We start from the raw sequence: 72089 nt of genomic DNA, 5'->3' as shown, positions 1-72089 counted from the left end.
AATTCTAACTAAGTTATTCTACGCCTAACTAAGTTACTCTACCCCTAATTGAGTTAAACTACTCCTAAGTGATCTTTTACCAATGCAATTAACCGAAGGAACATGAAGGGATACGATGATAATGAAAATAGAATGTTTAAACAATTGATTTGAAACCTAAGTCACTTGTGTCCAAGGCGATTAACCCGACCTATCCTCCTAAAGTCCCTAGTTCGTGATTCCCTTGTAAGGCCGAAACTAGCTCTAAGGCTCAGTAATTTGGGCTTAATCTTCTATAGGGTCGTCAATCCTATAGGCACTGACTAGGTCAGATTCAGCTCGCAATATGTGCCAACCTAATTTTGGGATTATCGAATGAGTTAAACCAATCAGACAAAGCGTAAGACAAAGATTAAAACATCAAAACAATTGAATAAACAAGAACTATAATATATATCAAAGATGGAAACATTGTCACGAAGTTACAATAAACCTAGAATTCATAGCATGTATCAGAGGCTAGACAGAATGTAAAAGAAGAAAAATCCCTTTCAGGGAACCTGTCTACCAATGCAGGCGTCTTTCTAGGATTTAAGGATGAAGCTTGAGCAATCCTCGGTGAATGGAGCTTCGGAGGTGTCTTCAATGGAGGTTTGAAGGATATGGAGGAGGTGGAGAGGATTTCTCAAGGTGAAAAGCTAAGAAAATTACAAAGGAAAAAGATACTAATTTACATTGGAAAAACTCTATTTATAGGCGTGGCTCGGCCCTCTTTTTGACCTATTTTCGTGTCTTTATTGGTGTAGGAAGTCGTGGGGTCCATCGTGGCTTCGTGGGGGCGGAATTGGTCTTTTTGACCAATTCCCGCAGGTCTGCTCGCCGAGCAGGGCTACTCGCGACGAGCAGCGCCCTGCTCGGCGAGCAGGCCTCTGGCGGCCTGCTCGGCGAGCAGGCATGGTGCCTGGGCGGTGCCTGGGCAGTGCCTGGGCTGCTCGCCGAGCAGCGCCCGGGCTGCGCGCCGATGCTCTATTCGCCGAGCGACTGCCGGGGGTCCCCGAGACTCGATTTTTGCCTGAAATTGATCATGTTTTAACCTGCACACGCACATAAACTCCAAACAACATTAGTCCAAGGGCTAAATTGACCCGCCAATCGCTTATTTAAGCAAACGCTTCGTTTGGTGCGACTTTTGACGGATCAATTAGCTTCAAAAGATAAGGGAATTATAATATGCATGCCATTTTGGCCGTATTTGCCTAAATTGATCATAAAACGAGCCTAAACAACGAAAAGTAAATAAAACGTTTCCAATTTCTAACTAACTCACACAAAAGCATTTAAATGCGAGAATTGCTCGCTTATTAACTAAATAACGCTAAAACCCGTCCTAAAACCGTACCCAAAGATAGGGGTTTTTGACCCCTATCAGCCACGCCAGAGATTCAGCAATCAAAGGAAGCTTTACAAAGTCTATGTCGCGACCGAGATTCTAGAAATCTGATCGCGACACTCGTTGTAAGGCACAAGAAATGCGAAATTCAACCAGTTCTCCTTACTCCTAAAAATGCGACAGAGATTCTCATAATCTCTACAGAAACAGCAAGACGTTATGACACATTTTACATGTTTTAATTTCCAAACGACACATCCTTTCATCCGGATAGAGACGACTCTTCACCAATAAACACGTTCCTTCAACACACCTCTTGAACAATTATAAATAGAGGAGATATTTCAACATTCAAAGAGTTAGAGATTTTTAGTTTTAATTTTGTTAGAGACATACTTGTGATACAAGTTGTTCAAATAGTTAGATACAAGATACAGATTTATAGTTTACATTAGAGTTTTGTTCGAAGACGAGTTTATGCTCTGTAGTTTGACCGAATAGGTGCTATTTCGAGGATTCAGCGAGAGGAACCAGTGTAGGAGCCGCTCCAGGGTCTAACAAACCTACGAAGTTGAGGAAAGGATTGACAACCCGGAACTTAATTAGTTAAAATGCTATCCGAGTTTCTTCTTCTCTGTTAACTTGTGACGTTTCAAATCAAACTAATGAAATATCTTTTCAATACAATTCTATCTTTACTGTTGTTATTTTGAGTTTGATCTAAGTAATAATCTTAAGTAATTTAACTGGTGTTTTCATAAAAATGTTTATAAACAAATCTTATATTTTCCATGAAAACTTTGTTGAACACTTAAGCAAATTTGGGTTTATATTTGATCATTGCGGGAGTACCAAATAGTCGATTTAGATTCTGAATTTGATTAAGGTTTTCAGTCTTAGGCCAAGTATGAAAGATTGATTACAGTTCAATGCCTATTAAATTGAATTAATTGATAAATTGTTACATCTTAATAAACGAATCAAAGTTATAAGTTGTGTTCTTGCTTAGTATAAATAAGCCTCGGATATTAACTTTAATCTAAACATAATTTCTATAAATTGTAATCTAAACTATTGGCAAAAATTAGAATCAGAATCCATACCTTGTAAACCATTTAACGATTTTTCTATTAACCTCGAGAAAACGAATTTAATCAGAATTATAAGTTTTTATTATCAAAACGTTCTCTGTGGGATCGATATCTTTTTATTACTACAAGTGAAACCATGCACTTGCGGAAATCGCTCAACACCTCCATTTATGATTTTGATTATTATTTGTGTTTGGCTTATTGATTGAGTTTTTTATAAGTCTAAATATATTACTAAGTTTATATAGTGAGTTTTAATGGTATTTCAGATCAGAAATCGCAGGTATTGACAACACCTCAGTAAACAGACCCTAGTTTATGAGCCATTTGAGTTAGCCACGGCCCGGTTAGGGAATCACGTGCTAAAAACATTCATAGGATAAGTTGGTTCAATCTTTAATTTGTTTATGCATTAATAAATCTTTTTATAATGAAGTTTGATTATGCTTAATGTTTCTTATTGTCGTAACATTTTCATTATCATTAATGGAAATAACAGTTAGTCTGGATCAATCATACAAATAGGATTAGAATTATCAATTAAATTATAGAATTAGTATAAATAAACCAAATCCAACTTTTCACCGCTTAAATAACAATTAGGAATTAATTAGTTCGGTACTTGCAGTATAAATCTCGAGGATTCGATACATGGATTTTTCAATATTATTACTTGATAACAATAGGGTACACTTATTCCTTAGTGAGTCTTTTTAGTGTTAGCTCGAGGCGCATCATAGGGATTTTCTCTGGATGAAAATTCCTTTTTCCAGCTGCTTGCATATACTGAATATCAATGTGCTTTGTTCAAGAATAATATATAGTATTCTTGCTTAAGTCGATGGCATTTTGACTGTCAAAATATACTATGCAGTCTGCTTGCTTTTGACCCAAATCTTCAAAAAAATATTTTCAACCAAATCATTTTTTACATGTTTCAGCAGCTGAAATGTACTACAATTTAGTTGTAGAAACTGTAACAAATTTCTATAATTTAAATTGCCAAAAGATTGCTCCCCTGATGAATGTAAATAAATAACCCAAAGTTGACCTTGAGGTCTCATGCTATATCAGCAATAAGCCTTCTAGGATTGGTTCAGATCTTCCATAACATGAGCACATCTTCTGACTTCCCTTCAAGTACCTAAGAATCCATTTAAGAGCTTCCCAGTTTTGTCTTCTTAGATTATCCAGAAATCTGCTTACGACTCCAATGACATGTGCAATATCTCGTTTTGTACAAATCATGGCATACATCAGACTCCCAATTATAGAGGAGTATGAAATATTTCTTATGTCTTCTTTCTCTTCATTCTTTGTAAGACATGACTCCTTACTCAACTTCATATGACCAACAAGTGGAATGTTGATTGGTTTAGCATTCAACACATCAAACGGGTCAGGTGAATCCTTTTTGTCTAGGGTTAGATGTTGAGCGATTTCCGCAAGTGCACGGTATACGCTTGTAGTAATAAAAGATATCGAACCCACAGGGAACGCTTTTTAACTAAAAACTTATTTAATTCAATTTTATTCGCGTCTTTAGGTTTAACAAAAGAATATCGTTTAATTGATTGTATTGGTTCGGGTAAATTAGGATTAGATAGAAGTATTATATCGAGTTTAGAGAACAGTTCTGTCTTGAGATTTTGATTATAAGACAGATACTTCTGTAATTGGAATAAATAGTAGATATAAAACTCATTTTCATAAAGCAAAGAAAGCAACTTTAACTTTGTAAAGATTATGGACGTGTAATAATATAGGGATTTATTCAATTAAGTGACTTTGAACCGTAGAAATCTCTCTGGATCGGAGCAGATTGCTACCTTAATCAAACTAGTATTTTATGTCTGATAAGCCGCGATCAGCGATCATATCATCCATAAAAACTAAATCTGTCAAGTGTTCAACAAAGTTTTTATATGAATAAGATGGAATAGAACGTTTTAATAAAAACACCAATTTATCATTTTGAAAATCATTTTGTCAGAACAATATCAAAATAATCAACAGTAAGAATATATTGAATAAATAGGTATATCATTAATGAAATGTGAATTTTCACAAGTTAATAGAGAAGTAGAAACTTGGATAGCATTGTAACGAAAACTTTGAGATCCGGGTCGTCAATCTTTCTCTCAAACTCCGTAGGTGCGTCAAACCTCATACGCTTCAGCCGTCAATTCTTCTCGCTGGATCTTCGGAATAGAGACTGATCTCGTCTACTACCAGAATGAAAACTAAACTAATACTGTTTTTATAACTAATCTAATAACAATTCGTGTACAGCACGATTGTTTACACAGAAATGAAATCTAACTTTCTGATTCTTTTCTGAATCAGAAACTCAACATAATAACTTTCTTCTCTAACTTTTTCCAACCTCTCAACTTCTGAAATGGATCACTTATTTATAGTTGTTGAAGGGTTGTAATTGATGGGTCGTGTCCGTTGGTGAAGGGTCGCTTTTATCCAAATGAACAGACGCGTTTCTTGGATTTAAACATGTGAAAACTGTGCAGAATTCTTCGCTGTCTCATATGAGATTCCGAGAATCTCAGTCGCGACAGGGGGTGCAGGAAAAGGCTGAAAACTTCGACTTTGGTGTTTGAGATTTAGAAAGTCGCGACTGAGATTTTGAGAATCTCAGTCGCGACAGGGGCTTTTCTCCCCGTCTCTCGACTGCTTCTTGTCCTCCTTGAGCGTTCTTCTGACTGATATGCATTCTTGGTACGTTTTTTAGGTTTTTCCTCCGTTTTAGCTCCTATTTGGATTTAACCAAATAATTAAGTACCTTGCATCAAAGAAGTGAATAAAGACGTAAAAGTATTCCAAATAAATATAATTAGCACGATTTCAATGTAAATTTAATGTATTTATGTATGATATTTTAGGTATATTTTGGGCTTAACAAACTCCCACACTTAAGCTTTTGCTAGTCCCGAGCAAAATTTCACTGAATTTATTCTTTAATCAATCTCTTTATAAATAGAACATATATCCATATATTCCTCTTTGAATTAGTTAAACCGAAAGATAAACTTTTCATGGTAAATTTATACGCAAAGTATCAAACTAGCTAGTGTAATAGAGATATATCATTCGTCTCGTATTTCAATTTTTATATTGAAGTATTCGGGACGGTGTAAGCACGCATGTTTTTGAATCTTTCGTCTCAAGGTATTTCTAAGCACACAATTTCCTTTCCCAAACCTAAACTATTACAAATATAGATTTATTAAGGACTTAGGTTTAATATATTTGTTTAGTTACGCCCAAGATAAGGGTGGTCTCGATCGTAACTTTATACGCATTTTATTTGCTTTCGTGTTCGTTTAAGAGGTACCGACCATGCCATGGGTGGACGCAATCGTTACTTAAAACTTTAAACACGTTTAATTTTGCTTTAATTTCTAATGTTCCTTTCATACCTCGACTGTGATAAGGGTGGTCGCAATCGTGGCCAAAAGTAAACGGTACTTTATGTTCTTCCCTTTCATACCTCGATTGTGATAAGGTTGGTCTCAATCGTGGCCAAAAGTTAAGAATACGACTATTTGATTTAATTAATACAAAAATAAAATTGGGAAAGAAAAATAGCACATTCATCTATATTGACTTGAAATTCAACATGTATTATGGCTAAAGTTTCCTTAAAAACTTCAATTGGTTTTTAATGTAAGACGAAAAATAATATCGAGCTAAAAAGCTAAAGTTGTTAGTTTGATTTATGCCTATAAACCTAATTGAAAATTGAAAATAAGATTTATATTTATCATGAATTCATGATATAAGATAGAGATTTGAAACTAAAGAAATTTTACTTATATACATTTATTGAGACGTTTTTGATAAAATCGTATCGGAGATTTGTAAAAATATTTGTAAAAATATAGCCCGTATAGAAATATTATTTCTATCAATAATGATAACCTTAAAATATGCTTAACATTATTTTGAAAGTTAAAGTGTTTGAAAACATATGAAATATATATACTTTAACAAAAATTTATGCTTAAGAAAAATTGCCATTATTTTTGAAAAATGTTGCACATTATATAAAAATGTTGCATTTGATTTTTGCAAAATGTTGCATATTATATTAAACTTAAACTTAAATAACAACATGCATTTATACTTAAATAAATAGCATTCATTCTTATTCGTTGCATTCATTCGTACTTAAAATTAAAACGAATATGAAATATCTCCTCCCACACTTAATTTGGACCATGTCCTCATTGGTGCAAAAAGCGATAAAACACGAAAAATAGTACGAAATAAACCATACGAATTAGAATTAAAAATATAGTACGATAACATTCAAACATAATAATAAAGATAATTGTACCAAACATAAATAAAAATATTGTACCAAACTTGACAAAACATAATAATAATAACGAAAATGAGTTAAAGTTGGAAAGGATAAAACCTATCAAGGTGAACTCGGTGGTGAAGGCGTAGTCTCAACTCCTTGGCGTCGGAAGAAAGATAGCAACCGGCGACGAGTAGATTTGTGCTCACGTCTCAAAGTAGTGATATTGGCATCCACCGTGTTTATCCTCGAACTCATTTCGGTATTGTTGGCAACGACTTCATCTAACCGCAAATTCATGTGACAGTTATGCTCGTTCATTTGTGTCAAAACACGTTGCCATCCAACTTGTTCTTCTTCATTTGGTTCCACATTTGCTTGCTCGGTGGCATTAACATCAACATTATCCTCCTCCTCCTCCTCTTCATCAAATTCCTCTTCATCTTCCTCATCATCATCTTGGGCACCCAAACCTTGAGAACTCGAAGCTTCACTACCCATAGTAGCAAAAACACGTCTTGTACGAGCTTCATAAGAGATAAAGGCGGGCGGTCCCATTTTCTTCAATAAATTGGCCCTCTGAAGTGCCGTGAGATCCAATGAAGGTAAACCAACATGAGGCATATTTTGATAATCTACTAATTCACCCCGAGCACCCAAAACAATGCCGGTAATGAAATTACCCATTGGCACTTGCTTATTGCGGGACTTGGAAGCTCGAACTAAATTAGTGAATATCATCTCGATACTATCAATGGTCAAACCTTTAAAAATAGCATCTAACACAACCAAATCACGAACTTGCACTTTGGAACTTTCAACCCGACCAAATAAGGAAAATGATAAAAATTTGTGAAAGAAGAAGATACAATCATCCTTAAGTAGCTTACTAGATGTATTCTTTGGATTAAAAACATCTAAACCGGTTAAAGATTGCCAAACCGTGTGTGAATTAAAGGATTTGGTTTGGAATAAAAATTCCGAGTAGGAAGTCCAAACCAACGGTTCATGGCCGCATACCCAACATCATAACGAACTCCATCATTCCGAAAAGAGATAACTCCTTTCTTCTTGTCATAGGTTAGAGTAACCAAAAATTCAATAATATGCGATTTAAGACTAGAAAAACGCATACTAGAAAATCGTTTCCAACCAAGAACGGAAAGATATTCATCAATACGTTTGGTAAAAGAAAGTGTGTTTACCGTGTCGGTGTCAAGAAAAAGCATGTCGATGAACTCTATTTGGCTATTAGAAAATCGGCAAAATTTGCGTCCTTCGGCTTCCGTCGTAATATCGAACGGTGCTCCATATTGAACCCGTAATCGATTGACTTCGGTGGCCTTAGCTTTGTTAGCAACGGTCTTTTGTCTAGGCATTTTGTTTGTGAAATTTGGTGAATGAGATGAAGAAAATATGGAAGAATGAAAAGAAGAGTAAAAGATAATGGTGGTGAGTTAGGGAAAAAGAAGATGAATAGGGTAAAGATTTATGGGGAAGATGAGTGAATCTTGGTATTGGGGAGAGAAAAGATGATTGATTGGTGTAAAAAGAGGTGATTTAAATAGGTGTAAGTAATAGGTATTGATTAGGATAAGTGAATGGGTAATTAATTTAGAGTAGGAAGAGGAAAAGAAGGAAAATTCGCCCAAATCCCGTCCCTGTAGGTCGCAAGTCGCGACTGAGATTTTCAAAATCTCAGTCGCGACAGCAAGTAGGTAGGGGGACGAATTTTTGCTGAATTTTGTCCTCTGCTGTCTCAACTGAGAATTCGTAATCTCAACCGAGATTTTGGAAAATCTGGGTAAAATTGGGACTGTTTTTTATGATTTTAACACTTCTAAACCAATTCCTCTTATAATTAAGTGACATTAATGTGAATATTAATCCCTGAAACTGAGATAAACAAAACTGAAACATTAAATTAAAGGAAAACCAAAGGTTGTTCCTAAAATAAAAGAAATAAACTAAAGAATTAATTCACTTTTATTTATTATAATCTAAAATATAAACAATACCATATTATATATTACATTAAAAAAACATCTTACTCATATAAACAAAACACTCATATACAATAAAACAACAAACAGAAACTCATAATATATCCCTAAGTAGATGACAGACGACGTGCATTGGCCCGGTTAATCTTCGTTTGAATGAAGACTTGCCTCTCTAGTGCAGAAAGGAATGTTGGACCAGAACGGAAAACTCGTTTGACAAGCCCCTCGTTCTCCAAGAACTCGTAGTCTAGAATAGGGAATGGTTCTGTATCAGTCCAAGGGACAGAAATGGTTCCCTTGGCTCCTAAAATTATTCCACAAATGATGTTGGCGAATCCAATCTTCTGTTTCTTCGAACGGGAAGCGGCAACTAACCCCTCCATTAGAATCTTCGAGGAGTTCACTGAATTGCCTTGGAAAATGTCGCCCAACACATAAAGATCAGTATCTTTCACAACATTGCTACTGACTCGACTCGACCAAAAAGACTATGACAGATGAATTTGTGTAGATATAGCATGGAATTAGAATTGATGGATTTGTTGAAGGCAAGACGTGGATTGAATCGCCAAAATCCTGTTAACATCCTACATATATCTCTAGAAGTCATATCCCTTCCAGGATGGTGTTGAGTTGTGTCTCGGGGTGGAAATCCAAACCAATTATGAAGTTCTGGATATCCAAAAGTGAATAACTCCCCCTCACAACGAAAACTGAGACGAACACATCTCTTGTTGACGAACCGAATAGTAGACAAAAACTCTAATACCCAGTTTCCAATAATAGGAAACTTCATTGATGCAAACTTGGCCCATCCTAAGTTTGTCAGATAGTGATTCATGTTATCGCTTATCCCGAGTTCTTCGTTCAGGAACTCATATACAGCATTCCACAAAACTGTGCCTATCTAAACTATAAAGAACGTTTCCCCTTATCATGATTGTAGATTGGAAACCATGCTTCATAGCGTGAAGAAATTTCAACACGCTTGCTATGAGCAGAAGTGTGTTTTCGAACATTTTTCAAAGACTTAGTCATGTCTGTGAGAGAGAAGAAAATGATGTCTGTAGGATTGAGAATTTGAGAAAGAAATTCAGGAAGATGAAATGAAATGAAAGAATTCTGAACCTACAGGAATATAAAAGATACATAAGTGAAAGGTTGTGTTTGTTAAAAATAAAAGATGTCAAAATGATACCTCTATGATTTAACTGACAGAATTTTTGAAATCAGATGTCTGTAATCCCTTACAGTTATTTCAAATTGAAAAAGACAGAAAATCTCAACTGAGATTTCCGGAATCTCAACTGAGAATTCCCAAATCCTGAAACATGGAGAATCTCAACTGAGATTTCTAGATATATATTTTTCTCAAAAACACTTAACACTTTATGAAAATAGATTTCAAAACATGACTAAATTTGATTTTTATTTTACAAAACTTATTTGTACACAAAAACCAGAAATAAAAATTAAAAAATGAAAAATAAAAATAAAAATAAATTAAACTAAAAATAAATAAAAATAAAAATAAAAATTATGAACGAAAGATAAGAAAAACTAAAAATTAAAAATATGAAAACGAAATAAATTAATGTTCATAGAACAAAAGATATCTTATTGAAAATTATGCGTGTCATGGTCGAGAAATTGGAATATCGATCGCGACACATCTTGTCCGTTGGCAAGGAATGCTTTGCATTGGTCCTCCCTAGTTCTATAGAGAATTGTAAAATCTTAGTTGGGAATTAAAAATTCTCAGTAAGTTGAGAAATTTATAAAACGTCAAATAAATAAAAATCACTGTAGAGATTTGTTTAAAAATCTTTATACAATCAGAAACTTAAATTACATGTGATTTTAATTCAATTGAGATTTCTTTAAATCTAAAGACATTTTCCTCCTTAAGTACAAATATTTAAGATACATAGCATATTTTCAATATCTTTCAATGATCACAAAAAAATTTATTTCTAATCTAAACATTATTGCTAAACTAAAGATGAATATAAAAATTAAACTAAAATAAAATGTAAAAATTAGAATATGAACTATTAAAAACTAAAAGGTGATAATCCTTAAGAATTCTCAAGGAGAATCAAAATTATGGACAAAATTAATTATCTGGACCGATTTAAAATAATGGTCCTGTCCATTCTAACTTACCTGGAATCAGATGTTTTTTTTGTTTTTTTTTCACGTTTTCTCAATTTAAGGATCTACTGATTCCGGTTGAATGTCCGAACTTCTAGTTTTGTGCACGAACTGGAACTACGCACATGAACCGAAACTTTCAAAACTATATCAAAAGTATACAATTCCTTCCTGACGGATAAGATAATTTCATTGACTGTATTCCCAATTCCTACTTTCTGATATATCTGTCTGAGAAGAGTTGATCGGCTGTTTCTTAGAGAGATAAATGTAGGTGTTTAAGGAAATGATATGATAAAAGAAGAAATTATTTGGATGTAATGTAGGATTTGAATAATTTGTTTACAAAGAGAAATGATGTTTTGGTGAAGGTTTAGTATATAGAAAAGAGGTAAATGTGTTTGGGAAGAGGTAAATTTTCTGGAAAAATCATCTGTCACGTCTGACATCCTATTTCATAAAATTTTCTTTTCCTTCTGATGTATCTGCATGCTTAATTTTCTTTTCTGTAGACTCCTTCTGTGAATTTTATTGATAATCAAATCTCCAGGTTATCTTTTGAGAAACTTGGATTTTTTTTCTGTTAATCTGCAAACATCTAAATGCAAACGTTAAATAATAACAAGGATTTAGTCCTAGTGACCATCCTCAAATAAATAAATAAAAACTATAAATTAAATAAATACATATACTATAAACCAAGGTTCGGAATAAAACACGAAAAACATAAATTTTTGTTAAAAATTTGGCGTTCCCCGGCAACGGCGCCAAAAACTTGTTGAGCGATTTCCGCAAGTGCACGGTATACGCTTGTAGTAATAAAAGATATCGAACCCACAGGGAACGCTTTTTAACTAAAAACTTATGTAATTCAATTTTATTCGCGTCTTTAGGTTTAACAAAAGAATATCGTTTAATTGATTGTATTGGTTCGGGTAAATTAGGATTAGATAGAAGTATTATATCGAGTTTAGAGAACAGTTCTGTCTTGAGATTTTGATTATAAGACAGATACTTCCGTAATTGGAATAAATAGTAGATATAAAACTCATTTTCATAAAGCAAAGAAAGCAACTTTAACTTTGTAAAGATTATGGACATGTAATAATATAGGGATTTATTCAATTAAGTGGCTTTGAACCGTAGAAATCTCTCTGGATCGGAGCAGATTGCTACCTTAATCAAACTAGTATTTTATGTCTGATAAGCCGCGATCAGCGATCATATCATCCATAAAAACTAAATCTGTTGTTCAACAAAGTTTTTATATGAATAAGATGGAATAGAACGTTTTAATAAAAACACCAATTTATCATTTTGAAAATCATTTTGTCAGAACAATATCAAAATAATCAACAGTAAGAATATATTGAATAAATAGGTATATCATTAATGAAATGTGAATTTTCACAAGTTAACAGAGAAGTAGAAACTTGGATAGCATTGTAACGAAAACTTTGAGATCCGGGTCGTCAATCTTTCTCTCAAACTCCGTAGGTGCGTCAAACCTCATACGCTTCAGCCGTCAATTCTTCTCGCTGGATCTTCGGAATAGAGACTGATCTCGTCTACTACCAGAATGAAAACTAAACTAATACTATTTTTATAACTAATCTAATAACAATTCGTGTACAGCACGATTGTTTACACAGAAATGAAATCTAACTTTCTGATTCTTTTCTGAATCAGAAACTCAACATAATAACTTTCTTCTCTAATTTCTCTAACTTTTTCCAACCTCTCAACTTCTGAAATGGATCACTTATTTATAGTTGTTGAAGGGTTGTAATTGATGGGTCGTGTCCGTTGGTGAAGGGTCGCTTTTATCCAAACGAACAGACGCGTTTCTTGGATTTAAACATGTGAAAACTGTGCAGAATTCTTCGCTGTCTCATATGAGATTCCGAGAATCTCAGTCGCGACAGGGGGTGCAGGAAAAGGCTGAAAACTTCGACTTTGGTGTTTGAGATTTAGAAAGTCGCGACTGAGATTTTGAGAATCTCAGTCGCGACAGGGGCTTTTCTCCTCGTCTCTCGACTGCTTCTTGTCCTCCTTGAGCGTTCTTCTGACTGATATGCATTCTTGGTACGTTTTTTAGGTTTTTCCTCCATTTTAGCTCCGTTTTAGCTCCTATTTGGATTTAACCAAATAATTAAGTACCTTGCATCAAAGAAGTGAATAAAGACGTAAAAGTATTCCAAATGAATATACTTAGCACGATTTCAATGTAAATTTAATGTATTTATGTATGATATTTTAGGTATATTTTGGGCTTAACATTAGACCAAAGGTCAAGTGTTTCTCTATGGCATGATACAAAGCTCCTTTGTGGAGTGGCTAATAAGATAGTAAGGACATTTTCAGCCTCAAGTCTTGTAGGTTATTCTAAAGCAGCAGATTCTAGGCATGAATGTCCAGTCTAAAGCCTAGCATGGTTTTTCTTTTACATACTTTCCTTGTGACAACCATAGCCTTTTGATGTTTCTGTCACGAACAATTTTCATGCCTAAAATATATTATGGTGGTCCTAAGTCTTTCATATCAAAGGAATCTGATAGTTTCTCCTTTAATTTACAAATTAATTGAGCATCTTGTCCCAAGATGAGCATATAATAACCATATAATAGCAAAATGATGAAGTTGTTACTAGAAAATCTTTTGAAGTAAGCACATGGATCTGTTTGGGTCTTCTTATTGCCATGACTAGTTATGAAAGAATCAATCTTTTTGTACCACTATTTGGGTGTTTCTTAGCTCAATATAGACTCTTTTGCAGCTTGCAAATCATGTGTTCTTTTCCCTTCACTTCAAATCTTTTAGGTTGCTTTATCTAGATTTCTTCCTTCAAGTCACTATAAATGAATGTTGTTTTCACATCTATTATTTCAAAATCCATATCTAAATTAGCTTCCAAGCTCAAAACTGCTTGAATAGAGGTCATTTTACCCACTAGAGAAATTATTTCATCTAAATCAGTATCTTTCTTTTGTTGAAAAACTTTCATTACTAGACGAGCTTTATACTTCACTAGCTTTTCATTTCCATCTCCCTTGAGCTTGAAAGCCCAATTGTTCTTCAATGTTTTTCTTCCTCTAAGAAGTTTAACTAAATCATATATATGATTTTTGTGCAAAAAAAATCATCTCATATTTCATTGTCTACAGCCAAAACTCTTTATTTGTATGAGTTAGAACTTCTTGAAAATTCTGTAGCTCCCCCTCATTAGTAAGGAGAATTACTAAAAAGTAAGATACTTTGATTTCGATCGATGATTTTTGGCATATCTCCTAATTTCTTGTTTAAATTCTTCTTGTTAGGTAGGTTGCTCCATGATGCGCCTCAGGGTTGTCGCCCAATTGAGACTCGGTAAGGGATAAGTGTACCATGTCATTATCAAGTAATAATCTGGACAAGTCCAGGTATCGAATCCACAGGATTTACTCCTGCAAGTATCGAGCTACTCGGTTTCTAGTGTTATCTAGGCTTTGGGGGGTTTGAGATTGAGTTTGTTTAAATTAACCTACTCCTAATTAAGTTATTCTACTCCTAGGTGATCTTTTAACTATGCAATTACCCTGAGGAAAGCGTGATGATACGATAATATAGAATTCAACCTAATTCATTAATCAATTGATAACCTAATCTGAGTCGCTTTTGCCTAAGGCGATTAACCCTAATCCTTCTGTGGTTCCTAGCGTGTGATTCCCTTGTAAGGCCGAAACTAGCTCTAAGGCTCAAAAATTTGGGCTTAATCTTCTATAGAGTCGTCAATCCTACAGGCTCTGACTAGGTCAGATTCAGCTCGCAATATGTGTCAAGTATATGTTTGGACTTATGAATGAGTTAAACCAATTAAGCAAAGTGTAAGACAAAGATTAAATCATACAATTAATTGAACAAAACAAGAAACTGAATTTATATTAAAGATGAAGAAAATTGTCATGAAGATACAATGAGCCTAGGATTCATAGACTGGATCAGAGGTAAACAAAATATGAAAAGAGAAGAAAATCCCTTACCAATGCAGGCGTCTTCCTATGACTTAAGGATGAAACCTTGAATGATCCTCGGGGAGCGGAGCTTCGATGTTCTTCAATGGTGGATGGAAGAGGTGGAGAGGATTCTTGAAGGAGGAGGCTTAGGGTTTTTACAAAAAGATAAAAGATTAAATTTACAAACTAAAAACTGTCTAACAAAAACTGGCTGATTATTCCTAACAAATGGAACTATTTATAATAAAAAAAAACTAAAAGTTTTCCTAACGAAAGACTAATTAATAAAACATATTTCTAATGAAAGACTAATTAATAAAGCTATTCTAATGAAACACTAATTAATAAAAAAACTATTCTAATGAAAAACTAACTCTAAGATTGTCTAATAAAAACTAATTTATGTTTGGGGAAAGAAAAATCCAATTATTTAAATACAAAAAGCCTAAAGATAATCCTTAAAAATCTACCAAAATATCCTGCAAGATTTTTATTTGAATTTGAACTCTTGAGTAGATTCAATGAATCTGGTCAGAAAGGCTGAGTCCAATGAATCTGATCAGAAAGGCTGAGTCCAATGAATCTGGTCAGAAAAGCATCTTGATTCTGATCCTTAAAAATCTCCACATTTATCTCTAAAAATCTGCACATAATCTCATAAAATATTATTTAGATAATTCACCCAAAATTAATTAATTATCCTACCAAAAATCCTTTTTAATTCCCAAGTCAAAATTGATTTATTTTTTGTTGGTTAATTTCTTAATTTTGGGTACAGATTAAGGTTAAAATAACATATAGAGATTAATTTATTAAAAGTGACAAAATATTTGACAAAAGTTAGGAATATTTAATAAAATGATAAAAATTAATTTAAAAATCTAAAATTGACAAAACAATGATAAATTACTATTAAAGCAAAAAAAGATAATAAAAGATACAAAATAATCCCTAAACCCGTACTAAAATATAGGGGGTTTTGACCCCTATCACTCCCCGTGCTCACACTTCTTGTTGGGTAGGTTGCTACCTATACTCATTAGTATCTTCTAGCCTGTGCTGCTCCATCATTTCTGGCAATTCATCATTGAATTGAATTAGTACATCTTATCCAACTATATAGCATTGTTTGGTGGTGAAGGGATGTGATCAGAAATGCCATCAATCATATATCCCGACTTGTCATTCTTCTAAAAATCTTTTGTAGTCGCATTTTCTTGAAAGACTACACATATGCTTCTAATGACTTTGTTCTTCTCTGGGTCCATAATTTTTAACCAAACTATTCATCCCCATATCCAATGAAGATACAAAGAATTGATATATCATCAAGTTCTGACTGCTGCTCTTTAGGCACATAAAAAAAACACCTTGCATCCAAATAGGTTCATGTGAGAGTATCGATCATGTTTTTCACTCTATACTCTTTCTAAAATATCAAAATCTAGAGAAGGTGATGGAGACCTATTAATAATATAGTAGGTTGTGCGAGTTTCTTCTCCTCAAATTGAATTAGCTAACTTATCCATCTTGAGCATGCATTTGACCTTCTCCCCAATGGTGTGATTAATCCTTTTTGCCATGCCATTGTGTTGTAGGTACCTAATACGTTCTTCTCATGTCCAATTCCATGTTTGGAACAATAGTTCTCAAACTCGTATGACGTGTATTCACCTCCATTATCTATTCGGAGACATTTCAATTTCTTGCCAGTTTCCCTTTTAATCATGACATGGAAATTGTGGAATGATTGAAATACCTAAACTTTTTTTCTTAGAAAGTACATCCACATATTTTGTGATGCATCATCGATAAAAGTAATAAAATACTTGTTACCTCCCAAGGTCTTAGTTTCAAAGGGGCCAGATAGATCTGAGTGCACTAAGTCAATAACATTTTTCTTGATGATTTTTAATGAAACTATATGTTGCTTACGAAATAGGCAGTAGTCACGTGGAGGCGGTGATGTTCCATTATCAGGGACGAGCGCCTTTCGTGCTAGCATTTTCACCCCATTCTCATTGGCATGATCCAATATTTTGTGCCATAAATTTGTTTAAGATTCCTCTTCAAGAGCATTCAATCCATCTTTGCAACTGACTGCATTTGTCTTGTACAGAGTATAACACATGCTTCCTTTTGCAATCACCAAAGAGTTTTGGGTGAGCTTCCATTTCTTACTCTTTAAGAAATTTCCGATGCCTTCTTGATCTAGAATACCACCGAAAATTAAATTAAGCCTCAAATTAGGAATGTATTTGGCTTCTTTAAGAATGAGTGTGCAACTTGTATTTTGTCTTGATACGAATGTCACTAGTTCCAAAAAAATTGGAACGACCATTGTTTCCCATCTTCATTGTTCCAAAATCCCTTGCTTTGTACATGGTGAAGAACTCTTTGTTAGGAGTGGCATGATAAGATGATCTACTCTTTGTTAGGAGTGGCATGATAAGATGATCTAGTTTCAGTCGCCCATCCTATCTCATCATGATTCAAGACTTATAGTCATTCTTCTTCATTATTTCATTTATTTCTATTCGTTTAGTTTATTAAGGTCCTACTTCTTTTTTCTTACTAAAAAAGGAGGAGGAAAGCTAGTACCAAATGCTTGGCAATCCTTGGACCTTTCTTAATAAAAATTGGATTTCTAAAGGTACGCATCACGACCTCCTTTGTTGTAGCTATGGTGTTATTTTCATCTTCTTGATTATTTCCCTCCTATTATTCTCGCTTCAATTTGGGTAATTCCTTCTTAAATGGCCTTCTACTCCACAATGGTATAGCATTTGACTCTAAATCTAGACTTGGATCTTCCTTTGAGTTTATCGGAATTGTTGGGACCTTTAGTTTTGCTTCTACCTATGTGTCATGTGACAAGGATTGACCGTTGTCGGTGATTATAGTTCTCCTCATTCTCTCCTTGTTTAGTAGGGTACTCACAACGTGGTTTATCGATAACTTACCATCAGGAGCCGAATTTCCACTGATACCACCAAGATATCTTAACTCTCTAGTAAAGTGCTAACAAGGATTGAATTTCATCTTCTAGTATAATCTTCATAGAAGACAATTGGTTAATAGCACTACGAAATTCATTTAAATGTTCAGCGACTGAGGTGACTTTCTTATATTTGAGGTTAACAAACTTCCTTATCAGGAGCAATTTTTTTGCCACATGTTTTTCGATCGTACAGCTCCTACAACTTCTTTCATAATTTATGGGCAGACGTTTCCTCGAATACATGGTGGAACACATTAAAATCTAGCCATTGACGAATGGTTGCAATGCCTTTCTGTTCAACTTGTTCCAATCTGGATCCTTCATGTCTTTGGGCTTGGCTTGTTCTCCTTTTATTGTTTCATGCATACCTTTGCAATATAAAATACTCTCGATCATCGACTTCCAAATTGACCAGTTTGAACCGTTCAATTTAATCAGGGAAGTTGAAGGACCTTCCATTTTAATTATACAATTACATGTGTGAAACCAAAGCTCTGATACCACTTGTTAGGATCCCGTAAATTAAATTGGTAACAAAGTGATGTGTATAAATTAAACATAGTGATTATAAAATTATGAGGATAAAAATAAAATAATAAAGAGACATACGAATTTACACGAAAAACCTTTTTGTATGGGGAAAACCACGGGGCACCTATAATAACGCTACTACTACTAATAATATCAGTATAGTATTTTTTGAATCTTTGTACGATCTCTTTCTATTTTTCTCTCAATCTCTTTTATAGGAAGAACTCTATAAAAGGAAATTGATTTTTTTTTCTTATATGATATTTTGGCTGTGCACCAAAAGTTAGTTATAGTCTATATATGAATTGCACAAAGCTGTTAACATTAACAACTCTAATCTCATTGTATTATTGCACATGTATTTTAGGTCATAATTACATTGAAATATGCTATCTCCTTTTCTTTTTCAAATAATGAATAGTGTATATCTCTCTGTTTTTCAGATAAAGAACCGTGTATAGACTCTCTAGGGATAAGGAAAAAATTCACCATATAATTATTGAAAGAGTAGCTTTAATCTCTATGTATAAAACAATATTATCTTTTACCGCTTGTGGAATTTTAAATCTCATTAATAAAAGATGTTTAATTTTAAATCTTTTTAGGTGATCACAACGTTGGAGGTTGGAATAGTGAGAATGTATATAAAATTGCATACGGAAAAAAATCATTTTTTTTAATGAAATTTAAAATTGCACTATCACAAATGTTAAGCTTAACATTGATCTCTACTAATAACTTTAAGACTAAATCTCAACCTTATTCGTTATTATATTCTCATGGTTAGAATTGTATAATTAAAAATAATGGATAAAGTGTAAAAATATTCTCAATATTGATAGTCAATTGCAGTTTTATCTTTAACGTCTAAAATTATTCGATTTTACTCTTAATATTGGCAACAAAGCAAATTTACCCGTAAAATTGATAAGTTGGATCAATTTGAGAAATAATTTATCAAATTGTCTTAATAGTCACGAATATTATCATCTACATTTCACATGTGTGCCATTTTATCACTAATTAGTAATATATCACAAATATATAATAAATGTGAAAAAAATAAAATAAAAATTGTACTGTATTTTTTATGATTTGGAAAAAATATATTTCTTTGAATTTAAAAATATTAATCTTCAATTCTTTTATTAAATAAAAAAAAGTGAAATCCAATTGATAAACAACTAATGTAGAACAATATAGAACAATAGATAAAATATTTGTGTTTTATAATAATGTCTGAAGTAAAATTGTATTACCATTAACATCAATGATAAAATTAATTTAAAATTATGTTATTTTAGTGGTTAGGTATAATTTAAAAGTAGTCCTAATTGTGACATTATCTGTAAAAACAAACAAAAACGCAACATTTAATTAATTTGATACCGTGATTCTTTATGTAATATAGCGATCAAAACAACCTTAAACTACCACTATATATATTCCTCCACTCAAATCAAGTCCATTAATTCAAACAAAGAAATTGAAGGAGTGAAAAGCAAAATAGTTAGAGTATAATGGAGTACAGTTGCAAAGATTTCAAGGTTGGGAAATGCGAAGGAGAAAAGTTGGTTGATGGAGAAATCATCCCTTTAGTCCTTCAACCTCCTCAGTCTAACAAATCTGATTTAGATTCACTTTACTCTTCTCTTAAGAAAAACAAAGAATGGTTTGACGACATGATAACTAAGAACAGTGCTGTTCTTCTCCGAGGTTTCGATGTCAAGAAAGCCGAGGATTTTAATGAAATTGTTGAATGTTTCGGCTGGGAAAACATCCGTTATGTCGGCCCTGCTCCAAGAACTCATATTTATAAAAGAGTTTATACTGCCAATGAAGGCCCTCTCTCCGAATTCATTTATTACCACCATGAAATGGTTTTGGTACGTAATCTTATTCATTCTTATATAATAAATAATTAAATTTTTTATTTATATATGTGCATTCATTTATGAAACAGATAAAAGAATTCCCGAAGAAAGTGATTCTTTTCTGCGAGATTCCGCCACCGGAGGGAGGAGAGACACCCTTTGTTCCAAGCTTCAAAGTGACGGAAAAAATGATACAAGAGTTCCCTGAACTTGTTGAAGAGATCGAGAAAAAAGGGCTCAGATACACTTTCTCAGCGCCGAGTAATGATAATAAGGGATCCATGAGAGGTAGAGGTTGGGAGGATGCTTTTGGAACTTCAGATCCTCTTGAGGCCGAGAGAAGGTACCTATCCTACAACCCCTCTTCTTTGTCAAAAATAGCCCTGAGCTGATTGTCTGATTGGTTAACTAATTTGATTATTTTGTTTGGCAAAAAAAATAAAAAAAATAAAAAAAAAATAAAACATTTATTTGAGGTCAAAGGTAATATGTAGGAGTAGAAGTGTCATTCAAAAGAGATAGAGCAATAGTTAATTGAAAAAAACTCTTAAAACTGCCTTTTCAAAATTAACTTTTTGGATCTGATAATCTCTTTCAAACATCTCTCACCAAACACTACTGTTAGAGATTTGACTAGTCTAAACATTTAAAGTGTCTCAAATCTCTAATTTTACTCCAAATTTTTTTTTACGAACCAAATATCAACTTACTAATAGAGATCTTCATGGAGATACCATATTCTCCCCATTTAATTATATTTTTTAAATTAATATTTAATATATTCAATTTTCTAGCAACAATTATAATAAAAACTTGTAAAAAATATAAAAAAATATAAAAAAAATTATTATTCAATACATTTTTCTATCATTGCATATAAATTCTAAAGTGGAATAGTCTATATTTAAAATTAAGTTTTCATTTTAATAAAGTTTCTGGTTTGGAGTTATATAATATTAATATTATATATTCACGGTATCCCTATAATTAATGGGTTGGGGATCTTCACGGGGCGGACATAGCTATTAATGTTCCAACTCATCCGTGAAAATGAGGATAAATGTTTTTCTTATCCCCAACTCTAGGAAGGTGGGTATTGGAGATTTCTCGAGTTCAATGATGCGGGACACAATGGGTATGAATATTGTCTGCCTCAATGACAAACCTAAACATAATTTCTCCTCGGTTAGGGGTGGTAATTTTTACACAATATAATACGATTTACAGGGCAAAGGCTCTGGGAATGGAAATGGAATGGCAGGAAGATGGAGGGGTGAAGACAGTATTGGTGCCAAGAGCATTAACAAGGGTATTTGAAGGAAGAAAAGGGAGGAGAATGTGGTTTAACACTGTTGTAGGTATGCACGGAAAAGAACTGAGCTCAGCAACAATGGCAGATGGAACTGAATTACCTGATTATTTTGTGAAAAGATGCGAGGAAATCATTGAAGAAGAAAGCATACAGTTCAAATGGGAGGCTGGAGATGTTCTTTTCCTCGACAACTGGGCCACTCTTCATGGAAGAAGGCCATCTTTGTCTCCGAGAAAAGTCCTTGTTGCCACTTGCAAGTAGCTTACTTTCTAACGGTAATATACATCTGATGATTAGTGACTGACCAAACATTAGATTAAGATTCTAATATGGAGAAATTAACTAATAAAATAAAGTATAAATTTCTTCATTTTGGGATTCTAATCTAATGATGACTAATCAAACTTCATTTAGTCAGTTACTGACCAGGTGAACATTACCGTATTTATTTTCTTGTAGTATTACCTTAAAATCTCTCTTTAATTACCACAAAATAAAGAATCAAAATAAGTGTATTACTTTACTTCCATCACAATGTATCTTTATCGGTTATAGAGATTCAGAATCACAATAAGTCACCTGCTACTAAAATTGTAGCTCTTGTTCAAGTTTGTTTAAGTGTTAGTATCAATATTTCTCAAAAAAAAAATTATATCTAAACCTCACTTCCTTAGGGAACACATTCCATATACAATGCTTTATAAACTAGGTAGTTTAAAAAAAACACAATACCTTTATCATTCAAAAATCATCTGCATAAAAAAAAAATCAATCTATGTGTATTGCAAGAATTGCAACCGTATAAACTATTGTAGTCTAAATACAACACCCGCCATCCACTTTTCTGACGTGTTAATAACATTTATCTCAAGTCAGCATTTAACAATTGATTTTCCCTAAATTTAGGGTTATATTTAGAGGGAGATATTGACATATTTATGGTAAAAGTATACAGTAAATCATCTATAAATGAATATCTTTGAGATTTGAAAATTATTATCTTATATGGAGTTATTAATTTATCAATAAATAAATAATTTATTGATAAATTAATGTTTATTAATTTATAGAATAATTTTTATTTTATACATTATATTTCTCAAATTAAACAATTAATTTTTTATAGCTAAGAAAAGAAAATAAATAAACAATTAATTAATGATGGTGCATTATATCTAAATTTATTAATCTTGTCAAAAAGAAATTTATTAATCTTTGAGTTGACGTGATTTAAAATAGAATTCATGTACAGATACATTAGAATGCCATGTAAAGTGTTAGAACATGAAATGTTGTGAATTGTTTCAAGTACACAATCAAGATCCAGATGATATTAATGTTATACCATATGTTTCTCCAAAAGAAGTTTTTCTTGTCACTGAGACTTTGAAAAATTACTTGCTACAAAATGAGAAGAATGTGACGAATTTAGTTTATATCCTCTAAAAAATTAAAGATGAAATTAAGTTCAATTCACATAAAAAGAAGAAACAATTGACTATAGATACATATTTTAGAAAATATAAAATTTGAAATAAAAATTATTTATGAGTTTTTATCATAAAAAAAATTGTTCAGGATTTGCTATATTTTATGAATTATATATGTAATTTTTATATGTATTTAATTGCTTTTGAATTATTCCATTCAATGAAGCATCGAATTAATAGCAAAAAGGGTGTTTGTGCTATGAAGTTGGATATGAGTAAAGCTTATGATAGGGTTGAGTGGTGCTTTATGAATGATACGATGACAATTGTGGGTTTTCCGGTTTGTTGGATCGAATTGATTCAAAGTTGTCTCTGAAGGAAAATAGGCTATCGTTTGGCAGCGGAAATATAAAAATTTTAACATTTTTCCATTAACCCAAGATCCGTTAATCGTTATTTCATATAAAGAGGGATAGAAGGAAATACCTTTCGATGAACTATCTACCGTTGCAATTGTAGTGTCCACAACTCTTACTCCGAGTTTCCGAGCACAAGACAAAAACACAATTCAAAATATGATTAGAACTCAACCATATGAAAGCAACCAAAGTAGATTGCCTCTAATAAATCAACACAAGATCAAGGAATAAGAGAAAGAGATTAATAATCAATTAAAACGGAAGGAAGCGGTAGATGATCTCGTCCTCAACAAGGGGGGCGAAATTCTCTCTCTCCAGTTGGCTAGGGTTGGCCGAAATTCTACTATAAGGGGGGTATATATAGTCTCTTGTATCTAAACCCTAGTTAGATAGAATTAGGTTACTGAAATAAGAATTTAATTCGGAATAAAATTCTTATTAGTTATTATCTATAATTATATCTAAATATAAAGATAATAATAATAACTTATTGATAGGATAATACTCCAATCATGTGTTGGCTCTGAGACCTTGGGTCCCAAATTTTGATCCCCATGATTGCTCTGTTAACAGGATCCTTACTTGGGTTAGGTTCCCGGGCCTACCTCTTGAATACTACAGTGATAGGTTCCTGAACAAGATTGGTAGCCTTGTTGGGAAAGTCCACCATGTTGATAAGACTACCATTGGGGCATTGAGAGGCAAGTTTGCCAGGGTCTGTATCGATATTGATCTCGCTAAGCCTCTTCTTTCTCAGTTCTGTACTCAAAACAAGGTCTATCATATTGAATATGAAGGTATACACAACATCTGCTATGAATGTGGTATGTTTGGCCATACCTTTGAGGGTTGTCCTAAGAGGAGGAAGGACGTGGAGGAGTTGGTGCAACCTATCATAGGCGAAGCTGAGAAGAGTCAAGGGGAAGTAAGGAGCTTTGGCCCATGGATGCTTGCCAAGAGGCCAGTGAGAAGGAAGCCACGGGCTAATGTTAATACTAATCATTCACCAGATATCAGTACGAAGATGACTACTCTCCAGATTGCTCCTGAGATCAAGGTCAGACCCCCGGATATTAAGAAGGGGATTGAGACTGGAGTGGACTCAGCTTCGGGTTCCGGGTCAAGGTTCGGTGTTTTGTCTATGGAGGAAGATCAGGACTCGGATCCTTCTGATAAGCAGATTGATTTAAGCATGCCTGGTCTGGAGTCGGTAGAGCATGCCTCTAGTCTGGGTAATTCTATTAATCCTCTCTTTGTCTCTAATGCTTCTGCTAAAGGCAAAGAGATTCCCCAGTCTATCCTGTCAGCTGGGAAGGGTTTGAGTAGGGAGGCGAGTACTCTACATCCTCCTGTTGATGCTCCTATTGGTAAGACTATAGGAGTGAGTAAGTTAAACATGAAGAATCCCAAAGGGAAACCTAAAAAGAACCTTCATGGTTTGAATTCTTTGGATAAAAGGGGTCCTTCTGGGACCGCCTCTAGGCTCTCCGGAGCCCCGAACAAATACCTGATCTAGGGTTTGGGCCTGCGTCTGTAGTCTCCCCCTCTGATGGACTTCTTCGTTTGGAATGTTAGATGTGCGGCGAGCAAGGCTACCCGCATTCATGTCAATGATCTCATTAAACAGTTTAACCCTTCCTGCTTTGTCCTTCTTGAGACCAAGGTTAGTGGAGCCAAAGCAGATGAGGTGGTTAGAAAGTTTAAGAATTGGAATTGCGTCAGGTCGGAGGCTACTGGTCGGGCAGGGGGGATTTGGCTCTTTTGGAAGCCAGGTCAAGTCAATATTGATATTGTTACTATGGACAGTCAATTCATCCATAGTAAGGTGTGTTACCCGGGTAATAAACCCTTCTTTATTACCTTCGTCTATGATGATCCTGTTTCGACTAACCGAAGAAGGCTGTGGGAGATCCTTCATTCTTTTAGCTCTAACATGGTGGAGGCGTGGTTGGTTGCCGGGGATTTTAATGACATTGCCCTCTTGAGTGATCAGAGAGGAGGGGGTAATCATTATGTGAACCGGTGTCTTAATCATAAGCAAAGTATGGATATGTGCGGGCTTTCGGACCTGGGTGCTGCTGGCCACAAATTTACCTGGAAAAGGTATAGTGTGTTTGTTAGGTTGGATAAGGTGTACGCTAATGTTGCAGCGATTTATAGGTTTCCTGAGGTCAAGGTACTTAATCTCCCTTTCCGTCACTCAAACCATTGCCCTATCCTCATTAATTTGGTCAAAGGAAATCGGCTGAAAGGTAATAGACCTTTTAGGTATCTGGTGGCTTGGGAGTCTCACCCCGAGTTTAAGGATTTCGTTAAAAGCAATTGGCATCCCCACTCTGATGTTCTCCTCGCTACTGAGGAATTCAGGAGGAATGTGGCTGTTTGGAATAAAAATACTTTTGGTCATATTATCAGGAGGAAGAACAAACTCTTGAGGAGAATGGAAGGTGTTCAGCGTTGCTTGGAGGTTCGTTTTGATCATAGCCTGAATGGTCACCTAAGAGCTCTTCAGAACGAGTTGGAAGCTGTGCTTAGACAGGAAGAGCTTCTGTGGTTCCAGAAATCTAGGAAGACTTGGATTCAAGATGGGGACCGGAATACCAGGTTTTTCCACCTCTCAACAATCATTAGGAGACAGCGAAATAAGATCGAGGCTATTAAAGACGCCAGTGGTGAGTGGATTTTTGAGGAGGAGGACATTCGGCGCCTTGCCCTTGATTTCTACAAGGACCTGTTCAGAGAGGAAGCTGTGGACCTAGAGAGTGCCCACTATGGCATTTCCTTTCCTTGTTTGGGGGAGGATGCTATTAATAATGCTTTCCATCCCATTGAGCTTAAAGAGATTGATCTGGCCTTCTCCAGCATCGGTTCCACTAAGGCTCCTGGTATTGATGGTATCCCCGCTAGTTTCTATCATAAACACTGGGACACTGTTAAAGAGGGTATATACAGCTTTGTGTTAGGTGTCTTTGCTGGTTCGAACGATATCAGTTTGGTTAATAAAACCCTCCTTGTCTTGATTCCTAAGGTTGCCAAGCCTTCTTCCTTTCTCCAGATGAGACCCATCAGTCTTTGTAATGTCTTGTATAAAGCTATTACTAAGATTGTGGCTAATAGAATCCGGAAGATCCTTCCGGATATTATCAGCCAAAATCAAGGGAGCTTTGTTCCTGGAAGACAATTGATGGATAACATTGTTATTGCCCAGGAGGTTGTCCATTCTATGAAGATTAAGAAAGGCAAGAAAGGGATCGTGGCTCTCAAGCTGGATCTGGAGAAAGCCTATGATAGGTTGAACTGGAGCTTTCTTCTGGATAGTTTAGCCAAAGCTGGTATCCCGGAGAACTGGAGGAATTTGATTGGAAAGTGTATCTCCTCTCCTGTTTTCCAGGTTATGATCAATGGGGATATGTCGGATGAGTTCTCTCCATCCAGGGGTATTCGTCAAGGGGATCCTATGAGCCCCTTCCTTTTTGTTATTGCCATGGAAAGATTGTCTCACCTGATCTAAGAGGCGGTGAGCAAAGGGACTCTCCACCCTGTTTCCATCAACAGACATTGCCCCCCTGTTACTCATTTACTCTTTGCTGATGATGTCATGCTTTTTGTGGAGGGTAATGAGGAACAAATTAAGGCTGTGATGGATATCCTCGACTGCTTTTGTGAGGTTTCTGGCCAGAAGATTAACATCCATAAATCATGTATGCTTTGTTCCAAGAATATGGATAATAGCTTATGTAGAAGACTGAGTGAGATGTTTGGCATTCCCCTGACTCAATCGTTTGGGAAATACCTTGGGGTCCCTCTTCATAGTGATAGGGTGTCCAAAGCCTCTTTTAAAGACATTTTGGACAAATCTAACGGTTTGTGTGCTAGCTGGAAAGCTAATTCTCTTTCCCTTGCAGGTCGCCTTACTTTAATCCAGTCTATCAACTGCGCTGCTCCAAATCACATCATGCAAGCCTGTAAGCTCCCTGAGCCGGTCCTCAACGACCTTGATAAAATTAATCGGCGTTTTCTGTGGGGAGAGTCTGGGGATGGGAGGAAGATTCACCTGGTCCCTTGGAAGGAAGCCTGCCAGCCTAAGAGCAGGGGGGGTCTTGGTATAAGGCAAGCTAAGGACAATAATAAAGTCCTATTAATGAAGCTTCTTTGGAGAATGTGGCAATCCCCCTCCTCCCTTTGGGTTCGTCTTCTGTGCGGCAAGTATAGGAAAGATAGAATCTTTGGTGGCCCGAAGGAGAGGGTTGTCAGCTGTTCCTTCCTCTGGAAAGGGCTTAGTGCTGTTTTTGCTGAGTTCTGTACGGGGATTGGCTTGGAGGTGGGTAATGGGAGATCTATTAGTTTCTGGTATGACACCTGGATTGGTGACAAACCGTTGATTGAGGTGTGCATCGCCCCTCCGCCGAATGATCTCCTCTCCTGGAGAATTGCTGATGTGGTGGACTCGGAGGGAGACTGGATATGGTCTAAGTTCGACTCCTTTCTTAGCCTGGAGACCCTCCTTAATATTAGAGGTGTGACGATTAGTAATCAGGAGGAGGATAAGGACAGACACTGCTGGGCCTTGACTAATAATGGTTCTTATTCTTGCAAATCGGCCTATGAAGCTTTTACCCCTAATAGGGCTGATCCTCCCTTGGAAATTTGGAAGTCCATTTGGGCCCTCAAAGTCCCCTACCGCATTAGGAGTTTCCTATGGCTGGGAGTCAAAGACAGGCTCCTCACGAATGCAGATAGACACAGAAGGCACTTGGCTGTATCTGGTGCGTGTAGCAGATGCAGTGGCCATGTGGAAACCTTGTGCCATGCTTTAAGGGATTGCCCGAATAGTAGAAAGGTTTGGGAAGGGGTCCTTCCTCACCACATCCTTTCTTCCTTTATGGGGTTCTCTGATATTGACTGGTTCTCTGAAGGCGTTAATGGGAATTTGTTGGCCAGTATGGAGCACGGGGCTATTCTCTTCGCTATTATTTGTCACCAAATGTGGAAATGGAGGAATGAAGAGTTATTTGCTGAGAAGACTGTCTTTATTCCTGACCTCCGGTTTTACTTCTCGAAAAAACTCTCTGTTATTACAAAGAGTTTTGAAGGAGAGCCCCTGGTTCACCCCTCCCCGGTTAAAGAGGTCCAGTTAGTTGGTTGGAGGAAGCCCAGGGAAGGGGTTGTCAAGTTGAATACGGATGGCTCCTGCCTTAGTAATGGCAGAATTGCTGCTGGTGGAGTTCTTCGGGATGCTGGTGGCGCCTGGCTGGCTGGGTTTACCCATAACTTAGGTACGGGCTCCTCCTTTACTGCGGAGCTCTGGGGGATCTTGTCTGGCATTAAACTCGCCATTCGCATGGGTGTTAAAAGACTTTCGGTGGAGTCTGACAATTTGGAGGCTATCAACAGGATTTCGGATAGACAGGCTGTTTGTCTTAAGAGTCAGAATCTCATTAAAGCCATCTTGAGGCTTCGTCCTACCTTCGATTCTCTTACCTTCTCCCATATTTATAGGGAGCAAAACCGCGTGGCGGATCGCTTGGCAGCTGCTGGGCATGGGGGGATGTTAGGTGTTTCTACCCTTTCCGTTCCTCCTTCTTTTTTGTTACCTTCTCTTCTTAAGGATAGGATTAGGGTCAGTCTTCCTAGACTGATCCCGGGTTAGGTTTTTGTTTGTTTGTTTTTTTTCTTCCCTTCTTACCAAAAAAAAAAAGATAGGATAATAATAGAAGCAATTTAATCTCATTAAACATCCTAACTTATTTATCCTTTAATTAATTTAATTCACAATCATAATCTAATTAGAATTGTTTAAAATCAGATTAATTTATTTATGTATTTTACATACATAAATCGCCCCCCTAGGTACTGGGCCTTAGTGGACTCAGTTGGGCTTCCATCAATTAATTAACATCTGTTTCTCTTTTGGACTCCAAGTCTTATGTGTGACCCATTAGGTTCTTATTGCTTCTAGTCGTATGCAACTATTAAATTAATTTTCTCAGAATTATATTTAATCTTTGCATAACAGAATGAGTACGCGAAATGTGATTGGAAGATCCGAAACATTCCCCCAGAGCTATAAGAAGACAAGTTGATTCTGTCATTGACCTTTCCGCATTAGTTACAGTATAATTCGATCCTTCATCAACTACATCCTTGAACTGGATCTTATGACTATGGATAATGTCAAGTCACATATAGCGAGACGTTTGTTTTACTTGTACATGCCGAGTTAACTCCAATTAGATAGGTTAAGTGAAATCTGCATTTCAAGTCTTAAGCTATCACCTTGCAAGGATTTAGAGTCAAGTCTTCCACAAGCGATCCTTAGACGTATCTCTCATTTATCGGGAGTGACAAATGCTCAATCCAATGTATAACTATCCTGCAATTACTTCCTGTGATACCCAACGTCTGCCGTTCACACCCCAGAGTCATCTCTGTTATGGATCGTGTTACAACAGGATCAAAGCATCACATTCCATAATCTAGAATCACTAATTAACATTCCTTTGAGTCTTAGGATTACTTATACCTATTAATACCAATGGGATGAACAGGTGACAAGGATAAATCTACCCATCCTGTTATCTCAAGTCGGGTCCCCAATCCTAATGAACTCCCTTTCATCGGATCCATGCAACTGTCCAGATATCTGCATATCTGAAGCTTGTGAGATCAGCTCTCTGTCTCGACAGAAGACATTGTTACATGCAAGTCTCAGCAGTGATATGTCAATCATATTTCTAAACATATTACTTGACTTGGGGTGGTTTTAAGTTTATTAGTTTATTATAAAGTTTCGTCTCACTTTATGCTTGTATGAACACTTTATAATCACTTTAAACAAACTTAGAGATTTCCTTTTATTAGACTTATTGAGTTCTTAAAAGAGGTTGTCTTTATATAGTTATGAAACCATATCTTATTAAAATAAATGATATAAAGAACACTTCATTTACATTTAGTTCATATCCTAGAACAATTGTCTATAGGACAGTAAACCCCAACAGTCTCTCTTCATTTTCCTTTTCTTTCCTTATAAATGCGGTACCAAAAGGCTTTGTTAAGCCGAGCAGAAGTCTTCGTCAGGGGGATCCTATTTCACCTTATTTGTTTTTAATCTGTGTGGAAGGGCTATCAGCATTGATTACGAAATCTGAGAGTAACAGAGATTTTCATGGTATTCGGTTTAGCAATTTCGGGCCTATTATTTCTCATCTTTTCTCCGTAGATGATTCTGTTATCTTTTTTTAAGCTACTACAACGGAGTGTTCTGCTGTTCGGGGAATTTTATGTGAGTATGAATCGGCTTCTGGGCAACAAATAAATTTTAAAAAAACTGATCTCTTTCAGTAAAGGTGTGGGTAGCCAGAGTCGAACCAGGTGTGCAACATTATTAGGAGTGAGTGAGGTGCAGTGTTTTGAGAAGTATTTAGGGTTACCATCAGTTATTGGGAGATCTAAAAAATCAGTATTTAATTTCCTCAAAGAACGATTGTCGAAGAGAATTGGTGGATGGCATGAGAAGTACTTATCTCGTGGGGGTAAGGGAACATTGATAAAACCAGTGGCACATGCAGTTTCTCAATACATCATATGTTGTTTTTTGCTTCCAAAAACTTTTTATGATGATTTACAAAAAAAATTATGGCTGGATTTTGATGGAATCATGATTCTGGGAAAAAACAAATCCATTGGATCAGTTAGGAAAAATTGTGTTTATCAAAGGATGAAGGTGGTTTGGGTTTTAGAAATATTTATGCATTTAACCTTGCTCTTCACGCAAAACAGGTTTGGAGAATGATTAAATTTACTGATTCTATATGTGCTCAAGTCTTTAAACATAAGTATTTTCCAAGGGTGGGTATAATGGATGCCAATGTGGGTTATTGTGCAAGTCATATTTGGAGGAGTCTTTTAAAGGCTAGACAGGTTATTAATGATGGAAGCTGTTGGAGAATTGTTGAAGGTAGAACTGTTAATTTGTCACATTCACGTTGGATTCCTGATGTCATGTGTAATCGTCCACTCTATCTGTTGAATCACACTCCATCTTAAAGTGTTTCCTGTTTGATTGATTTTGATGGTTTTTGTTGGAAAAAATAATTTTTGTTTTTCTCCAGATGTTGTTGCAGCTATTTTGAAAATTCCTTTAAGTAAAAGACTTATTACTAATTCTTTATTTTGGGTTTTTTCTAAGAATGTGGAATATGTTGTGAAGTCGGATATAAAGTTGTTATTGGTGATTTGCGGGTCTCTTCTCCATTAGTTGCATCTTCTTTGGGTGCAAATGATTTTTGGCATTCCTTAAGGTTAAAGCACCTTCAAAGTTTATTCACAGTGTTTGGAATGCTGCTAAGAATGTTTTGCCATGTTTTGGAAATCTTTTGAAAAAATGTATTAATGTGTATAGTCGATGTTGCTTTTGTGGTAATCAAGTTGAATCTTTAATCCATCTCTCTAAGGAATGTCCAAGAACTAAGTCCTATTTGAGACAAGCGGATTTATTATATCCTATGTATAAGGATGCAAGTCTTTCTTGTCTGGAGTGGTTTGTTGCTGTTTCAAAATTATTATCACTGTTGGAGTTTGATAGGTTTTGTTGGCTTATTCATTTTATCTAGTTTAAAAGGAATCAGGTGGTACATGGAAAAGTGTTTTTCAGTGAAATTAAAATAATTGAAATTGTTTCATAATTAGTTCATGGTTTTACTTATCTGTCGGGGTGTCAAATGATGGATGAAAGTAGGGTTGTAATCGAACCGAGCTTTGACCTGCTCAAGGTCAGCTCGCTATAAAATTAATGAGCTCGAGCCCGAGCCGAGCTTGGTATAAAATCAATGAGTTCGAGCTCGAGCCGAGCCCGAGCCGAACTTCGAGCTTGTTTCGAGCCCAAAATCCTTTTTGGACTTGGTTCATTAAGAAAATTACCTAACTATAAATTGTTTTTGTGAGTAAATCATTAATTATATTTGTGAAGTTTGCTCGTAAACAACTCTTTAATTGTGTACATAAACAAGCTCACAAGCAAATTTCTTGAATAAATAAACAAATGAAATATTATTAAGTTTAGATAGTTGTGAACTAACACAAAAATATATAGTGTTCTACAAAACTAAAATTTGTTTATAAATGTTCTAATCGAGCCTACTCGCGAGCTTTCGAGCCGAGCTTTGGCCTGCTCAAGCTCGGCTCGTTTACGAACCGAGTCAGTAAATTGTGCTCACGAGCGGCTCGTTTACAAATCAAGCCAAGTCGAATCGAGCTTTTATCGAGCCGACCACCGAGCCGTTCATGAGTGGCTCGGCTCATAGTCATGGACTAAATGAGGTTATTGGGACTGGGAGTTTGGGAAGGACTGGAAAGGAATTAGTTGGAACAGATCACCAATGTGGGTTACAAAATTATGGCTTGCAGGTCAGAGATGTTAGGCAAATGGGTGGGGTTGCTACCGTTCGAATTAATCCATTGAGTGACATTGCTGCTGTTTCGTCCGAGTGGGTATATCCTCCAACAATTTTTTTTGGCAGGCGAGCAGAGCTTGCTTGGCATATTGAGCAGCAATGTTGGTTTGGTCTTCAAGGAAATATTGCAGGAATTTTTAATGGAGTTGATGTTGTTTCTACAAATTTAAGATGGCAGCCCCCTAATTTTAGCTTTCATAAGATTAGTTGCGACACGTCATTTTCGGTTAGATCGTCCCAGTGTTTTTTCGGAATGGTGGTTTAAGATTGCAATGGTTTGCTTTCAATGTCGGGAAGAGATTCGATTGGGTCCACTATTTCTGCATTACATGCGGAATTCGATATTATGGTCCTTAAGGGTGGTTCAGGATTGTGGATACCAATCCATTATGATTGCATCGGATCCAGTTTCTGCTATCAATTTACTAAAAGACAATCAAGTTTGTCTAACTAGCTAGGTGTTACCGGGTGATATTATTGAGGTTGCTCCCGCATTTTCCTTTATTAAGTTCATATATGAGAGGCGTCGAGCTAACGTTGTCGCATATAATTTAGCTGTTTGGGCTCGCTTTCTCTCTCATTTGGAAATTCTTATAGAAAATTTCTCTATTTGTGTTTCTTCTTTCTTTGTGTTTCTTCTTGTATTTTGAACGATATTGCTTATCTTGCTTCTGTTATAAAAAAAACCAATATTAAATTTTCGATATTCAAAAAATTTAAATATAAATTTTTATTTGAAATTTGGAAGTGCTATGAATATTGAAATTTTTATATTAAATTGTTAAAAAATTATTTATTAAGATAACTATTGAATTATCAATATTAAATTTTAGGATTATCTTATATACATTTATATTGTTAAGATTATTTTAGTAGTATAAAATATCTTTGTTAATACTGATATTTTTAAATATTAATATAATATAAACACATTTGGCATTAGGTAACAAATTTGTAGTCCATTCAGGAGTAAGGCGTAAAAATATCATAATGTTAACAACCAAAAGTAATTTTAATCCTAACGGTCACAATGGTACAATTTTACCCTCTAACATATACAAGTTTGACTAATCTTAACATTTGAAAGTTGGATCAATTTTCCATTCTTATTAACGAAACACTTATACAATCCGAAATCTCGTTATCTCTATAGTTGTGAGTGTTTGTAGTTATTGAATGATGACACACAAGTAGATTGAAGATAATGAGATTCATAACTTTGTAAAAATATATAATTTTAGTCATGGATAAAATTGATCTAATTCGCAAATATTAGCAATATAATTACGACATTAAGAGTAAAATTACTCTTGACATTAAAATTAGAAGATATTTTTACACATTACCCAATCAATATATTCAGGTGATGACAAAATAAAAATAATAACAATTTGGTGAAGGCCATTTAATTTATCATTCACTAATTAATGGTATCTAACCGATACAATTCGAGTTAGCTGAACCAATTTTTGAAATCAAAAGGCCACTACTCCAAAGACCAACTCAGAAAGAAAACACAAGATGAGAATCATTGTTACCTTAACCATAAATGTGCACCAACATCCCTCATATTCAGGCTACAAGAACACAAAGATACTTTCTTCTTTTTCGTATCCTGCCGATTAGTTAGTCTTTTTTTTTTGTAAGGAAAAAAGTAGAACAGAAGAACTACAAGCTACAGAACCTAGGGAGAGCACAGCCTAGGTTATCTTGATCCAAGATGCCTCTTACCCCAGGGGGAGGTTCATCAAAAAGGTGTAAACCTAGGGTTAGGGAGTAAGTATAATTGGCGAGCTAATCAGCGCTTCTGTTTCTTTCTCTATATCGATGTGCTGAATGGATACAACCCAATCTCTACGCAGGAGCTGTAAAATCGCCTGGAGCAGGTCCGAGTACTCAATGAAGTTGGCATTTCGGGAATTAATAGTCTCAACACAGACTTTGCTATCAACTTCCAGTTCCACTCTAGGCAGGCCTAAGTTCTAGGCCATAATGAGTCCATCATAACTCTCCAGAGCTCTGCTTCCACCACCGAACAAGTCCTAATTTTGCGCCCGAACCTATGAATCCAGCATATGTTGCTATCGCCGCAGCCCTGAAACTATCCCCTATGTTCGAGTCGTCAGTATTCAATTTAACCTATTATGGAGGAGGCCTAGACCAACTGATCAAGCATTCTTGACGACTAGGTTTGAGCTGATTATCATGGAGGCCCCACAAAAGGTTGTTGTCCGTTATGCTCTTAACTGTACACTTGATAGAATGTGCCACTGATCGGGAGGAGGTATTCGAATTCTGAAAAATGACAGTTCATATTCTTCTATATGTGCTAGCAAGCAATTCCAAACCAAACATTCCAATTTTTAGTATCGAAGTTAGTTTTGAAACAGAGGCATCGCTGGATCCATGAGTCCTCCTCAAGAGAGGTAAGTTTGGTGAAATCTCCAGGAGGAAAAACCTACAACCAAACCAGACGCACAAACGGACAATCCCGAAGGACATGCAGTGTTGATTTCAGGAAGAGATTGCAAACTTGGCAGCGATCTGAAGTAGACAAATGACGTCTAGCCCTTTCCTGGTTACTCGACAGCTTTCCCTTAGTTGTAATCCAAAGTAAGCAACGAATGTGTTGCGGCACCGGCCAGTTCCAGATAAAATCCCACATTGGGTTTGTGTCATTTAGGCCCTCCTCGACAATCATACCGTAGGCAGATTTAACCGAAAACTGACCATTGCCCGAACCCATCCAAAAACACTAATCCTTCCGCAAAGAGGAAGAAAGGGGAAGGGTCGCCGACATAAAATGGATGCAAGGTTCAAGTAAAACATGTTGAAATAGCTCCCACCGACAGGACCCATTGTAGTCCACAATCTCGGACACCTTGTAATTCAAAGTAGACTCACGTAATTATCTGATTGCTCGTAGCTTAAGGGGACCTAAGTCACCAATCCAATCGTTCGTCTAGAACATAGTATTGTTACTGTTGCCAATGGCCCATTTGATTCCCACAATCAAATCTTCTCTCTCTTTTACAATAGCCTTCCATGGAGATGACGTATTACTGCGAACCTGAGTTTGCTCCATCAGGACTTGAGTCTTATATTTAGCCGCAAGGATCTGCACCCAAAAAAGTTGCGGGTGAGCAATAAAGCTATATCCCAAGTCCATAATAAACATCACATTCATCATACGAGAACTTTTCACCCATATACCTGTTGAGAATTTGTGTTGATTGCCACAATTTAGCGGAAGCAATAATACAATTTTATTGAATTTATGAGGTTTACAAGAGGACACTCTCTAAAAACTTTCTAGAGTTACAATGAGATAAAACAAAAAATAGTACACTGGGTATTTCCCAAAAATACCCAAAATAATTATCTTTACTATTTTTATCTCTCCCCAAAATAATTAAACTACCCTCTAAATAAACTCTCAAAACTCACAAGACACAATTGTGTCTTCTCCCACTCTACATCATTCCTCCACTTGACTCCCTTTCTCTTTTTTTTTCAATGGTATCTCTTTGAGTTTAAGTCCTTGGCTTTTATAAGCCAAGGCACCTTCTTCTTCTCAATTAATTGTGCCAGCAAGAATGCTGGCACAATTAATTCCCTTATTGACCACCGAATTCGGTGGTCAATTCATTTTATTTTATTTATTTATTTTTTTTTTTTTTACAAACTGCAAAAACAATCCTTCATTGTTACAAATTACAAAAATAGTCCTTCATCAATTAGGACTTCACAACAATTCCTATTTTTTATTTAATCGTTTTAAATTAATAGTTAATTTTTTCAACAATCTTCCCCTTAACTATTAATTTAAAACTTTCAATTTTTTTTTTTCATCATCACCTCACAAACGGAGCACTTCTCTCCGCAAACAACTTCTCGGTGCACTTCTCACCGAATCAATGATGTACTTTCCCATCATCATCGGAGCACTTCTCTCCGCAAACAACTTCTCGGTGCACTTCTCACCGAATCAATTTGTTGATGCACTTCTCACCAACTTTCAACTGTTGAAGCACTTCTCTCCAAATCGATTTATTGATGCACTTCTCATCAACCTTCAACTATTGGAGCACTTCTCTCCAAATTAAGCAAATTCTTTTTCGTCAACATGATTTGCCACATTGACACTTTTTTTTCTGTTCATGCAATTCCATTGCACGTGCCCAAACTTCTTACACGAAACATTAAGGCTTCCCCTTGTTCATGTAATTCCTTTGCACGTGCTCAAACTTCTGTCTGCTTATTTTCTCCATTTTCTCACGCCCAATTCATTTGGTGTGTGACGGTAACATCAGCAGGAGCCCCAATATTGAACCATAGCTCTGATATCACTGTTGGGAATTTTTCTCGATTGCGACAATTTAGCGGAAGCGATAAAACAATTTTATTGAATTTATGAGGTTTACAAGAGGACACTCTCTAGAAACTTTCTAGAGTTACAATGAGATAAAACAAAAATAGTACACTCGGGTATTTCCCAAAAATACCCAAAATAATTATCTTTACTATTTTTATCTCTCCCCAAAATAATTAGATTACCCTCTAAATAAACTCTCAAAACTCACAAGGCACAATTGTGCCTTCTCCCACTCTACATCATTCCTCCACTTGACTCTCTTTCTCTCTTTTTTTCAATGGTATCTCTTTGAGTTTAAGTCCTTGGCTTTTATAAGCCAAGGCACCTTCTTCTTCTCAATTAATTGTGCCAGCAAGAATGCTGGCACAATTAATTCCCTTATTGACCACCGAATTCGGTGGTCAATTCATTTTATTTTTTTTATTTTTTTTTTTTTTACAAACTGCAAAAACAATCCTTCATTATTACAAATTACAAAAATAGTCCTTCATCAATTAGGACTTCACAACAATTCCCATTTTTTATTTAATCGTTTTAAATTAATAGTTAATTTTCTCAACAATAGCACCATTTTTTAAAAGCTTGCACACTTCCTCCCAACGAACAATGCTGATTTTGCGTTTCTCGCTCGTCGTTCCCCAAATAAAGCTACGGATCATCTTGTCGATCTTCAGACGTATATGGACAAGGAGGGGAACCATTTGCATTGAGTAGTACGGGATAGAAGCAAAAACTGTCTTAGCTAAGGAAACTCTCCCTGCAAGTGAACGAGTGTTTGCTGCCTGGGCAGTGAGCTTTCGACGAACGGTATCCAAAATATATTGATAGGTTCTCTTGTTAATCCTTGAATGGAGGAGAGGAACTCCCAGGTATTTACCAAGGTCAAGAGTTTGCCTGAAGGGAATGAAGGATTCCCAGGATCTCACAACAAGTTTGGGACGAAACATTCTTCGAGAAGAAATGTTGGATTTGAGATCACTCACCTTGTGCCCCGAGACCATGCTGAACTCATGAAGGATCTGTTGTAGGACCCTATCTTGGGAGGTTGAGGCTTTCGCAAAGAGCATAAGACCATCGGCGAAGAACAGATGGCTCAATGCAGGACCATTCCTCCTAAAAGTTAAAGGTTTCCAATTAAAGGAGTCACATTCTTTGGAGATCTTATTGGAAAGTCTTTCCATACACATGACAAAAATGTTAAGGAGATAGAGGGTCTCCTTGTCGGATTCCGCGGGTTGGAAAAATAGTCTCAGTCATGCCCCCCCATTCCACAACACCTGTAGAGAACTAAAAAAGACACAAAATATTATAAGTTTGATGAGGTTAAAAGGAAGACCAACCTCTTGGAGGGTGTCCTCAATGAAGTCCCAAAAGAGTCTGTTATAGGCTTTTTCCTAATCAACTTTTATTGTCATCCAACCAGACTTCCCCACTTTTTGTCTCATTGAGTGAATAGCTCCCTGAGCAATAATAATATTATCCATTATATTTCTTCTTGCAATGAAGCTCATTTGGTAAGAGAGGACCAGCTTGGGCATTAGGGGTTTAAGTCTATTAGCAAACAACTTCGTTATGATTTTGTAGAGGATGTTGCAGAGGCTAATAGGTCTAAGATCACTGAAGGTTTTAGGGTTGGGGACCTTCGGAATCAGCACAAGGAGAGTCTTGTTTAACTCGGTTTCAAAAAAGCCGTGCAGGAAAGCAGTCTGGACAAACGAACACACTAAAAGCCCAACACAATCCAGTGTTTCTGGTCGAACCCAGATTGAATTCTGTCAATCCCAAGAGATTTCTAGGGTTGCATGTCAAAGAGAGCATGTTTAACCTCGAGCTGTGAAATGGGGGCCATCAAAGAATCCACCTCACTACTTGGAAGAGGAGGCAAGCCCCCAATATGGGGATAGGGAGGTAGAGGGGTCTGTCATCAGAGAATAAGTTCCTGTAGAACCCGACTGCATCCTCCTTAAGTTCTTACTCCTCCGTACACCAAGAAGAACCATTAATCTTCAGCCCACCGATGTTATTTCGCCTCCTTGGAACTATGGGCTTATGGAAATGGGGAGGTTTTCTGATCCCCATCTTGGATCCACTTACATCGAGATTTTTGGTGCCAGAGATCTTCTTCTTGTTTGAGTGTTGCTTCCAAATCCTACAGCATTTGCATTTCATTGGCAATTAAGGTTGGTGAAAAGAATGCCTCCAACGCCAATTGAATCCCCTAAAGGCGGCGGAGGAGGCTTTTCTTCTTACTCACAATGTGGCATTCCAAACCTTAAACTGCCTAATAAGATTTTGCACATTGCACCCAAGAGTATCGAGCAGATTCCACACAATCTCCACAAACCGCATATAATCTGGGTGTTCCAACCAAGCTCTAAGGAAGCGGAACGGTTGGGCTGAGGATTTGGCCATACCATTAGAGGAAACCGAGATGAGGAGGGGTCGGTGATGATGATCAGACTTAATACGCGCAATGTGTTGATAGTAGTATTAGGGAAGAAATTCAGCCAATTCCCATTACACACTGCCCTGTCAAGCCGTTCAAAAATGAGTACCCTTCTCCAGGTAAAGTAAGGACCCACATACCCCAATATGAAGCTCCGATGTGTTCATGACCTCCTAGAAGTAAGGGCAGCACCCTCTACCTGTATAAGACCGTCTCCTTTGTCCTCCGGACTCAATATGGCGTTGAAGTCCCATGCTATAATCCAGCGCCCATGAACTTGCGCACCAAGCTCACTTAACCCTTTCCACAAAAATTTCCTCCTTCACGGATGTGGGCTACTGATAGGGGGTCAAAAACCCCTATCTTTGGGCACGCTTTTTAGCGTAGTTTTGCGAATAAGCGAGCAATTCTCGCATTTATATGCCTTTGTGTGAGTTAGTTAGAAATTGTATATTTTCTATTTACTTTTCGTTGTTTAGGCTCGTTTTCTGATTATTTTAGGCAAATATGTCCAAATTAGCATGTACGTTACGTTTCAATTATCTTTTATGGCTAATTGGTCCGCCAAAAGTCGCACCAAACGGAGTATTTACTCAAAACAAGCGATTGGCGGGTCAATTTAGCCTCGGAACTAATGTTATTTGGAGTTTACGTGCGTGTGCAGGTTAAAACAGGAACGAGTTCGGGCGAAAATTGCGTTTCGGGACATCCGACAGTCACACAAGACGTTTTGGGCACTCCCGCTCGTCGAAACTGACCTTTTTGGGCCAGATCGGCGAGCTGACCTGCGACTGATTCCCGACCCCATGACACCACGATCTGTCCCCACTATTTCCACCTGCAAAAGGAAACGAATTGGGTTAGAATCGGGGCCCGAACCGCGACTATAAATAGGACCATTGTTTCAATTGTAAATCATCTTTCATTATTGTAATTTTCCTTAACTTTCACCCTTGAAGAATCCTCTCCACCTCCTTAGCTTTAAAATTTGTGGAAAAATACCTAGAAGAGCTGCCAAGACGAGAAAGGGGTTACTCACTGGTGGTTTCCGTTTCCGCTTCCTGTCCTTTCCCCGCCTGAACCAACACATTGTGGAAAGATTCCAAAATGATGTCTTTTGCCCGGTTAGTACTGACAATGTTTGACAATCCTTTACCTTTCTTAACTTTAAGGGATAAGGTACTAAAATAGGCTTAAGGTTTTTGAGGAAGTACCAATTTAGGCTCAACGTTCAAAATAGCACCAATATAGACTTAACGTTTACAACATAATATCAATTTAGGCTTAACGTTTATAATATAGCATCAATTTACACCTCACGTACAAAACAGCACCAATATATGCTTAACGTTTACAAAATAATGCTAATTTAAGCTTAACATTTACAAAATATATAAAATTTAAGCTAAACGTCATAATTAAATTAATCATATTATATTCTTTCCATATTAACTTTATATGTTATTTTTTTATTTAGTTTTATATTCTTATTTATTATAATACAATTAATTAGTATTCTTACCTATTAAGATCTTATATTTATTTTTCAATCACTTTAACTAGTGTTTCAATACTGACATGTATTTTGGATTTTAATTAATGAATTTTTAGCAAGCAAAACATCGACAATTAGACAAAAATAGTCAAAATAAATAGATAAGGGTCCACTTGTTTATTTAGGGCAAATATTGCCCCGAACATATAAAACATACAAAAATTGATTGACCTACTGAATTTTTAAAGTTTCTCGATAATTTTTTTAATTGATATAAAATGTCAAGTTAGCCTCCTGAATTTATATAAAATATAATTAATTAACCATTTAGTTGTAAAAACAAATATACGGCTTTAATAGGAAAGAATACTAATTAATTGTATTATAATAAATAAGAAAATAGAACTAAATAAAAAGATAACATATAAAATTAATAGGAAAAGAATATAATATGGTTAATTTAATTGTGACGTTTAGCTTAAATTGGATATATTTTATAAACGTTAAGCTTAAATTCGTATTATTTTGTAAACATTAAGCCTATATTGGTGTTATTTTGTACGTTGGGCCTAAATTGATGCTATATTGTAAACGTTGAGCCTAAATTGATATTATATTGTAAACGTTAAGTCTATATTGATACTTCCTCAAAAACCTTAAACCTATTTTGGTACCTTATCCCTAACTTTAATTGTTTTATGTAGGTTTTTGGAGAATGAGAGGCCATTGGGTGATTTTTCATTCGACCCGTGAGGATGGTCTAGGGCGTTCTCATTATTGGGTCCAGTTCGCATATCTGGGTAGTGGGCTACATGGGCTAGCTGACCATCCCTAATAATTGAGATCGTGTGTTTGGTTGGGTTAAGGGTTGGTGAATTGGTGGAGAAGGGAGTCAGTGGAAGCCTAGTCTGTAGATTAGCCTTATTCATCAAGCTATTGGGAAGTGGATCTTTCATTTTAGGCTCATGGATGGGTTTCATGTAGGGCCAGTCCCCCCTGCTTTTTCCTGCCACCCTTGTCCATATTAGAGAGCCATTTTGTTTTATCTGTTGCATTGTCCTTGGGAGCTACTGCCGCATTAAATGTTCCTCTGGTCCCTATGTTCTCCTTGTTCTCCTGTTTTAAAGAGGCAAAACGTGGCCCATTCTGAATTTTGAGCTTGTCAGTCGTAGGTATGGATCCAAAGCTACTTGTTGGTTTCCTATGAGGAGTCTAACGTCTTGCCCTTCGAGCTACATGCATCTATGGCCTGTATCATGTACCAGCCTCAGAATTGGGACTATCCAACAGAAATCAGCAACAGTCTCAACTGTGAGAGGTTGGTTGAATGTCGAAAGGGGACTCATCGAACTTACCGGAGCTGCGCTTGAAGTTGGTACTTTAACCTTTGGGATTGATGGGCATGCTGCTTATACATGTCAGTAATACCCACAGTGGAAGCAAATTGAAGGAAGTCCCTCATACTCAATTCTCTAGATTCTGCCATCCAAAACAATGCATGGGAGGAAGGGTTTGGTGAGGTTTAACCCAACTACGAATCTAGCGTACTTCGCACGTTCATAAGATGAGTTTTGATAAACTTTGTGGACTTTCCCAATTGCACTTGTTATCCTCTCCAAAATTCATTTATGGTACATGTGGGTAGAGAGATTGGGCATGCGAATCCAAGCTACCACCGCTCCGAGTGTGTTAGATTCCAGGTTGAAAGCTAGTGACTAAGGTTGTATTGTGAGATAGTGCCCAAAAATTACCCAAGGACCCAAAGTAGAGCATTTAAGTAGTCCTCGACGAAATCAACTCTCATTAAACAGTAGTTATTCCCCACATCAACCAGATGGAAACAACCTTAGGGTCTCCGAAGCTTCATAAGGTGGAAGCTAAGGTGGAAGATGAGGCTTTTGTATCCAATATTCCTCCCCATTAGTCGGTGTATGGCTGTGTTCTTCATTTTCTCAGCAAGGAGCTCCTGGGCACGAGCTAAGGATATCTTAGGAACCTTGTCACTATTGTCTATGAGAATGTCTCCCATTTCCACTTCCCATTCTCTATCATGTTTCTCTTCAAAACCAGTTTTCAATGTTCGCTAGCTTTTCCTTGTAGGTAGCGATTTTGCTGCCAAGTGGTGCCCTAGTTTGTGAGCTTTCCTCTATAGGATCTCCATCAAAGATACTCTGGTTATCTAGGATCACGGCATCGTTGTAAATTCCTTGGGAAGGCCATCGCCAGTATCTACCATAGGGAGGGACTGATGCAGAATTCCTCTTTCTAGACTTCTCTTTAACTTCTCCTTTTCACAGCCGATTAGTTAGTCTAGTAACCTTAGGAAAACGTGAAAAACAAATATCTCACTCTCTAATTGGAGTAATGCATGAACTTTGATTGACAAGGCAAGCAGCAAAATCACATCATATTATAGTTAAACCGATTCTTCAAATGAAATATAATACTGCTTCATTAGCTACACTGCAACTGTTGAACAAAAGGCAACACAAATTAATAATTTGAAAACACAGCGCATCCTACCCTTTATTCTCTAGACAATCAGAAAGACAGGGAGGCACCCATAGCCCCCTATTGTTTTTCACCTTCATGGCCATTTGGGCTCCAAATTTACCCACTAGCATGCATTACTAAGTAGTACCAAGTCATTCCTAAGGTGCTCGGTTGGGCATGCCCCGGCCTCTACCCCTGCCAGCATACCCATAACCATATCCGTATCCCCTTCCATAATAACCTCCACGAGAACGTCCACCACCACGTGGAGGCCCACGACCACCTCGACCTCCTCGGTACCTTGGAAAATCACCAAATGTCTAATATAGACAAACATAATTTGTTAAATGAAGTGTAATATCTTAGCGATGTTCATAAAGCAGAATATATATATATATATATATAAATAAATAAATAAATAAAATATATATACCTCTGTGTCTATTTTCATTTGCTCTGAAAATTTGGGCCTCCCGTTTTGAGAGTTGTGATCAAGTGCATTGCAGGAGAGAGTATCAAAAAAGTCGTCCTTGTTATAAACAGGCTGCAGCAACAAAAGCAATATCAGAACATAATAGGCAGTCATAAATTGAAAAGTTTTCTTTTGTCAATATTTCATTTAGCTGGAGTGGTTGAAAACCATCACCACCTTAACTTCAACCTTAGTTAATTCGTCATCTTCTTCATCTTGTAAATCATCTTCATCACTGGCCATACCATCTTCTTTGTCCTTCGCAAGTGATCTATTACTCTTACCAAGATGACCCCATACTTCATCCTTATTGAATTTCTCATTCATTGCAGTAAAATCAAAGTCCTCGGTAAATTTTGTCACATTACGTGAGCTCTGCACAGGAACATGTTTTGAAATCAATATTTTAAAACTGCCAATCACTACTAACATTTACAGACTCAACATGCAGAGCAAAAATAGTTCCATAAAGATTGACTGAATATGCCAAACACCACCCAATAAATTGCATATAATTCAGAAAACTACAAGGTAATGTTGCATATTAAGACATACTATTAGATAAAGCTGAATAATGTATATCCAGGGGCGCAAAAGACAACCATTAATCAATGACTAATTGAACAGAAGCAATTTTCCCAACTAAATCCTCCAGCAATATGTTAAAATCCCAATACGCAGGCACCCCACACAATTTCACTGAATAAAGAAACTCATGAAACTCTCTCCAACAAAATCATAAAAATTTGCATATGAACTTTTTGGATACTTTATTGTTTAATTTAATAAAACTATAACATTTTTCTGAAAAGAAAAATAGGCATTACCCCGGATCCTCTTCCTCTGTCACGCCCTCTGTAACCTTGACGAGAATGGAAAGGAGCACCATTAGGCTAGGATACAGAAAAAACACATTGTTAGTCCTTAAAAATATCCTTAAGCAATAATGTCTAACTACTCGAAAGAAAACTTGTGTCAACAGACAGTCAGGTACTCCACCAACATGCCATGGCTGGTTGGCCAAAAAAAAAAAACCTTAGCATATATTGACGCACCATGTCCTCAGGAAATTTTTTCTCATTTTACAATTGGAAAAAGGGGTTAAAATCCATTAGAACAACAATCATATCAAAACATGCAATGTATGCATTTCTGGGTGAATCCTGATCGAGAAAGGGAGGGAAAGGCAATAAAGTAAAAATCTAAAATGGGGATCACAAAATTTCTTGTAGTGACAGTTATATAGCAGAGCACGTAACATGTTTATTTTATGCTTTGGGACAAAATTCAAGATGACATGTCATTGAAAAATAAACACAAATAGCAGTTAAATAAAGATAAAACCAATATTCAGCCAATATTTGAAATCAATAGCCAAAAAAATAAAGGAGAAGGGCAAGAGCAGCCAGAAAATCACGTTTACATGTAAGAAACTAATCATACAATAATTTCAAGTTGAACATTAATTTTGCCACATCAATAGAACACTTTGAACTTTCCCAAAGCAACATGCATACTCAGAAACTCCCATATCATGCAAGTAGTTCCAAAAAGTGCAAAAAAAAAAAAAAAAAAAAAAAAAAAAAAAAACTGCAGGACTATATTTTTGTGTGGAGACCAACCTTATGACTTGACCGTGAGGAAACAGGCAATGGGAGTATTGGTGGCTGAGCTTCTGTAACAACTGGTACTGGTGGTTCTGTTGAAGAAGTTGATGATACTTGAACAACTTCCACATCCTTGTGAATTGTTTGCACAGGTTGTGATGAAGGGATTGTGTTGTGTCCAGAATGCAATAGTTGACCTGGGGTTACTAAAGAAGGCGTAGGTGTTTCTGCGCGAAGAGAATTAGATGCCATGATTGAAGAACTAGATTGTCCACTGTTTTGATGATGCATAGTTGGACCTGGTATAGCATTAGGCTTGCTAGAGATTGGTGGTATAATGGACATCAAGTCTGGACCAGATGAAACCAAGGGAGATAGTGTTGGCAAGCTCACACTTAAATTAGCTGCAGGAAGAGCAGAACTAGGTGCCTTGTTAGGAAGCAAGCTTGGTAATGTTTCAGAAGCAAGAGAAGCTGAGGGAACTTGGGGTAAAGTTGATGGTGATGAGGAAGTGGGTGCCAAATTCAGGTTAGTATTACTGGCAGAAAGCAGAGGAGATGGAATATCCGGCAAGGAAACTGGCAGATTTGAGGCTGGCAAGTTTGAAGTCTGCAAGTTTGAGGCTCCAGTGGGTAAAGGATTATAATTGGGATACTGCATCGGCTGTTGCATGGTTTGCTGCATGGGTTGCTGCATGGAAGGAGGCATTGACAGCCCAGGAGGTGGTCGAAGCAGAGATTGCTGGTGCAATTGAGGAAGCCCATTTGGAGCATAATATCCTTGCCAATACATTGGCATAGCAAGCCCACTACCATTTGCACTAGGGGGAGGAGGTGAAGCTCCCCATGTTCCCAAATTTCCACCAGGTTGATATAAAGGCAGGCCACCTTGGAAATTAGAACCAGGTATTCCAATTTGTGCACTATGAGAACCAATATCACTCAATGACCCACTAACAGCAGGTGGTAAGTTTGCAGAAGTAGAAACGGGGCGAGGATAGTGAGACTACATAAGAGATGAGAATTTTTAGAGTGCAGTTAATGATAATGGGTCAACTTGAATTATATATCAAGTAACTAAAACTTATATTACCTGTATAATAGCTGGATCATTATTTATAGGTGGTGCAGGCTGAACAGGGGGAGAAGACTTAACCTGCAAGTCCTGCAAACACAGAAAACAAGAAATTCAGGGTTTTGCAGAGCATGTACAATGAAATCAGAGATTGCCTAACTATGCAAATTAGGACTTAGCATAAGCTTCAACAGTTAGGCCATCAAGTTTCAGATAATACATATAATAACCTACATGAGTATCACGCTAATCCGAGTCTCGCCACATTAAACAACAAAACTAACAACAACTTTAAAGGGAGTTATTTTCCTTCTTGTGGGGCAGGGAGCTGAGAAATGCTTCATACAAATTTTTAGAGTTAATTTGGAACAAAATAGGGTATAGACTAATTAAACACAATATGGTTGAATGAGTGGCTTCCATAGTCATTGCAGATGGGCGTGTTGCTGTGTCTGAGCAACATGAGGCACACTGAAGAAAAATAGCATATAAAATCAAAAATAACAACTAACATTTCAAAAGTGCAACAAATAGTCAAATACTAAACCATATCCAGTTATCCATAATCTTAATCATAAAATGAATGAAATAAACTCCAAATTAACTACTAACTCTTCCATAATCATAGTTCATAATAAAAAAAATTCTGAACCTAAAGACTAAAGTTCAACCAAACCCCAAGTCAATTAACTAATAGTCTAATAGCTACTTTTTAATCATAAAATGAATGAAATAAACTCCAAATTAACTACTAACTCTTCCATAATCATAGTTCATAATAAAAAAAATTCTGAACCTAAAGACTAAAGTTCAACCAAACCCCAAGTCAATTAACTAATAGTCTAATAGCTACTTTTCATCGAAGTCTCCATTTGCAATATCTCTAAACTCTTCGAAATGGAGTGGCACTTTTTTGTCTTCTTCTTTGCGATATTTCTGCCGTCCAAATCTTCTTCCCTTTTTTACTTATTTATTTTTGTTCTAATTTAATTTCAGCTGAGATCATATAGATAGTAAAGGACTGAGTTTAAAACATCATATTTTCAACTTGGACTAAAAAACAATGCAGCTTCTAAATTTGCACCAAGGCATTCCTCAGGCAAGGGGTGTGCCTCGTGAACAGAACCCGCCTTTTGGCTTCTCCGGCAACATGCCTGGGGCCGAATTCATTTTGAGCCTGGGCGCGCCTTTGATAACTATGGTGACTGTAAGTTGGAGAAAACCAAGTAGAAGAAAAGTTTTAAGAGAAAAAAATGAACTGTTAAGTTGAAAAATATCCAAGACGGGATATCGCATTCTCTCTAAATATTAAATGGTAGTAAGAGTCTTGAAATCTTCAACTTCAGCTGTTCAGACACACAAGGTAGAAGACAACCAATGAAGATGAGCACCCAAAGTTTGATTCAGATCAAAGGAATTTCTTGAAATAATTTAGTTTCCAAGATCCTGAGATTCCTTCAACACATTCTAAGAGATGCCAAATTTAGAAGATCTACTACAACCATCATAATAATACCAGCCAATATAAACCATGGACAGCTCCCAACATCAATGAAAGGGACAATCATACTACAGTGTTTGAACTAATTAAAGGAGAACACCAAGTTGTGCAACTCAATTTAAGGCCAAAAACAATAGGACCTGATCAATTAAACTATCATCACCAACAGAAAAGCCAGCTTATGCTTCCGCTTTATAGTGAAGTTAGTTCACAAAAAGTAAGATATATAACTTATATTTACATAGATGTATACCAGACGCCCTTTTTTATCGCATCCAAGGTAGCAATTTTGACAAGTTTTGAACTTCATTGATAGTTTTCAAATGATAACTACTGGAGCGTGTTTAGTAGCTAATAGCAATTCATGAATAAATGATACCTTGATGTCACTTCCACGGAAAAGTATGTACTCATAAACTTTGTCACTAGGTGGGATTTGCGGACCATCTTTCTTCCGCCCTTCTGTTCCAAATGATCGCACTGCCAACACAGAAAAGCAACTGGCTAAATATATTATACAGTTGAAGGTAAATAGATGATGAAGTCATGTGAACAGCCACCAAAACATATCATATCAGACAGTAGACTTAAATACTAAAATCATTTAAATAGATATTGTCTATGATGTAAACCTTTGCTCTGTATCTGAAATACACCATTCTGAAAACGTAAAAAATGCTTCAAAGTAAGATTTATATTCATTTCCACCTCTAATTATTTGAACAGCTAAACAAACAAGCAAATGCAGTATTAGTATAACTATGCTAAGAGTATAAAACCATCAAACTGGATTTATACAATCGCACGCATTTCAACAATGGAAGCCCAAATCATGTTGAAGCAAAAAGGACAGTTAAATGAAATATCCAGAAAAGATAAACAAGTCAATTACAGGTAACAAAAGGACTAGAATATTGAAAATACGAAATCGAAATACCGCAAAACCAAATGGAATAAAAAAAATTAGGGCGAGGGAATGGTACCGTTTTTCAATCCAATACTGGACTCATCTGTGTTAATATTGTAGAGGACGCCTTCATATCTGATCTCGCTCTTAGAAGTCAAGCTTATCAAGCTCCCAATGTAGGAATCGGCTGTCGAATTGGATCTCGAAGTCGACGCCGTATTGTTAGTATTATCCGTAGCCATAACCGAAATTTTCTGTTTACTCCAATCTTAATCTACACCTACAGAGAAAAAAGCATATGTCGAAAGAGAGATCAAGGTAGAAACGACCAGAAACTGAAGTCTGAAGCCAGAGAGAGGAGGAAAAAGGGGAGCTAGGGTTTAGGTTATCTTTGCGATTACAGGTTCCTGTTTGCGGAAACCGACCATCTCTAATAATATCTCTGAAGCTTTTCGTAGCGGTATTTGGTAATTTCACTTTCGCTTATAATGGCTAACCAATGAGGGACAGCCACTTGGACTGACTTGGACTTTGTGGTCTTTTCAGTGGAATATGAGGAGAAGTTCGGTCATGAGCGGATTTAGGGATTTTGCCCCATTTGGGTCCGATTGAGGATTGAATTCTTAATCGGATCTGGATTTATTAACGGGTCAAATACATAAATATCATAATTAAATATAAAATTACAACTAGGGTTAAATGCGAACCTTGGAGAAACTGAATTGGATCAAATATCCGAGTAAAAAAATTATTCGGAATTGGACCGAACTGTTGACTTTTTTTCAAAGAACTGGACCGAACTGGACTGTTGACTTTTTATCAAAGAACTGAACCGAACTGGATCGGAATTATCCAGAACTAGACCGATAACCGAATTGGATTGGACTGGACCGAACTAGATTGAAAGAACGAAAAATTTATCATATTAAATTTATAATTTATATGAAGTTTTATTTTTTCCTATTTAGTGAAATGTTGTGATTCCTACTTTTATTTAATGTAGGTTGTATTTTCTATTCTTATTTAAGGTAGGTTAGAATTATTATGGTGATTTAAGGTATGTTATATTTCTTATTCTTATTTAAGGTATGTTAGAATTATTAGGGCGATGATTTGTTAGGCCAACTATACTTTCTTTGTCCCGTTTCCTATTTAAGAGAATCAGCTGATACTAATTGATTATGCAATTGGTTACTGAAATCTTTTTTTTCTTCTATATTCTTCTCTCTATTCTCTCTATTCTTATTCTTTTTTTCTTCCTATTCTAAAATTCGAGTTCACGAGAATCCTAGTTCTGACATCATCTCCTCAATTTTCTTTTTAAAGTGAAATCTAATTGTTTGTCATTTCAATTTCAAGTATTATTTCTTCTAATAATTCTTTTGGTTGGTGGTTAAATCCTAAAATTTATGTACATATGATACTCAAAACAGATCAATTAATTTGGTAGTGTTTGACTTTAGTCAAATTTTGATTTCTGTTATTGAATTTTAACTCGTTAGAATCTGGTCAAGTTTTTTCTACTATTGTACTTTAATTTGTTGCTACTTAGCTTAAGTTGTACATTTCTTAAGATTTGCATGTGTTAAGATGTTAAAATTGTTAATCTTGAAACTAAGTTACTCATTTGTTCTTTAGCAATTCGATTCACCAATTACTTTATTTAGGTTGAAATTAATATTTGGCATTGTAAACACATGTTATTTATTTTTTATTAAGAATTTTATATATTTATTATCTTGTAAATTATGTTTTTAATTTATTTTTGGTAAAAGTATATGTATTTTATTATTTAACTCGTCAAATAACTGTACTGGATTGGACCGGAACTGAATCCCCGAATCTCCGAATTGGACCGGACCGAAATTTTCAATCCAATCCTGAAGATTCACTTTTAGGATCCCCGGAGTTCAATCCAATCTTAGAGATTCTTGAATCCCCGAACTGGACCAAACTGCGCCCAGCCCTAATTACAACTAAGTTATATCACCAAACGTAATTCTTAATATGTCATTATTCTCTATATATTATGATTTTACACCATAATTTAAAAAATCTAGACACCAATTCATAAATCATAAACCCTAGAAAATATATTATAGACTTCTAATTATAAATTATAATCCTTAAAATATATTAAAAGTACTGCTTTTACTAGTTTGACATAATCCAGAATTATGACTTGACATAGTTGTAAATAGTTTTTAAAAGAAGAATTTCTGTGTTATTTTCCCTTTAACCTATTGCTTAATTTGGGTTTCTGCTAACTCAGGCATAGGGGTGTGCATCGTTCGACTTAAATCGTATATCAAACTAAACCGATTGAATTCGGTTTTTAACATTTCGGTTTGATATCGGTTTTACTTTTAAGTATATTTCAGTATTCAGCTCGGTTTGACAAAAAATGTAAAAAAATCGAACAATATCGAATTACACATATTTTACATTCTTTTATATATATTTTTTTTATTTTATAAGTTTAATTTTTTTATTATTATTGAAATAATAATCTAAAAGAAAATATATAAGCCTAGACGCATCGGAAATATAAATATTTTATCTATTTTATCTATTTCCCTTTTCCCAATATCCGTTAATCGTTATTTCATATAAAGAGGGATTAAACGAGTGTACCTTTTTGAAGATCTATCTACCGTTGTAAACGAAGTGTCCACAACTTCTCAACCGTGTTTCACGAACAATGAAATCAACAGAAAAGAAAACGGTTAGTAATCAACCAATGAATAGCAATCTAAATTGATTGCCTCTAAAGGAATCGACACGAGATCAAAGAGAGAGTAAACGAAAGAGTAATTAAGACGAGATGAAGCCGGAAGAAATTCTTAGCCTCTTGAATATGCACTCGTCGAAATTCATAGGTATAGGGACTTATTTATAGTCTTCTAAATAGTAACCCTAATCACATTAGGTTTTAATCACTTAATTAGAATCCTATTCCAAATAGGTTTGCTAGCAGATAAATAAATAAATATTATCATTATCTATATCTATATCTTAATATAAATAAGGGAAAATTATAAAATTGGGTCAAATGGGAGACCCATTTACATTTTTAATCCATTACCCAACCTACTATATATCTAGACTATGTTTGTGTGACTTTCTCAAAATACACCTCAATATGTTTGTAATTTTACGGCGCGTATGTCTCCCTCCCGTCTTACTTCGCAGATTTCGCAATATGCGAAATTTGTGAAGATAATGTTTGGTTTAGTTGATGATTTTAATTCGTATATTTCTCAATATGCGAAGTCTAGATGTGTTTTTTACAAAATTCATGAAGTGGTATATAACAAAAAGGGCCAAACCATAAGAGATTCTAACATTAAAATCATAACATTATCAAAATTTACAACAAGATTGCCACAATAACAACATTAAAATCATAACATTATCAAAATTTACAATAAGATTGCCACAATAAACTCCTAACTAATCATTTTAAAGTGAACGTGACGAATCTGGATGGAAATTTCTCCCTGTACTGGAAGTCCAGACCTTTTGGGATGATAAATGGAAGTCTAGGCCTTTTGGGATGGACGTTTCACATGATACACAAAAAATTGGCACAATAACTCCTAACTAATCATTTCAAAGTGAATATGACCAATCTTGATGGGAATTTCTCCTTGTATAAGAAGGAAAGTCGTCTCCTCTACACCCCCAGTACGCCGCCTAACCACCTTCAGAAAAATTTAATCGTGTTAGGCAGAAAAAAGGACGATTTGGCTTCGCGAAATGAGGATTCGCGAAGCATGCGAATATAAATGTGCAAGGAAGAGGATGATTTTACTTCGCGAATCGATGATTTCGCGAAGTCTGTGAGGTCTGAAACGTGATGATTTACTTCACAAAAATGGATTACGCAAAGTCTGCGAGTGAAAATCATGAACTTTTCTACTCGCAGACTTCGCGTAATCCGTTTTCGCGAAGTAGATCGTCACGTTTTAGGTTCTTTCTCATCGCATACCTTCATGAAACCAGATTATGCGAAGTGATTTTCTGGAAAAACAAAGAGAAAACAGTAGATACTTATATTTTTCCCGCCTTTCACCATTAAAATCGTCAATAACATTATGATAAACTGGAAAAAACAATGAAAATAACGTAGAATAACCATTTCTTCGATGGTCACAAGAAGAAAGAAACCAAGAAACGAGCAGGAATAGGAAGATGAAGAACCATGGTTTCGTTTTATAAGAATAGGAAGATGAAGAATCAAGAGATGAAGAGAGAAAGAAGAGAAGACATGGTGATGTAGAGAAATGGTGCAGATTTCGCGAAATATAAAGGAAGAGTGGGAGATCAAAGGTCTGGGAGAGCAACCATTCACGTAATGAAGAGAAAGGGGAAGGGGGAAGATGAAAGGGTGAGGGTATTTTGGGAAAATTACATAAACATAGTCTAGATATGTAGTAGGTTGAGTAATGGGTTAAAAATATAAATGGGTCTCCTATTTGACCCAATTTTATAATTTTTCCTATAAATAAATAAATGATAATCAAATCTAATTAAATATTTATTTATGTTAGGGATTTAATTAATTAGAATCCCTTTCCAAATAGGATTTCTAATTAGATAAATAAATAAATATAATCAGTATCTTTATTTATATCTTAATATAACTAGATAATAATTATAATCCTAATTAGATATTTATTTATGTTAGAGATTTAATTAATTACAGATATAATCATATTAAACCTTCTAATCGATATTATCCCATAATCAGATAATTTAATTATAACCATAATCTAATTATAATCATCAATTAAAATATTTCATCTCTAATGTACAAAATTCGGCCCATATACTTCCTCTCTCTTAATTAGCATTCTGTTCTGTGATTCCAAGTCCCATGTGCGACCCATTAGGTTCTTATCGCTGCTAGCCGTATATATTTATTGGAATTAATTTAACCTGATTAATTTCAACTTATATATAACGGAATGACTTCGAGAGTTGTTACTATCAGAACCTTAGACATTCCCCCAGTGTGATAAGAAGCCAAGTTGAATACTGATGTTTATCTTTCCTTATTAGGTCCAGTATAATTCGATCCTTCATCATTTATATCCTTCAGACAATTCTTATAACCATGGAACGTGTCATGTTATGTTACATATAACGAAGAGTATGTTATACTTGTCCAAGTGGAATAAACTTTGAAAGATAAGTGAAATCTCCATTTATACTCTTAACTCTATCACCTTGCAAGGATTTTAGTCAATTCACCACAAACGGCCCTTTGGATATATCTCATATGTATCAGGAGTGATGAATGCTCAATCTAACATTAACTATCCTGCAATTACTTTATGTGATACCCAACCCTGCTCTCACACACCCCAAGGCCTCCCCTGTAGTGGATCGTGCTTGCATAGAATCAAAGCATCACACTCCATAATCTAGAATCACTAATTAATGATTGTTTGAGTTTGAGGATTACTTATACCTACTAACACCAATGAGATATATAGTTGACACTTAGATAAATCTATCCATACTTTTATCTCAAGTCTGGTCCCAGTCCTAATAAACTCCTTCACCGGATCCATGCAATTGTCTAGATATCTCCATATCTAAAGCTTGTGAGATCAGTTGTCTATCTCGATAGAAAACACCGTTACATGCAAGTTTCAATAGTAATATGCCAACCCATTTAACATATTACTTGACTTGGGTTGATTTTAAGTTTATTGACTTATTATAAAGTATAGTCTCACTTCATGCTTGTATGAACACTTTATGATCACTTAAATAAACTTGGGATTTCTTTTATTTGACTTAATCATTTCTGATAAAAGATTAATGCCTTTATATAGTTTAATTTACTATATCTTATAAAACAAATGATAATGAACAATTCATTTACAAATAGTTTATATATCCTACAAGAATTGTCTATGTGACACTAAACCCCAACATCTCCCACTTGGACTAAAGCCAATTATTTCTTAAAACATTCCCATAAGCGTTCGCATGACGATCATGAACCTTTTGGGATAAGGCATTCTTTAAATGGATTTATAAGATTGTCCCTTGGTGGACACTCTTTAATTCTCACATCTACTCTGGTTGTTATCTCTCGGAAGAGATAGTAACGATTGAGGTAGTGTTTGGACGTATTATGAGACTGCAGGTCCTTTTAGCAAGAGCAACAACTCTATTGTTAATCTCATTAACAATGTTAAGTACCACGCCTAGTTCATTTATGAACTTTCATTCCAAACTTCCTTTTAGCTGCTTCCGAAACTGCTATATACTCTGATTTAATCTTTTGGCTCGACCATGATTTGCTGCTCGGAACTATTCCAGCTAACCGTACCTCTTTTAGAATAAACTTGTATTCTGTAAGATTATCTTTATCTGATTGATGACTTGTATCTAAAAGTCTCCAACTTTCAAATTTTCATCTCCATATACCCAAAACATATCTTCAGTCATTTTAAGTACTTAAGAATGTTATTGACAACAATCTAGTGACCATCACTCCGATTGACCTATAATCGACTTTGTCATGCTTAAAACAAAAGTGATGTTAGGTCTAGTGCAAAACGCTTTGAGAACTTTGGCAACGTATGTAGACTTGGAGGGGTCAAGTAGTCTTCTTAATCTATCTCCATTGATCTTAATCCGTAATATGTAAGCTGCTTCTCCTAAGTCTATTATAGAGAATTTTATCCGATAATCAAAATTTTCACCGATTGCAGCATAGCTACTTTGTTTCCATTATTATAATATCATCGATATATAATACTAAGTAAACGACCAAGATCCCACTAGTTTACATGTACAGGCTTACAAGAGCCTTCTCATAAGTCATCGATTCATTGTCTAACACAAGAATCTCTTTGCTGTCTCCCACTAGAAATCCAAATCTCTTTGGGATTTCATCGGTTCCCACTAGAAAACCAAATCTATTTGGGATTTGATGAACTCGACCAGACCTATAAGTTAGTAGTGTCACCAATGTCTCAACTTGTGAGACAAATTCGAGTTCCATCATTTCCCACTAGAAATCCAAACTTCGTTGGGATTTGATGAACTTGACTAGACCTACGAGTCAATAATGTCACCAATATCTCATCCTGTGAGACAGATTCGGGTTCTCATCTTGACTAGACCTATGAGTCAACAATGTCACCAATGTTTGCTATTAGATGTTTAATAATTAATTTTTATTAAAATTGTGATAAATTGTTATTGTTGATACATAAAATATTTAATATGAACATATTTTGAATAAATTAATAAATAAATTATACCAGTGATAAACGTAATAAAAAAATTAATAAAAAATAATAAAAAATAAAATAAAAATTAAGTACAATAACTTATTGAGCGGATAAAAAATTATTCAAAAAATAATATTATAGAGATGAAAATAATATTAAACAAACATATTTTGTGGGAATATAATAATTTTGTCAAAAATCGCTTTCATAAAAACCTCTAAACATCATGTGAATATATCAGATGTAATCAATCAAGGTTATGTGAAGCAATGAGAGCCTTCATATCAAATAGTACTAGAATGAATAACCACTAGGACGTGTGGCCGATGAGAGGCACTCTGACTGTACCTCGGAATAGGAGCATTGATTCACGCCTAGAATTCAGGATTGCAATTTGGACATATTACAAGTTGCCTAAATTACATCCGCTATTTTGGAGACGATATTTTTTATCCAAAGAAGCTAGGGCACACACTCAAAATCAATTACCAGAATTACCCCTTGCACCCTATAAATAGAACACGACATCATAGTCATGGTATATATACATCTATCGCAATTCTCATTCAATTGCTTAGTGATTTCCTTCCTAAACTCTACTAAATAAAGTATCAAAGTGGGATCGTCGATCGCTGGTCTCGCCTTGATCCTTGATGAACATGCAAAAGTGCAATAATATTGAATCAAAGCTATTAGTTTGATATGGTTAGAAAATTTGATTATGTACCCTATCGTCTATTGGACATAGATAAACTTATTAAGATATGATAACTCTATTTTACCCTTGTTTAATAAATAGAATTGAAAATAAAATAAAAACATAAGAATATAATTTATCTGAAATTACTTTAAAAATTCGATTAAAATTATAAAAATTCTTTTAACCTTTCGACGACGACTTAAAAGTTAAAAAAAAATCATATGAGGCCTAATTATATTAGTTTCTTTAAGGCATATTTAGTCACAATTGACTATCGGTTTCCAAGATAAAATAGAAATATGGACGAGCACAGATAAAATAGAAATATGGATGAACTCGAACCATGTATAGAAGTTATCACCGGAAGAAGAACAAGAGGGACAAAACTGAAAGTTTCAGAGATTAAAAAAAGTAAAAGATAAATTTAGAAAAGTAAAAAAAATCACTTTGCTTCAAAAAAAATATAATTACATAGACTAAGGAAACACTTCTAAAGTATTGTAACGTTTTAGATCAACTTCGAGATAAATGCAATGCTACTAAATCGTTGCAATTGATTGCATTAAGCTCCCAAATAACCAACTCTTAACAGTAAAGGCAACGATCTTCCATATAAAGTCAACGCTTTTGAAGTGTTGTAACTGATTGGATTTCAATTTCCAAATAACCAACTCCCAAACTATTTTTTGAATTTTTCCTTTTAGTAAAAGTTAACGTTAAAACAATCGTTAATTCATCTCTATTCAACATAGAGGTTTGGAGTAGAATTAGAAGTTTTGACCACTTTTAGACGTTTGACTAGTCAAAACTTCTAATAGTGGTATTTGATGAAAATTTGTAATTGAGAAAGCGAATTAAGCTAAAAATACTTATTTAGAAAAATACTAGTTTTATGAAGTTTTTCAATTAGACGATTGCTATTAAAAATGATAAATTATAAAATTGGCTCAATTGAAAGACTCATTTACATATTTAGATCCATTACTACACCATAGATAGCCTACCGTAACACAAAATAGATGTGCTACTTAAATTATGTTACAAATTTTATCATGAAATTGGTCTACTATAACACTATTTATGAAGTGTTACAGTAAACATATTAAACCAATTTAAACTTGATATATCGTAACACTATTTACGTGTGTTACTATATATATTATTAAATTGCAACATTGTAAAAAAATGGATACGGTGCAAAAATACCCCTAACGTTTACGGTAAACAACAATTTTACCCCTATCGTCTAAAATAGTGCGATTTTCCCCCTAACATTGGCAGCCAAGACCAATTTTACCCATAAAGTTGACAAATAGGGTCAATTTGAGAAATATTCATCAAACTATCTTTTCGGTTATGAATCTTTCCATCTACACTTCATATGTGCGTCATTTTACCATTTATTAGTATTAATTCATAAGCATATGATTAGACATGAAAAAAATAAAATAAAATAATTAAAAATATACTGTCTTTTGTATGAGCTGGGCAAAAAATATTAAATACCTACGCTAAATTTATAAATATTAACCTCCAATTTTATTATTAAATCACAAAAATATGAAATCTTTTTTAGAACCAATTGATATGCAGTTGGTGCAGAATAAAGAATAAAACATATGTGTTTTATAATAATGTCTGAAATTGACACGATTTGTCAATTTTAGGGGTACAATTGCATCATTTTAAACGTTAAGGGTAAAATTGCTCATGACTAGGTATTTTTACATTTTATCCCATAAAAAATAAAAAATTATAAACATAAAATATTTTAGATTTGGCGGTAAAAGAAGGAAGAACAAAAATTAGTTTGGCGCAAATTTTATTCTCAACTTTGCCTTTCCATCAAAAACAAAACCTAAGCTTCTAAGTTCTTCTCCGACTAGGAAGTTCACCTCAGCAATCTGAATCTTATTTTCTGTCTAATTTCTCCATCTCTCTCGCTCTTCTCTCTTTCAATTTTCTAAACCTAATTTATCTCTTACTCCGATTTAGCTAGTTCGGTCTGTCGTCGTCAACGTCTAGTCCGACCTATCTCTTACTCTGTGGCCTCTCTGTGTTCTAATTATCGGTAAGCTTTCTTCCCTAGTTTCTTTCATCTTCTTTGATTACTATATGTTGGTATTATAGCAGCTCATATACTAAGTTTCTGTTAACATTCAGAGACATTAGTTGTTTCTTTTCGGCCAAAATGTATTTGTTTGTTTTTATTTCTATAGTGTATATATATATATATATTGTCATATGAACCTTAACCTTGATTGCAATCTGTGTAATTAAGAAGAGATGTAGGAAAAATGAGGTTCAATAATTTAGATAAGCCAAAAGTGATTATTTGCGTAATACAGATAAAGCTTAAAAGTAACACCATTTATTGTTTAATTGTCTATATCGGGAACTATAAAGCATTAACCAATTTCAAACCTTAAAAACCAATTTTAGTTTAAATAAATAATTGATAAACTCACAGATGACATGACAATTGTGCTAGTTTATTCACATGAAACATATAAAAAACAATAGAAAGAACACTTCCAAATGAATAAAAAATGAAAGTAAAATCAATATTTAATCAAATGAAATCTCTTAACTCTCATAAAATTGAACTTCTCCACCCTTTTGGTGTTTTTCTAGTCTGTTCTACTGCAGCTGCAACTTGAGATCCAATTTCATGGTTTTGCATAGACAAAAAACATTTTGAGGCCCTCATCTTTCAATTTTCGGTGCATTATCCCTGATCTTTTATTTGGATACATCAAGCCCCCAATCTTTTATTTTTAAGTGTTTTAAGCCCTTAACTAACAGAATTATTAAACAAACTCTCGCAAAGAAATAGAAGGTTTTCATAAGATCACCTCAGTCTGAACTATCTTTTAACCTTTCCATTTGTCTCTTGTGTGGTGAATGCATTCTACCGGGTTAAAGAGTAGTTGCAGTTGAATAGCTCAATCAGAGTAGTCTTTTTTTTTTTTTGCAATTTTGATCATTCATACATAGTTGTCAGGATTAGAGAATGAAGAAGAAGATGGTGTCTGATAAAGGAACGATGAGATCACTTGACATCGAACTTTTCTCCCCTACTATGTGTCAGTCTGTGATAGGTTAAAATTAATTATCGTTCTTTGAAAGAGGTTGTTTTACCATTCTGTTAGTTTAAGAGCTTAATACACTAAAAAAATAAAATAAAAATTAGGGGCTGGATGTATTCAAATAAAAGATAATAGGCCGAGTACACTGAAAATTGGAAGATTATGCGCTCAGGATGCTTTTTGCCTTTTCCATAAATGTCATCTTAGTGAATTTGCTAAGTTTCTTCCATCCACTGCTCCAAGCTGAAGTGTGTTTTTTATCTACCAGTTTATCAAACTGTCTCTGCAAATTCTCCATGTCAATTTATCAAACTGTCATTTTTTTGTATGATTAAGAGGATTATGACTAGTTTTTTTGTATGAAATTTCCTGTAATTAGCTTAGTCCTTGCTCCAACTACTCTCAATGAGAGAAAATAGAGTCTTATCTCAAAGTGGTGTCAGAGTTTTTTAGAAGAATCTAAATGTAATCAATCTTCAGATTAGTTGTTGAAATTAGAAAACTGAAAGTAAAACTTACAAAGATGGGGTAGGATGTCATTATCCACACACATTTAATTTATTCAAAATTTCTTCATAATAAGTTCTGTTTTTTTCTATTTGTTAATTCAATGCGCTCGTGAGGAAATGGCTTCTTTATCAATTCCATTAGTGTGCTCATATTGATCAACTTGATTCACAGGTAAATCTTTAACTTATCTTGCTGAAACCTTAAATGAGTTTGGTCATTATTATTAGATTGGTCTTTCTCATATGCATAATTATTATTCCTATTCCTTTATTCAGGGGCGGATCCAGCCCAGAGCCCGAAGGGGCTGAAGCCCCCCCGGCCATCAGCTCCGCCCTTGAGTGTCGTTATTTTTGTCCCGTGTAGCCCCCCCCCCCCCCCCCAAATATTAGTATATATTTAACCTATATAGTATTATCTCAAAAGTGTAAAGTAGTTGAGTTGGTTAAGAGTCTTGTTTTAAAGTGTGAAGTCATGGGTTTAAACCACACCAAACTCATTTTTTGTTTTTATATGAAGTTATTTTTATTATATCTCTAATTTTAAGAATTTATTATCTCTTTTCTATAAAACAAATCAATTTCTTATTTTGAGATTCAATTTAACTTAATTTCGAAATTAAATTTTATGAAAATTATAAAAAAATTATAGCTAAAAATAAAAAAAAAGTGTGAAAATGTTACAATTTTTAGCTAACATACCAAAACCATAAAGTTTAAGTGTGCTAAAAGCTTAAAAAAAATTCACCCCTCACGGACTGGACTTCGAAAAATTACTCCCAATAATCGGACTAAAATCAGCCCCCCCCCCCCCGGACGTCGATTCCTGGATCCGCCACTGCCTTTATTGTTCTTATCAGTTTGGTCATTTTTATTGACGTACAATTTTTAATAAGAAATCAACTAAGCTAAAATGGTTATTGATGCAGTTCTCTTATGATTTGTACTTGCATTGTATTAATGTTATATATATATATATATATATATATATATTTGTGAAAATCTTACCGATATCGAAGCAAACTGCATTTTGAGTTGATAGTTAAGTTGTGGTGATGTAAATTGATAGGAAAAACATGAATTTTCTTGCTGTCTTTATTTTTTTAGTTGGGGTTATCGATAAGCAGAATTTGTTGCTTTGAAATAATAACAAAGAAATTCTCCACTCCACAAGAATTACACTTTTTTCTCTAACACAAACTGTTATTTGGCCAAAATAATTATTCCTATTATATATGAAAAAAGCATATATTGATAGAATTACACTTTTTTTAACAAAAACTGCTAGGACCCAATAGGTAGGAAGAAATCCACTTACTCATTACACACATATAGTTGATATGTTATACTTAAGCTTTTCATTGTTTTGATTCTCTATTCTTGGATTTTTCTTAGAGTTTCCTAAGTAGCATGATACATATTAAAATCATCTTATGCTATTGGCTTATTGGTGAGCTTTACTCCCTATAAGTAGATTTACCTGTCAAGTTTGCCCAAATAGATCTCCAGATCCATGTATTTGTCTAGAAAAGTAAATTGCCGCCTTATACTTTAAAAACATCGTATTTACCCATGAACTTGTTGAAAATGACCTTTTGACTCTTAAAATTAGCTATTTTCTTTCTTTTAATTTATCTATCAACACTTGTTAAAAAAATCTAAGCAATCCTCCCATTGATATGCCTATATTTTATACCTCGTACCTAGTCTTATGCTTAACTATTAAAAGTATTAAAAAGTTGAATTCACTCTTTTGACATCACCTTTGTTGTTTTGGAACAAATATGTAGTAATGGGTGATGAAGATAAGATTTGGCTAAATCTTCCAAAGTACAGTGAAGGATATATGAATGGGGTGAAAACTTTTATAGAAAATGCCTTTTCCAATTTCACCGTAAGAAACGAACTCAAGTGCCCATGTAAAAAATGTACAAATTGTCAATGGCATTGTAGAAATGCTATCTATGATCATTTGATTAGCAATGGTCATTCTCCAATGTATACCCAATGGATTTATTACGTTTCATGTCCCAATTTCAAAGACAATAACAATGAGTTGGATTGTGAGACGGACATGGGTTTTGGAGATGATCTTGATACGATGTTGCATGATACTCATCGACATATGGAAAATAATGAAGAAACAAATGAAGATGGACTGAAGGAAGAGCCGAATGTAGATGCAAGAAAGTTTTATCGACTTGTCGAGGAGGGAAAACAACCCTTGTATCCCGGGTGCAAGAAATTCTCTCGATTAAGTTTCATAGTTAGGCTTTATCTTTTAAAGTGTATTCATGGAATTACTGAATCTGCATTTGGGGATCTACTAGAGTTGATAAATGAGGCTTTCCCTCACTACAAGAAATATGACATTTTATGACGATTTTTGTTTTCTACGAACATAATTTCATCACTAATAATCCCTTAAACATTACAAATTTTACATTTCGTCATTATTTTAAAGTATCTCATGACAATTTCCACAAACGTCTCCATTGTTCTATCAATTCGTCACCATTATATATATTTTATTACGATAAGAAAAATATCATAACCTATAGTTTTGGAGGCAAAATTTAGTATAGTAAAGTTCGAGGGAAAACTTTTTTGTGACGAAATGAGAATAATTGGAGACAAATATATCATCATTGTAAGAAATACTTTTTACGACACTTTAATTTGTAATAACTTAATTCGAACAAACGGATACAAATAAGATTTTGTCATTTATTATTATCTATTGTGATATTATTTAAATATCGTAATGCATTGTAATATTATTATGACGATATATGAATGGTCGTCACTACAAATTTGGAGGGATTTTTTTTTGACGAAATACAGTTAATTAGTAACACAATTATATCGTCATGGTAAAAAACTATTTTTGTGACATTTCTTATTCATCACAATTTAATAAACATGAATGTGACAATGTAATTAAATTTCATCACATATATAAATTTATGGTGATGTTAGTAGATATTATCATGTATTTTAATCTGATTCTATGATGATTTATAATAATTGTCTTCATTATGTTAATTGATGATGATTTTATATTGTCATCATATATAATAATTTTTATGACTATTTATAATCGTCATAATATAACAGAAATGAATGTGAGACATAAATTCTGCCACATTTTTTTTATAGTGACGTTATTAAGATATTGTCATGTATTTTAACGAGTTTCCACGACATTATATAAGCAACGTTACATTATGTTAACCGGTGACGATTTTATGTCATCATTATATATAGTAATTTTTATTCATCATAATATAATAGGAAAAATGTGACAATCTAGATTATGTTAGATATTTTTATTTTACAGTGACGTTATTAAGATATTGTAATGTATTTTAATACATTTCCATGACAATAAATAAGAATTATCACCATTATATTAATTTATTACAATTTTTCTATTGTCATTTCACTATTATCTTTAAGATGATTTTTATTCTTCATAATTTAACATAAAAGAACATATTTATAATTTATGTATTGTTAAACTATATTACATGCCTCTAAATTTAACATTGAATATTCTGTTTTTTTATATATATGTTGAATATTCTTGTTGAGGGTAAATGTAATTTTTACATTTATTTACATTTTTACCATAGGTTACAATTATAACCTAAGTTTGCTAATTTTTACATTTATTCGTATCCAAACCATAGGTTATAATTATAACCTATAGTTTGTCATTTTTATTATTTTGATGTAAAAATAAAGGAAATAAAAAGAAAAATAAAAGAATATAAAAATAAAAAATAAAAAAGAAATAGTCAAAAGAAGAGAAGAATATGGGTTAGTGGGTGACATAGTGGGAAAATGTATCAAACTAACTTCTAAGTGCAGGAAACCCGAAATAGGCCACTGGTCACTTTTGATTAAATTATTTGGGGAGCTAAACGTTCAAGAACTTCAGAAGTGAGCTCGGATCCAGAAAGTAGACGTCCTCGGCTTTCTAGATCCATCTCCAGCAGCACCATAGGACGAACACAGAGAGAGCAGGAATTTTACGAAGTCAGCTGCAGAAACACAACACAATTTCGGGTCAAACTTCACAAGCCAAGTTGAGGCCTAAAAACAAGGAAGCACTATCCTATTTTGTGCAAAGTGGAATCATGGCATGAGTAGTGGGTAAGTGTGTGATTAGTGTGTGCAAATCCTTCCTATAAATAACCTTTCTTCCTCTTCATTCCCCCCCCCCCCCCCCCGAATCAACAACCAATCAATCAATACAAAACCAAAATCAATACCAAAATAATCAATCCAATACAAGAATACACAACACATATCAATCCAATTATCAGATATATTCAGCCTATTCATATCTTTCTAACCAAATTTGGTCCCAATTCGGTCCAATTTCATCACTAAACACAATTTTCAAGCTTCTGAGCCAATTCTAATCATTAATCCTTGATTCTTATCATCAATTCTAGCTATAAACGCTATAATCTCAAGCTTTTGTTTATTAATTCGAACATCAATTTACAACAGCCCCCTTTTTGTCTGATTTTAGCCACTAAAATCGTCCCTGATTCGGTATAATTTGCTCTTTTCCGACCAAACACAAACCCGATTCGTTTTCCTACTCAAATTCACATCCAAAAACTCAATTTCCTAATCAAAATATCAATCTTATCACAACAATCCCAATTTCCAAATATTCAAGCCCAATCAATTGGCACCACTAAACACGCATTTTACTCAAATCAAGCATCGATCTTGGGATAACGACCTCAGGCAGACACAACGTTTCAACGTGACGCTTCGACACAACGGCTCACCGCTTCGGTTAATTCATTTCAATTGTTCATTTCAATTACAATCATATTTATTGCTTTTGACATTGTGGATATTAAATTTGCTATTTGTCTTGGCTGTAATTATTCCTATTCGGGTTATTGTAACCCAAAACTCTTATTTTAAAGTAAATATAAAGAAAAAATTCCAAAATTCTTGTGTTTGCTTTATTATTCTTATATTTTTAATTACTGAAAACTATTGGTCCAATTCTAGTTAAAGTTGTGCTGACGGCAACTAGGAACCCAGGGAAACATTTTCACAATCCTTGTTTTTCCCGTACAATTGTTTGATTATTAGTCAGTTATCCATTAGACACAGGCGCATATCTATAAAAACTATTTTCTTAAACGTAGGTTGAGAACCTAATTCTCTGGCACGCCCGCATTTTTCCCGCACAAGTCAAGGTTGTAAAGGGAATATTTTTGTTACTCAAAAATATCGCCAACAATTCTATTTTACATGTACAAATATTAGATATATTTAACTATTTAACATTTTTCATATTTAGGTTTAAAAATTCGAATAAAATTAATATTTTTATAAAAATAAGTTTATCAAATTAAAATATAATTTAATAAAGTAACTTACGTATGTGGATATATCTATGGTTGTAATTTTAATAAATAATGTTTTAAATAGGATCATTTCACAATTTAAGCATGAATAATCCTTATCTTTAAGCATTAGAAGTTAGAACCTCATTTTCCTTCGCCACTCTCTCTATCAACTTCCCCACTCCTCACATCTCATTCAATGTTTCGGTCACCACTCAGATAAGAGGATACATTACATTGAACTGCTATAAATCACAAATAAGCAAAATGTTGATAATTTGCGTCACTCATTCTTATTTGCAGGTCCTTTTGGCTTTATAGATTATAATTGCATTGCTGTGACTGAATTTGAAGAGACTTTGAATGGTTTTACTTTTGACAACAACATTGATAGTGTGATAAAGTTGTTGGGTGAGACTCTTGGTAAAGTTGACACTAAAGAGACAAAAGCGATTGATGTAAGGATCTAGTAGGATGGTATTATATGTGTGTTACGGTTATGATCTTTCTACGTGCTTTAACTCTACTAGACGCTACGTAAGGGCAAGTGTACCCTGTCATATCAAGTAATAAATCCGATTAAGATCGGGTATCGAATCCACAGGATTTATAACTACAAGTATTAAACTACTCGGTTTTACACGTTATCTAAGCGGTGAATACTTTAGACTTGAGTTTGGGTGATAACTACAAACTACTCCTAAACTATGGTGAAACAGACGTGCGTAGTTCAAACTCTAATGAAGTGTTGTGGGTAATGATTATAACATAAGACAAACAAATCGAAACATATACGATTAATAATTTACTCTTGCAAAGACGACTATTTATAGACCGAACAACTCCGTGAGGTTCTTAGGTCGTGATTCCCCTTTAAGGCGACTCTAATTCTTAGGATCAGAAACTAAGGCCCATAAGTTCCGTGGCTCATCAATTCCTACGGTTTTCGAATTGTCAACTCCGGTAAGGCAACACCTATGTGAATCCTAATGGATTTCGGAGCTCATAAGCGACCTACACAATAATCAATTATAAGTATCAAAGCAAGCAATAAAAAATAACACGTAAAATGAAACGGAAATTGTAAATCATATATTATAAATATGAAATGCGTAAATACGGAATACAACCAAGCCTAGTACATAAAAGAATACAAGCTAATTAACAAGTAAAAATGGAAGAGGAATCGTCCCTTAGAACTAGCTAACCGGACTCAAAATCTTCTCTTAGGACTTGGAGGTGGAACTCTCGAGCTTGGTGGATGTGGATGGAATGGAACTTCGACGGTGTGACGGAAGAAATACACAAGCTCTCAAGGTGATAGAGTTTTATTACACAAAATCTTAATTTGATAGAGTTTTCTTACATAAAAACCTCCATATCTAAATGAGTGCCAAACACTCCTATTTATACACAAATCAAGCTTGGGTCATAATTGTAATTACATTAAGTAAGAAGACTTTGAATGTGGAGAGAAGACTTTGAAGGAAGACTTTAAATGTGAAGGGAGACTTTGAATTGTGAAGGAAGACTTTGAAGAAAGACTTTGAATTTGATGTAGAAGATGGGCCCCACACGAAATAATGAAGCATATGATGCTTCAATATTTGCCTATTTTCTCCATTTCACACCTTGTCCCATTTTTCTTGCATTTTCCTTTGAATTGGGTGTCTTTTTCTCTTTGGTCTAAAAAGCTGATTCGTCGTCGCTAAAGGTCATTATTCTGTTGCTGAAAATCAATATTTCGTCGCTGAAACGAATTGTGTCGTTGCTAAAGATGGAGCTGCTGAAGTTCACCAATAATTTCTCAAGGTTCCACGCTCCACGTGGAACATATCACGCTTCGCGTGGACGTCGAAAATTATTACCTGTTTTCATCGTCTTTTCCGTCTCGTACATTTATCCTGCAAAGCACAACTATGAACACCGAGATTACTTGATTTATTTATTTAGTTTATTTATAACAAAATGAGATTCAAAATGACGAAAATTAACTAAAATTAACTAGAGGTACATAATTTATTTATTTCTTATTGATTTATTGAAATATGTATAAAACTAACACTAAACCTAATAATTTAGCTCAAAAATAAACCGTAAATTATTTCAAAAGATAGGGATAAAATGTCCCTATCAATAGTGTGGTTGATGAACTGCCATATTTGAGAATTCAGAAGCTTATGGTTTCCTTAGCGTTTGGGACTCTTCCATTGATCTTCCTACAGAAGGTGAATTAATCAAAATTATTGGTTTGATTTGATTTGAGTTTGTTTGAATGGAAGAAGAAATCAATTTTTGTTCTCTATATCTTACAATTTCTTTTATTTCAGATTCTCTAAATGAAATGAGTATGAAAAAATCCTTGTCTGCTAGTTCTGAAAACTGAAAACCTTTGGATAAAAGGTTAGATTCAAGTAGTAATTCTAGTGCATTTGAATGATATAAGATCAATGTCTAGATAGAATCGGTAGATTAGCATATGAAATTTGAGATGAGAATAATAAATTGATGGTTGAATTGGTTGTTTAGAGTTCCTAGGTTGAAAATATGAGACAGTAGATGCTACTGTTTGTGGTTCTTGATGGTCTAAAGACATAAATTTCTAGATAATGAGTTTGTTTTATTAAGTTTCATGTGATGATAATATGAGGTTCTGCAATTTGGTTTTTCTAGATTTTTTTTTAGATTTTATATGCACAAATTTGTACAATTGTATTCACTGTGATCTTTCTTTTGACTGAAGGAAGTTGATTATTGCGTATATTAATAAGCTTGGAAATGAAAGCATCAATGGGTGGAAAATAGAGGAAATATGAAGAGTAAAGAAATTGAAGAATACAACACATGTGACAATAATAATTGTCACATAATCCTAAAAAGTTATCACATAAAAGTTAATGTTACAACAAGTAATTGTCATGAGGATTGTCACGTAAAAGTCCGTTGCTAAAAGTGTTTTATAAATGTTATAATAAAATATTGTCACAAAAATTATTATTTGTTGTGACAATAAATATGTTGTCACACTACTTTTAATTGTTACAACTTTTATTGTAACTGAAAAGTAATATATTATCACAAAAATATTTTGTTGTCACATATTATCTTTTTATTTGAACGAAAATCATGTAACAATTTATATTAATTGTCACCGAAAAGAGTACTTATGACAATTATTATTGTCACATATCCAAATTTATAACATTATTTTACAATTACCAACAGAATTATTGACAAAAAAAATCACCAAAAATTAATGGCTACACATTTTGCCAAGATATCCTCTCATTGAAAGAAAAATTCTTTCCAAATCCTTCTTTTCTGACAGAATTTTCCACCGTAATATTTTTTAATTTTTGTATATTTTATATATTATTTATAACATAATTGAAAAAATTAAATGCCTTATTTGATAATTTGTAAGCGTATGCAATATTGGGGTAATTAAAAATTATTATTTATGAATTGAATCGAGTCAAAATTAATGAATTGAAATTAAAAAATACAAAAAAAATTATTGTTAGAAACACATAAATCACTTGTTGTATTCAAGTCTCAATAAATACAAAAATCAAATAAAACAGTCTTCCCACATCAATATTTGATATGTGCAAGAATATCAAGCTGCAGACCAAGCTTTATATCCATAAAAAAAACAAATTCTCCATCCTCTTAAATCACAGTCTTCTGCATAATTTTCATTCCTTTCAACAGTATACTGAACAACTCTTGCCCATTCAGCTACTTTATGGATGATTTCTTCTTCAAATACTCTTCTTAAACAAAATGCAAGGAAAAAAACCAAAGTAACCCAGAAACGAACATTACAAAGTGTTTTCTTCAACTGCAATAACCCACTTCAAAAGTGCTTTTACAACTTCAACAATAATTTGCTCAGTCACCTATAGAAGAAAAAGATCAGAAATCGACCCATATCCCTTTATTGACCATCATTGGACCCATATATTTTTAATGGTAGAATCACTTATTTGCAAAATTAGGCACTCTTCCTCCACGAGGATGGATTGATCTATGGCCCATCCTGAGTGTAAGTGAGGAAGGAGCTAAAACATCTCCAAATTGGAGAATCAAATCCATAATCTTCAAGTCTTTAATCAGCGGCTGAAGTGATTCGCCTCCACCGAGAATGACTAATGATCGAGAATCACAAATGGAATTGCATGTAAGATATGAGGTGATTGCACTGCTTGGGTTCGGATCTGTTGGAAAAATTCAACTGGTTCGGGAATTAAAATGAAGATCTATTGGAAAAATGCAATGATTGTCCATTGCATCATTAAGCTTTTTAGACTAATATAGAAGCACCATGGCCAAGCAAGGACCAGTTATGATGAAGGTAAACGAGAGGGAGTTGGACCAGTTATGATGAAGGGAGTTGTGGTAGATGGGAGAAAGAAAGAGAGTTGTGGATGAGAAAAATTAGGGAATGTGGGTTGTGGACACTATAAAATATATATTTAACATAATATAATATAAGAGCTTAGAAACAATTTGGTAAAAATTAAATAAAAATTATGATGATTAAAAATTTTTGTTTCATAAATTTATTCTAGGTACAATCATTATTGAAATGAAAAATATTAATTACAAATCGGACAAACACATAAAAAATATAATGAAGTATTTAAGATACTTTTTTTTGGTAGGTGTTAGACGAGGTGCCGCGGTCTAATCTCCCGGGCGGACCGGGGGGTGGACACCTCATGGCGACGTAAGCGGTGATTGGCGCCGAAAGCAACCAATCGTGGAATCAAGCTGCTCGGCAGGACCGGAGCTCGGAGTATGGAAGAGTCGCCACCCACGAATGGGAAAATGAACACCGATCCCTTGCGGGAGACCGGTGAGGGTTCGGGAAACTTAGGTACGAGCCGAGAAGGCTAGCTCCTTTCCGGAGAAAGGCTACTAGGCACCCCGACATCGCCCGGTTATGAACCACCGGCCTCCTACTCAGCGTGTTAGGCGATAACGGACTAATCGCATATTTCTTTAAGTTTAAAATTCATTTGAAACCTTTTCTTTCTCGTTTTGAAAACCGTTTTGAGCATATATTATTGAAAGCCATTTCGGTAAAGAATCACCCATTTTGCATAAATTTAAAATACATAGGAGAGAGAGGGGGAGAAGAAAGAGTTGATTTATTCACGGTGTGATTTTAGTTTGTACACTAGTTCTAAGCTAAACTCATTCCCCAAAACGAGTTTATTTACATGGTTCGTACCTTAATCGCCGTTGGAACGATTTAGGTACGTTTCAAAATCCCGTTTAATGACGTTCACTCGAATCGCCGTTGGAACGACTCGAGCGTTTGAAAATGTTGAGATAAAAGCTTTAACAGGAAAACGTGATTAAGCATACAAGTCAATTTATTTTGTTCAAAAACCATTTAGGAAAATGATTCAAAAACTCTATTATTTACAATTAAAAGCAATTTTAATTACAAGGTTCGCTTAATCCGTCGTTGGAACGAATTAAGGTTTTAAAACGTGATGTTTTAAGAAATGGTTTAAAAATGTCAAGAAAACGTTATTTACACTTAGGAATATCTAGAAAAACTTAAGTTTAAATAAGCAAATTAAACTCTCTTTTTGTGATTTTATTTTCCCTTTTTCACTAAATCAACTCTTTATTCACACATAATTACACTAATGAACCAATTAAACCAAAATTCACCAAGTAAAACTCATTTGGAATATATACATGTATACAAAAATAAAGTAGAAATACATATATATATATATATGATTTTATCTAAAAATAAGGATATATTTATATATAAAATCAAGTGAGAAATACTATATGATATAATAA

General features: G+C 34.7%; 2 protein-coding genes and 1 long non-coding RNA gene across 4 annotated transcripts; 1 reads left to right on the top strand and 2 right to left on the bottom strand.

Moving 5' to 3' along the window:
* Nucleotides 1-19956: 19956 nt before the first annotated feature.
* On the top strand, nucleotides 19957-22153 carry LOC136205911 (clavaminate synthase-like protein At3g21360). Its single transcript, XM_065996795.1, has 3 exons — nucleotides 19957-20348; nucleotides 20426-20679; nucleotides 21564-22153. Exons 1-3 carry the CDS (start codon nucleotides 19983-19985, stop codon nucleotides 21907-21909), a joined length of 966 nt encoding a protein of 321 aa, XP_065852867.1. The 5' UTR covers nucleotides 19957-19982; the 3' UTR covers nucleotides 21910-22153.
* Nucleotides 22154-34463: 12310 nt separating this feature from the next.
* Nucleotides 34464-38279, bottom strand: LOC136234519 (uncharacterized). Its single transcript, XR_010691398.1, has 2 exons — nucleotides 36166-38279; nucleotides 34464-36070 (listed from the first exon to the last, which is right to left on the bottom strand). It is a non-coding gene; the product is annotated as an uncharacterized lncRNA (long non-coding RNA).
* A 5414-nt stretch (nucleotides 38280-43693) lies between these two features.
* Nucleotides 43694-49765, bottom strand: LOC136234493 (protein decapping 5). Of its 2 annotated transcripts, none has more exons than XM_066024119.1 (8): nucleotides 49399-49765; nucleotides 48795-48895; nucleotides 46933-47004; nucleotides 45856-46845; nucleotides 45061-45126; nucleotides 44411-44608; nucleotides 44195-44305; nucleotides 43694-44081 (listed from the first exon to the last, which is right to left on the bottom strand). In XM_066024119.1, exons 1-8 carry the CDS (start codon nucleotides 49562-49564, stop codon nucleotides 43920-43922), a joined length of 1866 nt encoding a protein of 621 aa, XP_065880191.1. In that variant the 5' UTR covers nucleotides 49565-49765; the 3' UTR covers nucleotides 43694-43919. The 2 variants fall into 2 exon arrangements, with proteins under 2 accessions (XP_065880191.1, XP_065880192.1); XM_066024120.1 differs by having other exon boundaries at nucleotides 44423-44608; nucleotides 49399-49763.
* Nucleotides 49766-72089: the final 22324 nt, after the last annotated feature.

Source organism: Euphorbia lathyris, chromosome 1 (assembly GCF_963576675.1).
Source record: "Euphorbia lathyris chromosome 1, ddEupLath1.1, whole genome shotgun sequence".
Taxonomy (NCBI): domain Eukaryota; kingdom Viridiplantae; phylum Streptophyta; class Magnoliopsida; order Malpighiales; family Euphorbiaceae; genus Euphorbia; species Euphorbia lathyris.
Note: the sequence above shows the minus strand (reverse complement) of the source record. Positions and strands in the feature narration are given on the sequence as shown.

Bases quoted from the DNA above. Each gene is read 5' to 3' on its own strand.
- LOC136234493 (XM_066024119.1), bottom strand. From the start codon at position 49,564: ATGGCTACGGATAATACTAACAATACGGCGTCGACTTCGAGATCCAAT. The intron at 45,127-45,855 runs GTTGGTCTCCAC...TCTGTATCCTAG, and splicing joins CCTCACGGTCAAGTCATAAG to CCTAATGGTGCTCCTTTCCA. The intron at 44,609-45,060 runs GTAATGCCTATT...GTTCCTGTGCAG, and splicing joins ACAGAGGAAGAGGATCCGGG to AGCTCACGTAATGTGACAAA.
- LOC136205911 (XM_065996795.1), top strand. From the start codon at position 19,983: ATGGAGTACAGTTGCAAAGATTTCAAGGTTGGGAAATGCGAAGGAGAA. The intron at 20,349-20,425 runs GTACGTAATCTT...TTTATGAAACAG, and splicing joins ACCACCATGAAATGGTTTTG to ATAAAAGAATTCCCGAAGAA. The intron at 20,680-21,563 runs GTACCTATCCTA...TACGATTTACAG, and splicing joins CCTCTTGAGGCCGAGAGAAG to GGCAAAGGCTCTGGGAATGG.